This window comes from Petromyzon marinus, unplaced genomic scaffold (assembly GCF_048934315.1).
Source record: "Petromyzon marinus isolate PM22_M1 ecotype Great Lakes invasive population unplaced genomic scaffold, UKy_Petmar_22M1.pri1.0 PM_G_Scaffold_9, whole genome shotgun sequence".
NCBI lineage: Eukaryota > Metazoa > Chordata > Hyperoartia > Petromyzontiformes > Petromyzontidae > Petromyzon > Petromyzon marinus.
The window spans coordinates 102,300-173,817 of record NW_027423046.1 but is presented as its reverse complement, the minus strand read 5'-3'; the positions used below and the strand labels follow the sequence as shown (position 1 = coordinate 173,817).

The following is a 71,518-nucleotide window of genomic DNA, read 5'->3' as shown; positions in this document are numbered from 1 at the left end:
AAATGTCTTCCCACACACACTGCACCTGAAGGGTTTCTCTCCCGTGTGTGTTCTCTGGTGTGTTTTAAGAGTAGATGAATCGGAAAATGTCTTCCCACACACAGTGCATTTGAAGGGTTTCTCTCCCGTGTGTGTTCTCTGGTGTTTTTTAAGAGCAAATGACTGTGAAAATGCCTTTCCACACACACTGCACTTGAAGGGTTTCTCTCCCGTGTGTGTTCTCTGGTGTTTTAAGAGCAAATGAATTTGAAAATGTCTTCCCACACACACTGCACTTGAAGGGTTTATCTCCCGTGTGTGTTCTCTGGTGTCTTTGAAGATGAGATGAATCTGAAAATGCCTTCCCACACACACTGCACTTGAAGGGTTTCTCTCCCGTGTGCATTCTCTGGTGTGTTTTGAGAGTAGATGAATCTGAAAATGTCTTCCCACACACACTGCACTTGAAAGGTTTCTCTCCCGTGTGTGTTCTCTGGTGTGTTTTAAGAGCAGATGAATCTGAAAATGCCTTCCCACACACACTGCACTTGAAGGGTTTCTCTCCCGTGTGTGTTCTCTGGTGTGTTTTAAGAGCGGATGACCATGAAAATGTCTTCCCACACACACTGCACCTGAAGGGTTTCTCTCCCGTGTGTGTTCTCTGGTGTGTTTTATGAGTAGATGAATCTGAAAATGTCTTCCCACACACAGTGCATTTGAAGGGTTTCTCTCCTGTGTGTGTTCTCTGGTGTTTTTAAGAGCAAATGACTGTGAAAATGCCTTTCCACACACACTGCACTTGAAGGGTTTCTCTCCCGTGTGTGTTCTCTGGTGTGTTTTAAGAGCAAATGAATCTGAAAATGTCTTCCCACACACACTGCACTTGAAGGGTTTCTCTCCCGTGTGTGTTCTCTGGTGTCTTTGAAGATGAGATGAATCTGAAAATGCCTTCCCACACACACTGCACTTAAAGGGTTTCTCTCCCGTGTGTGTTCTCTGGTGTGTTTTAAGAGTAGATGAATCTGAAAATGTCTTCCCACACACACTGCACTTGAAAGGTTTCTCTCCCGTGTGTGTTCTCTGGTGTGTTTTAAGAGCAGATGACCATGAAAATGTCTTCCCACACACACTGCACCTGAAGGGTTTCTCTCCCGTGTGTGTTCTCTGGTGTGTTTTAAGAGTAGATGAATCTGAAAATGTCTTCCCACACACAGTGCATTTGCAGGGTTTCTCTCCCGTGTGTTCTCTGGTGTTTTTTAAGAGCAAATGACTGTGAAAATGCCTTTCCACACACACTGCACTTGAAGGGTTTCTCTCCCGTGTGTGTTCTCTGGTGTGTTTTAAGAGCAAATGAATCTGAAAATGTCTTCCCACACACCCTGCACTTGAAGGGGTTCTCTCCCGTGTGTGTTCTATGGTGTCTTTGAAGATGAGATGAATCTGAAAATGCCTTCCCACACACACTGCATTTGAAGGGTTTCTCTCCCGTGTGTGTTCTCTGGTGTGTTGTAAGAGCAGATGACTGTGAAAATGCCTTCCCACACACAGTGCACTTGAAGGGTTTCTCTCCTGTGTGTGATCTCTGGTGGGTCTCAAGAACTGATGGCCATGCAAATGCCTTGTCACACACAGTGTACTTGAAGGGTTTCTCTCCTGTGCAAGTTCTCTGGTGCTGTGTCAAATTTACAGTCCGATCCGTGCTGTATGCACGCTGGTCGCATTGTTGACTTGTCATCCCGGCTTGCTGTGCTGAGGGCCTTTGCTCCATCAGACCAGCGTCAGCTGCAGACAGAAAATAAGAATATCCACACCATCTACACGTCAGTATCGAGCCATGGAGGAATTAATATATACAGTCACATGTGACTTACACGTCTATATTCATTCATGTATTCATGACTAGCTGTGCTACCCGGCTTCGCCCGGGACTTGGATCCACCACGTCCGGCCGCCTTTGTCTCCCCAGTGGCGATGTTCACACCACAGCAGTTACTCGTTTGAGGCTGAGTCGACCTAGGGGAGGCCCAGAAGCGGTTCAAATAATCGTCACCGGTGGTGGCCATGAGCGGGAATCGAACTCGGGTCACCGGGTTTGAAACGTAGCGCAGCGCTAACCGCTACACTACAATGTGTTACTCTTCCACACACACACAGACACACACAGACACACACAGACACACAGACACACACACAGACACACACACAGAGACACACACACAAACACACAGACACACACACACAGACACACACACAGACACATACACAACGCTAACCACTACACCACAATGCGTGACGCTTCCACGTGCGAGGGTCACGTGACAGATTTGACGTCACAGCTCACTTGGCGTCCAAAAAATCTATGCATTATTGAGCTCCCCTCTACCCCCCCAACAAAAACACAAAAGTGTATTTGTATAATGTTTGCACGGTGTACAGTCTGGAAAGTACCCACATGGAAAATTTCCAGTTTGTTGCATGTCGGGAAGTACGCTAAACATTTTGAACAGACAACACACACAATCATAACTTTGCCTTTTATATATATTTGGAGATGCAGTGAAAAACTTTCCCAAATTCATCACGCGGTTTCAGTTTTTTTTTATTTTCAGTTTGATTTATTTTGGTTATAGTCCCGTGAGCCATTCGGCTCTTGAATCGGGTGCAACCACAACAAGCAACAAAACAAAAACACGACCAAGAAAAACATCTTACAGTGACTGTGTGACTGTGCAAACAGCACTGTCATGGCACGCAATGAGAGGGCAAATGTCATAAACATTCCTGTAAGCCCTCGCATCTTCAACATTAATGTTGCCATAGAAACGTTGTGGGGTTTTTTGCTTCATTGTAAAAAAAGAAAAATGATTATCTGTTATTTTTATTTTATTTTCTATCTACGTGACTTTACCGAAAGAACCAAGAATATTAATTCCTGCAGTCACCAAAGTTTTAAGTCAAAACATTCACACACGTTGACAAAGCCTCACCTTGTGTTGTTGTGGGCAGGTTGCTTCTGATAACAAGAGCGGTATAGCAGCTCAAGCGGGCTTGGCCTGCTAACAAAAAATGAAAAATAAAAACTGCGTGAATATTTACAATAAAACAAAGTTTCAAAGTGGCGAGCCGGGTGAAGACAAATTAAACTTAAGCGAGATAATTAAAGTAAACGCAATCAGGCGAGGGCAGGAGGCAAGGCCCCGCGTGGCTAGGCTCCGCGTTGTAAAGTTCCAACCTGGACATCGATTCCCATGCTCGCTGCTACTCAACTGACATCCCTACGAGAGAGAGGCTCTACCTTGGTAAACAACAACAACCACCACCACCACAACGATGAGAATTTCTCACCTCCGATTTCAGTGCAAGCGCGCACACGGCAGCTTACTGTTGCCTCGCGACAGCAGGAAGTAGTATGACGTCGCTTCCCTCCCACGAGCGGCTCTGTAACTGAATAAATTATATTTTGATTTAAAGCTTTCGTGACTGCAGTAATTCATATTCTTAGTTTTTTCGGTAAAGTCACGAAGAGAAACAACAAAATAACAAAATATATAAAACAATAAAAAATTCTCACGACGTTTCGACCATAACTCAAACGGTCATCATCAGGTGTGTCGGTTTGCATAAATTTATTTTTAAAACGGTACATTTATTTGTATAAAAAAAACGTTGGCGTCACGCGCAGCGATTGGCAGTTTGCCCAGGACTAGTCCATCTATTTTTTTTTTGAAAAGAGGAGGGGGGAGACGAAATTTTTTATAATGTATGCTGTCTGAAAGCCACTGTAAGCGTGAACAATCAATCAAGAACTGAAATGATTTATCAAATCTTTCCAATGATTGCTAAGATAGAATCCATCTTCTCGGTTGAAATTGTCTCTGTGCTTGTATATGTGGATAGCCTCATGAACGAATCTCTCATGGAAGCCAGATGGCTTACAAAGAACCTCCGTCTTGGAAAAGTCAATGGCATGTGAGCCTACTGAATTAGAACAATGATCTGCTACGGCCGAGGTGTTGGTCCTACCGTGTTTAAGATCTGCTTTATGTTCACGAATGCGGTCCGAGACATGGCGTTTGGTTTCTCCAATGTAACTACTTCCACAGAGGCAACTTAGTTTGTAGACACCAGGGTATTGTATGTCCGGAATCACATCTTTTACAGACGGAACCAGATCACGGATTTTATGTAATGTGTTGAAACGGACCTGGATCTTGTGTTTATTCAAGATTTTGGAGATCTTTTTTGTGATCCCAGCAATGTAGGGTAAAGTGATGGTTTTGAAAGGCTCCTCAAGAGGGTTCTTCTTCATGGTTTGAGTGATAGCTTTGCGGATTGTATAGTCGGAGTAACCATTAGCCCTAAGAGCTTGGTGTACGTGCTTGAGTTCACTGCTTATGTGTTCCTGGTCGGATATGCATTGGGCTCTATGATACAGCTGCTACTATGTCGACCAAATGTAAGGAAAACCTGACAAAAAACCGGACCCACACACCAAAAAGTTAGACGTTAATAAAGTCGTAATTAATCGCAGTAACAGTTCTATTTCCGATGGTCTGAAATCCGTTTTAGCTAAAGGTCTAAACTTTGCAGTCACACCTAAACACATACCAGTTAATGATATAATTGCCCAAGTAGACGTTGCTCTCAGGGGCCTGGGTCACATCGCTGCAGACGTAGCAAGATCTGAAATCGCTGCAACCCTCAAAAACGCTAAGATGCCAGCTAGCAACCTCAGCAAAGATGAGCGTTTTGAATTATATAAATTAAAAAGAGGAATGATATTGTAGTTCTCTCAGCTGACAAAGGCAATGCTACTGTCATCATGGATAAAATAGAATACAACAACAAAATTAAAGAATTACTCGACGATGGTAGTTATACAAAAATAAAAAGAGATCCCACCAACAGCCTCGTCACACAAACCAACAAAATAATTTCTGATTCAACCGCATTAATTGATCAATCTAAACAGTTTTCGTTGAAACCTTCTGCTGCCAGGCCACTAAGATTATACGGCTTACCAAAAATACATAAAGTTGATACACCTCTTCGTCCCATAGTCTCTACTATCAGCTCCCCCACCTACAAACTAGCTCGTTTTTTGTCTGAAATCCTGCGTCCTTTCACTGGAAAGACCACCTCTGCGGTACAAAATTCTACTCACCTGGTATCAACAATCAAGGGTATTTCCCTGTCCCCAGACGACCTGCTTGTCAGTTTTGATGTAGTTTCCTTATTCACCAAGGTTCCTGTACCTGACACCATTGCAATCATTGAAGACTTGGTTCATCAAGGACTAAACACTGAGGTACCCCCCCTGGTGAGACACTGTTTAACCAATACATACTTCACTTGGAATGGAACTTTCTACAAACAAACTGAGGGCACCCCAATGGGCTCCCCCCTTTCTCCAGTTATAGCTAACATTTTCATGGAGAAATTTGAGACTGACGCCATCCAGACTGCCACTCTGCGCCCAACCTTATGGAAGAGGTACGTGGATGACACTTTTGTCATCTGGCCACATGGCCGGCCTGCTCTAGACCAATTCTTCGACCACATCAATTCCATACACCCAGCCATCAGATTTACCATGGAAGTCGAAATAGATGGCAAGATACCTTTTTTGGATGTCCTAATTAAAAAGAGACCTGATGGTTCAATGAGCCACTCTGTCTACAGGAAAGCTACCCATACGGATGCTTATCTGAAACCGGATTCCCACCACCATCCATCACAGAAGAATTCTCTCATCAAGACTCTGTATCATAGAGCCCAATGCATATCCGACCAGGAACACATAAGCAGTGAACTCAAGCACGTACACCAAGCTCTTAGGGCTAATGGTTACTCCGACTATACAATCCGCAAAGCTATCACTCAAACCATGAAGAAGAACCCTCTTGAGGAGCCTTTCAAAACCATCACTTTACCCTACATTGCTGGGATCACAAAAAAGATCTCCAAAATCTTGAATAAACACAAGATCCAGGTCCGTTTCAACACATTACATAAAATCCGTGATCTGGTTCCATCTGTAAAAGATGTGATTCCGGACATACAATACCCTGGTGTCTACAAACTAAGTTGCCTCTGTGGTAGTAGTTACATTTGAGAAACCAAACGCCATGTCTCGGACCGCATTCGTGAACATAAAGCAGACCTTAAACACGGTAGGACCAACACCTCGGCCGTAGCAGATCATTGTTCTAATTCAGTAGGCTCACATGCCATTGACTTTTCCAAGACGGAGGTTCTTTGTAAGCCATCTGGCTTCCATGAGAGATTCGTTCATGAGGCTATCCACATATACAAGCACAGAGACAATTTCAACCGAGAAGATGGATTCTATCTTAGCAATCATTGGAAAGATTTGATAAATCATTTCAGTTCTTGATTGATTGTTCACACTTACAGTGGCTTTCAGACAGCATACATTATAAAAAAATTCGTCTCCCCCCTCCTCTTTTAAAAAAAAAATAGATGGACTAGTCCTGGGCAAACTGCCAATCGCTGCGCGTGACGCCAACGTTTTTTTATATATATAAATAAATAAATGTGCCGTTTTACAAAATAAATTTATGCAAACCGACACACCTGATGATGACCGTTTGAGTTATGGTCGAAACGTCGTGAGAATTTTTTATTGTTTTATATATTTTGTTATTTTGTTGTTTCTCTTCAACGTGACTTTACCGAAAAAACTAAGAATATGAATAAATTATGTTAATGACGCCGGCCCATATGTGGAGGGATGGGAGCGTGGGCGCTGAACCCGTCGCAATAAACTCGCGACGGCTTTAACGGATACATTATGTTAATGAGCCACCAGTCACTGGGCGTAGCTTTGCCCAAATAAGGATTGCCACTGGAACGATATCGGCAGTGACCCCAGCGGAGGAGACGTCACGCTCAAGAGCGCGGAGGATGGGGGAGGGGTGAATACCTTGGTGACATGACGTCACTACCGAGGTACACCTCACCCTGGCACTTCACGCCGATGAGGTAATGCCGGGTGGTGACGTCACAGAGTTGGAGTCTAAGTTGATTTAGATTCATTTTCCATTGCTCCCTCCTTTGGGTGTGTGAGCTCAGCAACAACGTGGACATTATTGTGTATACACTGTGTGTGTGTGTGTACACTGTGTGTGTATGTACACTATGTGTATACACTGTGTGTGTCACTGTCTGTCGCTGTGTGTCACTGTGTCACTGTGTGTGTGTCACTGTGCCTGGCACAAGTGTCGTGGTGACGTCATCACCACTTAGTGGCGAATGGCGGTTGTTGTTGTGTCACTGTGTGTGTACACTATGTGTGTGTCACTGTGTGTGTGTGTACACTGTGTATACACTGTGTGTGTGTCACTGTGTGTGTGTACACTGTGTATACACTGTGTGTGTACACTGTGTGTACAGTCTGTGTACACTGTGTGTGTACATTGTGTGTACACTGTGTATAAACTGTGTGTGTGTACACTGTGTGTGTACACTGTGTGTATACACTATGTGTATACACTGACTGTGTGTATATACACTGTGTGTGTACACTGTGTATACACACACTGTGTGTACACTGTGTATACACATACTGTGTACACTGTGTGTATACACTGTGTGTGTACAGTGTGTAATACACTGTGTGTGTACACTGTGTACACTGTGTGTGTACATTGTGTGTACACTGTGTATAAACTGTGTGTGTACATTGTGTGTGTGCACTGTGTGTACAATGTGTGTATACACTGTGTGTGTGTACACTGTGTGTGTACAGTGTGTACATTGTGTGTACACTGTGTGTGTGTACACTGTGTGTGTACACTGTGTGTCCACATTGAACCGAACCCCCGGCAAGGCCATCTACTTAATGACGAGAGAAAATTCACACGAAATGTCCTTTTCAATGAAGTCTTCCAGATGTAAATTGATACAAGCTTTTAATGAAGAAATAAAATCATCTAATTCAAAACACAGCACAATTCAAAGATGTTTCATTTTAAAACTTCAAAACGGAGCATGGGGTACTTGCGTGAATGCGTCCTTCGTGTGCAAATGTTGTGACTTTCCTGGCCTGAAGGCCGTCAATGTGTTGGACCCTTATTGGTGCACAGCATCTCAAACAACAGCAGTGGGGTTTCCTTCAACCGATAGGTAACGAACATCCAGACATGAATCAGCAAGGACCATTTCTAGTCCCAGTTAGACAAAATCTACGTCAACACGTAAGACAATTCGTGTTGTAGAGAATGTACCTCCTCCTATACGTGTAACTTTCAAGTGGTATGCCTTGTAACTGATGAATGATCCGAGCATGCTACCTATTTCAAAGACGATGAGTTGCTCCACATGCTTCGTGGATCACAAAAACACCATTTGACCTGTATCACAAGAACAACGGGTCTCACCTGAGTTCTCTGTACAGGTTACTTCCAAACAGACATGCACACTTTGTCCTAACATCACTTATTCAATGTTTGACCCTTACAGATCAAATGTTACAAGTATACACAAAACCAGACAAGGATACATTCTAAATTATTGACAGGCATATTAACAAAATTGGATTACTGCAGTGAAATATACTGCATCACGTTACATCGTATTGACAAGAAGTTTTAAAAAAAGTTGCACATTCTGCTTCACAGTGTATGTAAAACATACCATTGTGTCATTCAAAACGAGTAGGCCATTGCATGCTGGCGTCTGAGTGAAAATGTAGCAAATTCTAAACATTTCCTACAAACTACAGAACTGAGATGACACATCAATCATCACCCCCTATTGACAGGCTCTTGTCCACATGCAGGCCGGTGCAGGGCCACCACCTTGTGCCACATAGGGGCAGCTGCTACTTTGGGATGCTCTTCGAGTGTTTGTGATGAGACACTAAACTCCGAGTTGCTGAGGCGGTTAAGCAAGCACCGTGTAAATGCAATTATTATACCATAGTGAATGCTTGGGGGCTTGTCTCTCGCTCCTGGTTAGAGATCTACCCAACCCACAGGTCCACAAAGACTGGCCGCTCTTACTCTGCAGGTTGAACCTAGGAAATGAGTGTTCAACTTCACATTCTTGTCATTAAAGGCCTATGACAAAGGTGCATCTATTGGAGCGACATCGTCTCTGGCTTACACATCTACCGGGTCTCCACTTGACTTTGGATTGTCTCGGAGGAAGTCCACCCACACCTCCACTTCCACAAACTGCTGGGAGTTGCCTCGCTCTGCCTCAGTCAGAATTCTCCTCCTGCTTCACGTTGCTTTCATCAATGTAAAGGTCCCATTCTGGAGATGAATCTTCATCTTCACATTTTACCTTCACTTCTTCGCTCTTCACCATCACTTCTTCACATTTCACCTTCACCTCTTCATATTTCACCTTGGTACCTTTAAAAGTGTCCAAGCTGGGATTTTCGTCCGGTTCTTGTTTCATGAGGGATGGGCTCATTGTGGCACTTTGACTTTCACAAGTTGATTTCAGACTCCACTCCTTGTGGATCTTCCGATGCTTTTGTGTTCTCTGGTGTCTTCGAAAATTTTATGAATGTGCAAATGCCTTCCCACAAACACTGCACTTGAAGGGTTTCTCTCCCGTGTGTGTTCTCTGGTGTTTTACAAGATTACATGACTGTGTAAACGCCATCCTGCACATCGTGCATCTGAAGAGTTTCTCTCCCGTGTGTGTTCTCTGGTGGTTCTGAAAAACTGATGGCCATGCAAATGCCTTGTTACACACAGTACATTTGAAGGGTTTATCTCCTGTGTGACTTCTCTGGTGCTGTGTCAAGTTTCCAGTCCGGTCCGTGCTGTATGCACGCTGGTCGCATTGTTGACTTGTTGTACTGAGCTGCGCTGAGTGCCTTTGCTCCATCAGACCAATTCTGCAGAGGAAGCGTCAGCTGCAGACAGAAAAAAATAATATCCACACTATCTACACGTCAGGCACAGAGGAATGCACACGTGACTTACACGTCTATACTTATTAATATATTCATGATGTAGTGAAAAAGTTTCCCAAATTCATCAGATTTGATGAACGTGCAAACGCCTTCACGCACACACTGCACCTGAAGGGTTTCTCTCCACGGGCTGTTATGGCACACAATGAGAGGGAAAATGTCATTAATATGCCTGGAAGCCTTCATATCTTCAAGATGAATGTTAACTCAAAACTCTAAGCACACAAATTTGGCTGTCTGACTACAAAATGAATATTTATGAAAGCTAAATTCAGCTGACATAGCAAAGGGTGTTGAAAACAATACTATTTGTGTTGTGCAGAAATGCATAAATTAACGTTCAATCGCAACTCAGGTGTGAATCCAGGCTATGTCCTTGAATGCTGGGGATGAACAGTTCCGACTTCAGCTGAATGTGTGTGCTGTGTTCACCTCCTGTTTCCATTCGTATAAAGTTCCAGAGGAAAACTAAAATAAACTATTGTTTTGATATAACCGAGTTAATAGACTTTACTGCAAACACAAACTTGACACTGTCACACTGCCATGAGTAAACAGGTGGTGGTGTGACCACAACCATGCCTGGCCACCTTCATCTGCTCAGCATTAATTCTTCCTCACTCCACCAAGTAATGAATCGAGGATCAATCAACATAGCCGAGGCTATCCGTGTCTCTATCTCTTTCTCCCCATGGTGAAAGTGTTCCCCTCCACACATTCAGAGTCAACAGCCGCACGCGCATAGCGTCTTTGACCGATAGACATTGACGCACGTATTGTTGGTTCTTTCAGTAAAGTCACGTAGATAGAAAATAAAAATAACAGATTAAATTTAATAAGATAAAGACCACTTGTGTTGCGATCGAAACGTCGTGGGTTTTTTGCTTCATTTTCAATTTTTTTTATTTTTCTTTTCATTTATTATGTTATTTTTATTTAATTTTCTATCTACGTGACTTTACCGAAAGAACCAAGAATATTAATTCCTGCAGTCACCAAAGTTTTAAGTCAAAACATTCACACACGTTGACAAAGCCTCACCTTGTGTTGTTGTGGGCAGGTCGCTTCTGATAACAAGAGCGGTATAGCAGCTCAAGCGGGCTTGGCCTGCTAACAAAAGAAAATAAAAACTGCGTGAATATTTACAATAAAACAAAGTTACAAAGTGGCGAGCCGGGTGAAGACAAATTCAACTTAAGCGAGATAATTAAAGTGAATGCAATCAGGCGAGGGCAGGAGGCAAGGCCCCGCGTGGCTAGGCCCCGCGTTGTAAAGTTCCAACCTGGACATCGATTCCCATGCTCGCTGCTACTCAACTGACATCCCTACGAGAGAGAGCGAGGCTCTACCTTGGTAAACAACAACAACCACCACCACCACAACAACCACCCACACGATAATAATTTCTCACCTCGGATTTCAGTGCAAGAGCGAAGCGATCGCTTCCTGTTACCTCGTGACGTCACGCGGCAGCAGAAGGTGCCATGACGTCACGTCCGGGGAACAAGACACTCCCCTCCCACGAGCGGCTCCGTGACTAAATAAAATTATGTTAATGAGTCCGGGCCATATGTCGAGGGATGGGGGCGTGGGCGCTGAACCCGTCCCAATCAACTCGCGACGGCTTTAACGGATACATTATGTTAATGAGCCACCAGTCACTGGGCGTAGCTTTGCCCAAATAAGGATTGTACCGGAACAGATATCGGCAGTGACCAAGCAGAGGTGAGGTCACGCTCAAGGGCGCGGTGGACGGGGGTGGGGTGAATACTTTGGTGACATGACGTCACGAGCGAGGTACACCTCCCCCTGGCGTTTCACAGCGATGAGCTCATGCTGTGTGGTGACGTCACAGAGCGGGAATGGAGTTTAAGTTGATTTATATTCATTTTCCATTGCTCCATCTCTTCAACAGAGACCCCTTGGGTAGCGTGAGCTCAGCAACTACAACGTGGATATTACTGTGTGTACACACTGTTTCTGTGTGTACACTGTTTCTGTGTGTACACTGTGTGCAGACTTTTGATGACTGTGCAAACATCATCTCGCACAAAATGCACCTGAAGGGTTTCTCTCCTGTGTGTGTTCTCTGGTGTTTTTTAAGAACAGATGACCGTGAAAACGCCTTCCCACACAAAGTGCACTTGAATGGTTTCTCTCCTGTGTGTATTCTCTGGTGTTTTATAAGAACAGATGACAGTAAAAACGCCTTCCCACACAAAGTGCACTTTAATGGTTTCCCTCCCGTGTGTGTTCTCTGGTGTACTTTAAGATTTGATGACTGTGCAAACGCCTTCCCGCACATCGTGCACCTGAAGGGTTTCTCTCCCGTGTGTGTTCTCTGGTGTGCTTTAAGATGTGGTGACTGTGAAAATGCCTTCCCGCACAGAGTGCACTTGAAAGGTTTCTCTCCCGTGTGTGTTCTCTGGTGTACTTTAAGATTTGATAACTGTGAAAACATCATCCCGCACAAAATGCACTTGCAGGGTTTCTCTCCTGTGTGTGTTCTCTGGTGGGTCTGTAGAACAGATTGCCATGCAAACGCCTTCCCACACACACTGCACTTGAAGGGTTTCTCTCCTGTGTGAGTTCTCTTGTGCCGTGTGAAATCTCCAGTACGATCCGTGCTGTATGCACACCGGTCGCATTGTTGACTTGTCATACCGAGCTGCGCTGAGTGCATTTGCTCCATTAGACCAATTCTGCAGAGGAAGCGTCAGAGGAAGCGTCAGCGGCAGACAGAAAAAAATAATATCCACACCATCTACACGTCAGTATCGATGCACAGAGGAAAGCATATATACACAGTAACACGTGACTTACACGTCTATACTTATTCATATATTCATGATATAGTGGAAAAGTGTCCCAAATTCATCACACGGGCTGTTATGGCACACAATGAGAGGGCAAATGGTTATACACATATCCTGGAAGCCCTCATATCTTCAAAATGAATGTTCACCAAAAACTCCGAGCACATAATTTCAGCTGTCTGGCTTCAAAATGAATATTTATGAAAGCTAAATTCAGCTGACATAGCAAAGGGTGTTTAAAATAATACTATTTGTGTTATGCAGAAATGCATAAATTAATGTTCAATCACAACTTAGAGGTGTGAAGCCAGGCACAGATGTCCTTGAATGCTGGGATGAACAGATCCGACTTCAGCTGCACGTGTGTGATGTGTTAACTTCCTGACTCCATTCTTACAAAGAGTTGCAGAGGAAAACAAAACTAAACTACTGTTTTGATATAACCTCCGTGCTCAATAGAGTTAATAGACTTTACTGCAAACACAAACTTGACATTGTCACACACTCAGAGGCGGAGCCAGGATTTTCAGGTAGGGGGGGCAACCCCTCCAGCAATGAAAAATGATAGTTGTTAGTAAGTAAGGAGTTGTTAGTAAGTAAGGAGTTGTTAGTAAGGAGTTGTTAGTACGTAAGGAGTTGTTAGTAAGTAAGGAGTTGTTAGTAAGTAATGGGTTGTTAGTAAGGAGTTGTTAGTAAGGAGTTGTTAGTAAGTAAGGAGTTGTTAGTAAGGAGTTGTTAGTAAGAAGTTGTTAGTAAGTAGTTGTTAGTAAGTAAGTAGTTGTTAGTAAGAAGTTGTTAGTAAGGAGTTGTTAGTAAGGAGTTGTTAGTAAGTAAGGAGTTGTAAGGAGTTGTTAGTTAGTAAGGAGTTGTTAGTAAGGAGTTGTTAGTAAGTAATGACTTGTCCCTTGCTTTTTATTCGACGCGTGTGATCGGCATTGCGCTCGCTGAAGGTGTTTGCCTTCAGGGAAGTCGTGTACTGTATACGCAACTGCGCAAAATTCTGTGACTCACAACTGCTTTGCCGTTACTTATTGCCAATTATGGACTCGGACTGTTGTCCTCTCATAGAGTCCCTGGCACGTAATAATATGCCACACGGTGGCAGTGGGGGACGCAAAATGCTGATTTATCTATATATATGAAAGGGAAATGTGTGGATACGTGTGTCTGTTCGAAATGTTTAGCATACTTCCCAACGTGCCACATACTTGAAATTTGGCATGTGGGTATGTTCCATACTGTACACAATGCAACAAAATATAAAAAGAGTCTTTTGTATTTTTTTTTTGGGGGGGGGAATGACCATGAAGTGTCTGGCGTCAACCCGCAACACCTCTGAGTTAAGCGCTCTGCAATGCTTAGAGCTGTTAACAGCGTGCCGGGAGATTTTAGGTGGCGCTTCGCTCCTGGCCGATGAAGCCATTGGATTCTCCGAGTTCAATACATATCCTCCGTGCGAAGAACGGGTAGAACTGCTATCTTAAATATGAAGCAGAACATTCCATCTGTTTGTTTGTGCGAAGCAGCAAAAACCTCTCCAACGCTGAGCTCTGGCGTCGTGAAAATTTGCACAGCTTACGCTGTCTGGAATTTCTAAGTGAACGTGACTATTTTCAGCTCGCCACGTCATTATTCCCTTCCCGAGTGGCCGAAATCGACCTTACGTAGAAGTGGGGTAAGGTTGAATTTCCTTGAGTGAAAACATCCGATTTAGGTAAGTTGATTTGTTTCGGCTTTTTTCTTTCTTGCAAGCATCAATTTTTTCCAGGGTTTTTCAGTGAAATAGAAGGGAATGTGAAGTTAATCAAAGACAATAATCCAAGTCCCGGGCGAAGCCTGGTAGTGAAGCTCGTTACTAATAAACCCCAATGATCCTATCAAAATTAGGGATTTCGATCGGATCGTTGGGGGGGCACGTGCAACTCCACCCCCACTGGCTCCACCACTGTCACACACTGGCATGGTTCACAGGTGGTGGTGTGTCCAGACCCATGCCTGGCCACCTTCACCTGCTCAGTATTAATGCTTCCTCACTCCACCAAGTAGTTAATTGAGGATCAATCAATACAGCCCAGGCTGCGTGTCTCTCTCCCCGTGGTCGTGTGGATTTCCTTCCCGATCCCCCGGTCTCCCCTCTACGTGTAGAGAATGAACACCGCCACGCGTCTAGAGTGAACACCACCAAGCGTCTAGAGTGAACACCGCCACGCGTCTAGAGTGAACACCACCACGTGTCTAGAGTGAACACCACTACGTGTCTAGAGTGAACACCACTACACATCTAGAGTGAACACCACCAAGCGTCTAGAGTGAACACCACCAAGTGTCTAGAGTGAACACCGCCACGTGTCTAGAGTGAACACCGCCACGCGTCTAGGGTGAACACCACCCCGAGTCTAGAGTGAACACCGCCACGCGTCTAGAGTGAACACCGCCACGCGTCTAGAGTGAACACCGCCACGCGTCTAGAGTGAACACCACCACGTGTCTAGAGTGAACACCGCCACGCGTCTAGAGTGAACACCGCCACGCGTCTAGAGTGAACACCACCACGCGTCTAGAGTGAACACCACTACGTGTCTAGAGTGAACACCACCACACGTCTAGAGTGAACACCACTACGCGTCTAGAGTGAACACCGCCACGCGTCTAGAGTGAACACCACCACGCGTCTAGAGTGAACACCACTACGTGTCTAGAGTGAACACCACTACACATCTAGAGTGAACACCACCAAGCGTCTAGAGTGAACACCACCAAGTGTCTAGAGTGAACACCGCCACGTGTCTAGAGTGAACACCGCCACGCGTTTAGTGTGAACACCACCCCGAGTCTAGAGTGAACACCGCCACGCGTCTAGAGTGAACACCGCCACGCGTCTAGAGTGAACACCGCCACGCGTCTAGAGTGAACACCACCACGTGTCTAGAGTGAACACCACCACGCATCTAGAGTGAACACCACCACGCTGTTGACAAAGCCTCACCTTGTGTTGTTGTGGGCAGGTTGCTTCTGATAACAAGAGCGGTATAGCAGCTCAAGCGGGCTTGGCCTGGTGAAAAAAAATAAAAACTGCGTGAATATTTACAATAAAAACAAAGTTACAAAGTGGCGAGCCGGGTGAAGACAAATTAAACTTAAGCGAGATAATTAAAGTAAACGCAATCAGGCGAGGGCAGGAGGCAAGGCCCCGCGTGGCTAGGCCCCGCGCTGTAAAGTTCCAACCTGGACATCGATTCCCATGCTCACTGCTACTCAACTGACATCCCTACGAGCGAGAGAGAGCGAGGCTCTACCTTGGTAAACAACAACCACCACAACCACCACCACAACCGCGATGAGAATTTCTCACCTCGGATTTCAGTTCACGTGCGGAGCGGCAGATTCCTGTTACCTCGTGACGTCACGCGGCAGCAGGAGGTGACGTCACTTGAGTGGTACAAGACACTCCCCTCCCGCAACGAGCGGGTCTTAATTTAAATAAATTATGTTAATGAGTCCGGCCCATACGTGGAGGGATGGGGCGTGGGTGCTGAAACCCGTCGCAATAAACTCGCGACGGCCTTCACGAATACATTATGTTAATGAGCCGCCAGTCACCGGGCGTAGCTTTGCCCAAATAAGGATTGTACTTGAACAGATAACGGAAGTTGACCCAGGCAGAGGTGACGTCACGCTCAAGGGCGCGGTAGACGGGGTGGGGTGAATACCTTGGTGACATGACGTCACTGGCAAGGTACACCTCCCCCTGGCGTTTCACGCCGATGAGGTGTTGCTGAGTGGTGACGTCACAGAGCGGGATTGGAGTTTAAGTTGATTTAGATTCATTTTCCATTGCTCCCTCCCTTGAACTCAGCAACAACAACAACGTGGACATTGCATCCCACTGGGATTTTTTTAGCACACAGCGTTGGTGTATGGTGCTTTTTTCAGGAATATTTTGCTGTTTTTATTTCATGGATTTTCTGTTTGCAGTCACACAAAGTAGTCACTTTAAGATGTGTTTCTTGTTCGTTTTTGTGTTTGTTGTGGTTGCACTTGATTCAAGAGCTGAATGGCTCACAGGGGTATACCAAAATATATAAACTGAAACTATTGTGTACACTGTGTGTACACACTGTGTACGTACACGCTGTGTGTGCACTGTGTGTGTGTACACGTACACACTGTGTGTACGTGTACACTGTGAATGTACAGTGTGTGTACACTGTGTGTACACACACTGTGTGTGCACTGTGTGTGTGTGCACTGTGTGTGCACTGTGTGTGTCTGTGCACTGTGTTGTATATACACTGTGTGTGTGTACACTGTGGGGGGCACAGTCATCTCAGTCGACCAATGGGCATCTTTTCATCAATTTATTATTTTCCAATTTTCTTGTTTTCTTGTTTTCTATCTACGTGACTTTACCGAAAGAACCAAGAATGTGGTAGCACATTCTCTATTTATTGCAGAGGTTCAAGGTTAAAATCCGACAGGCACACCTGGCTACCCCAGTAACATTCACCACAACATGCGCAGTGTGCTAAACGGCAGATGTAAAACAAACCACTGTCGCTCACAACGCACATTGCATGTTGGTGTCACGGTCAAAATTGTGTCAATTCCAGTAACACTATCCAGAAACTCCACAACGGAGACACGCACCCCCTGTACCAACGACGGAGGCGCAGGGACAGATGCTCGATTACGTTGGAATCGATCTGCAGACGGCCAGCAGCTCCGTGTCGCCTTATCTCGATCCCGCGATCCCTACCAGGTGATAGTCCGCATCGAACCAAACCCCCGGCAAGGCCATCGTCTACTTAACGATGAGAGAAAACTCACACGAAATGTCGTTTTCAATGAATAAGCTTTTAATGAAGAAATACAACTATACAATTCAAAACATAATACAATTAAAAGCTGTTTCATTTTCAAACTTCAAGACGGAGCATCGGGAGCTTGCGTGGAGGCGTCGTTCGCGTGCAATTTTTTTCGTGACTTTCCTGGCCCAAGGCCGCAAATGGTTGTGAGGGGCGCCGCAGGCGGTCAGGCTTGCTTCAACTCTTGGTCGTGAACATCCAGACGTGAATCAGCAAGGAGCATTTCATGTCCTAGTTCGAGAAAATCTACGTCAACACGTAATACAAAACTACAATTCGTGTTGCAGAGAATGAACCTCCTCTACGTGTAACCTTTGAGTGGTGTGCCACGTAACTGATTAATGATCCGAGTATGCTCCTTATTTCAAAGACGATGAGTTGCTGCAGAGGGAGATGCTTCCTGAAAACACAAAAATACCCTTTGACCTGTATCACAAGAACAATGAGTCTCACCTGAGTTCTCTGTACAGGTTACTTCCAAACACACACACACACTTTGTCCTAACATCACTTATTCAATGTTTGACCCTTATAGACAAAATTTTACATGTATGCACACAATCAGACAAGTATTCATTCTAAATTGAATTACTGCACTGAAATATACTGCATCAGATTACATCGCATTAACAAGAAGCTATTTTTAAAAAATACGCACCGTCTGCTTAACAGTGTATGTACAACGTACTATTGTTGCGTCATTCAAAACGAGTAGGCCATTGCATGCTGGCGTCTGGGTCAAAATTTATCAAATTCGAAACATTGCCTACAAACTCCACAACTAAGATGCCACATCAACCATCGCCCCCTACTGACAGGCTCTTGTCCACATGCAGGCCGGTGCAGGGCCACCACCTTGTACCACACAGGGGCAGCTGCTTCTTGGGGATGCTCTTCGTGTGTATGAGACGATACAAGACTCCGAATTGCCAGAGGCGATTAAGCAAGCACCATATAAGTGGAATAATTGAATAACAAAAATCACGACGTTTCGGCCACAACACAAGTGGCCTTCATCAGGTGAAGGGACCGTGCTGTCATGATGAAAGCCACTTGTGTTGTGGCCGAAACGTCGTGATTTTTGTTATTTTATCTTTTTACCTACGTGACTTTACCGAATAGAACCAAAGAGTATGGATCCTTGCAGTCACGAAAGCTTCAAATTTAGAATGTAATTATTAAAACCGAGTGAATGCCTGGGAGCTTATTGGCTCTCGCTGCTGGTTAGAGATTAACCCAACCCACAGGTCCACAAAGACTGGCCGCTCTTACCCTGCAGGTTTAACCTAGGAGCTGAGTGTTCAACTTCACATTCTTGTCATTAAAGGCCTGTGACAAAGGTGCATCTATTGGAGCGACCAGAGTGGAGTCGGCTCCGGGAGAGGCAACCACCTCGCCCCACGCTGCTCCTCCACTTCGAGGTCTGCGGAGAACTTCGCCACCACCACCACCAGCGTGGCGATCTTCACGGCTGTGCTCACTGTGGTTCTGATGCTCACGCAGCCGGTGGTGGAACTCCTCGGAGGATCTCGGCGTGGGGGTTCGAACATCAACGGCTCCAACGCCACCACCACCACGATCAACAACTACTCGGGACTCGTGAAGGACGTCTCTCCACCGGCAGCGGTCGCCACCTGGGGACCGATGTTCACCAGCGGCCACGCAGACGGACAGGAGAGGGGCGGCCCAGCCTGGCCCCCCCGGGATGTCTTGGCTCATGGACAGCGCGCCGACTCCTCTCCTGCACGCTGCGGGTCAGCTGTGCAGTAGCCACAGTGAGGACATAGTGGACAGCGTGCTCCCTGCCCTAGTGCAGGCTATGGGTCAGCTGTGCAGTAGCCACAGTGAGGACATTGTGGACAGCGTGCTCCCTGCCCTACTGCAGGCTATTGGTCAGCTGTGCAGTAGCCACAGTGAGGACATTGTGGACAGCGTGCTCCCTGCCCTACTGCAGGCTATGGGTCAGCTGTGCAGTAGCCACAGTGAGGACATAGTGGACAGCGTGCTCCCTGCCCTGCTCCACGTCGTGCGTCAACTGTACAGCGGCTGCAAGGAGGCCATCGGCTCCACCGTGCCGCTGAACACCCCGCACATCGCCGTGCGTCTTCGGCGTTTCGTACGTCGCAGAGTTGAGTGAGCAACATCCATCGTCGTCATCGTCACCATCAGCCACGGTCAATCCACTGGCGGGTAGAGACTCCCCGTGCCGTCGCCACCTCCCACGATGCCGCTGTGCGGTGATCCATCCAGCACCTGACACGTGGAGCGATTTCATTGCTTCGTCTCCCCACTGGGCATCCTCTCGGATGACCACCTCGCCGCCCATCAGCATCACTCGCCCCCTTCACACCATAATCTTTGGTTCTATTCGGTAAAGTCACGTAGGTAAAAAACAAAACAAAAAATCACGACGTTTCGGCCACAACACAAGCGGCCTTCATCAGGTGACTTTACCGAATAGCACCTTGCAGTCACGAAAGCTTTAAATCTAGAATTGATAACCCCTTCACACCCTCCACCGATCACCCTCAACTCCACCCGCGGTGTTTTCAGCAGCCTGGTTGGGCACTGGAACGGTATCCTGGACAGTGCCGGATTAAGCTCGTGCGGGTCTTGTGGCATGTATTATAAAGGTGCCCAAAATAAAATAAAAAAACACAATTATTAAAACGCAAAGTTTACACATTTACCGGGTCACCATTTGACTTTGTATTGTCTCGGAGGAAGTCCACCCACACCTCCACTTCCACAAACTGCTGGGAGTTGCCTCGCTCTGCCTCACAGTCAGAATTCTCCTCCTGCTTCACGTTGCCTCTGTCGATGTAAAGGTCCCATTTTCGAGTTGAATATTCATCTTCACATTTCACCTTCACTCCTTTGCTCTTCACTTCTTCACATTTCACCATCACCTCTTCATGTTTCACCCCGATACCTTTAAAAGTGTCCAAGCTGGGATTTTCTTCCGGTTCTTGTTTAATGAGGGATGGGCTCATGGTGGCACTTTGACTTTCACAAGCTGATTTCAGACTCCGCTCCTTGTGATCTTCTGATGCTTCTGTGTTCTCTGGTGTACTTTAAGTTGTTGTTGCTGTGCAAACGCCTTCCCGCACGGAGTGCACCTGAAGGGTTTCTCTCCTGTGTGTTCTCTGGTGTACTTGAAGATTTGATGAATCTGCAAACGCCTTCCCACACACACTGCACTTGAAGGGTTTCTCTCCCGGGTGTGTTCTCTGGTGTACTACAAGAAGAGATGAACGTACAAACGCCTTCACGCACAGAGTGCACTTGAAGGGTTTCTCTCCTGTGTGTGTCCCCTGGTGTACTACAAGAGTAGATGAATGTGCAAACGCCTTCACGCACACACTGCACTTGAAGGGTTTCTCTCCCGTGTGTGTTCTCTGGTGTATTTTAAGAGTAGATGAATCTGGAAATGCCTTCCCACACACAGTGCACGTGAAGGGTTTCTCTCCCGTGTGTGTTCTCTGGTGTATTTTAAGAGCAGATGACCGTGAAAATGCCTTCCCACACACACTGCACCTGAAGGGTTTCACTCCTGTGTGAGTTCTCTGGTGGGTCTGAAGAACTGATGGCCATGCAAATGCCTTGTCACACACTCTGCACTTGAAGGGTTTCTCTCCTGTGTGAGTTCTCTGGTGCTGTGTCAAATTTCCAGTCCAATCCGTGCTGTATGCACGCTGGTCGCAATGTTGACTTGTCGTACCGAGCTGCTGTGCTGACTGCCTTTGCTCCATCAGACCAGCGTCAGCTGCAGACAGAAAATAAGAATATCCACACCATCTACACGTCAGTATCGAGCCATGGAGGAATGAATATATACAGTCACACGTGACTTACACGTCTATATTCATTCATGTATTCATGACTAGCTGTACTACCCGGCTTCGCCCGGGACTTGGATCCACCACGTCCGGCCGCCTTTGTCTCCCCAGTGGCGATGTTCACACCACGACAGTTACTCGTTTGAGGCTGAGTCTACCTAGGGGAGGCCCAGAAGCGGTTCAAATAATCGTCACCGGTGGTGGCCATGAGCGGGAATTGAACTCGGGTCACCGGGTTCGTAGCATGGCGTAGCGTTAACCGATACACTACAATGCGTTATGCTTACACACACAGACACACACAGACACACACACTGACACACACACACAGACACACACACAGACACACACAGACACACACACACAGACACACAGACACACACACACAGACACACACACACAGACAGACACGCACACAGACACACACACACACAGACGCACACACACAGACACACACAGACACACACACACAGACGCACACACAGACAACGCTAACTGCTACACTACAATGCGTTACGCTTCCACATGCGAGGGTCACGTGACAGATTTGACGTCACAGCTCACTTGCCGTGCAAAAAATCTATACATTATTGAGCTCCCCCCCCCCCCAACAAAAACACAAAAGTGTATTTGTATAATGTTTGCATGGTGTACAGTCTGGAAAGTACCCACATGGCAAATTTCCAGTTTGTTGCATGTCGGGAAGTACGCTAAACATTTTGAACAGACACCACACACAATCACAACTTTGCCTTTTATATATATTTGGAGATGCAGTGAAAAACTTTCCCAAAATTCATCACGCGGTTTCAGTTTTTTGATTTTCAGTTTTATTTATTTTGGTTATAGTCCCGTGAGCCATTCGGCTCTCGAATCGGGTGCAACCACAACAAGCAACAAAACAAAAACACGACCAAGAAAAACATCTTACAGTGACTATGTGTGACTGTGCAAACAGCACTGTCATGGCACGCAATGAGAGGGCAAATGTCATAAATATTCCTGTAAGCCCTCGCATCTTCAACATTAATGTTGCCATAGAAACGTTGTGGGGTGTATTGCTTCATTTAAAAAAAGAAATATTATTACCTGTTATTTTAATTTAATTTTCTATCTACGTGACTTCACCGAAAGAACCAAGAATATAAATTCCTGCAGTCACCAAAGTTTTAAGTCAAAACATTCACACACGTTGACAAAGCCTCACCTTGTGTTGTTGTGGGCAGGTCGCTTCTGATAACAAGAGCGGTATAGTAGCTCAAGCGGGCTTGGCCTGCTAACAAAAGAAAATAAAAACTGCGTGAATATTTACAATAAAACAAAGTTACAAAGTGGCGAGCCGGGTGAAGACAAATTAAACTTAAGAGAGATAATTAAAGTGAATGCAATCAGGCGAGGGCAGGAGGCAAGGCCCCGCATGGCTAGGCCCCGCGTTGTAAAGTTCCAACCTGGACATCGATTCCCATGCTCGCTGCTACTCAACTGACATCTCTACGAGAGAGAGGCTCTACCTTGGTAAACAACAACAACAACCACCACCACCACAACGACCACCACCACCACAACGATGAGAATTTCTCACCTCGGATTTCAATGCAAGAGCGCAGGCGGCAACAGGTAGTATGACGTCACTTCCCCTGCACGAGCGGCTCTCCAACTGAATAAATTATATTCTTAGTTTTTTCGGTAAAGTCACGTTGAAGAGAAACAACAAAATATATATAAAACAATAAAAAATTCTCACGACGTTTCGACCATAACTCAAACGGTCATCATCAGGTGACCGTTTGAGTTATGGTCGAAACGTCGTGAGAATTTTTTATTGTTTTATATATATTTTGTTATTTTGTTGTTTCTCTTCAACGTGACTTTACCGAAAAAACTAAGAATATGAATTACTGCAGTCACGAAAGCTTTAAATCAAAATTGAATAAATTATGTTAATGAGGCCGGCCCACATGTCGAGGGATGGGGCGTGGGCGCTGAACCCGTCGCAATAAACTCGCGACGGCTTTAACGGACACATTATGTTAATGAGCCACCAGTCACTGGGCGTAGCTTTGCCAAATAAGGATTGCCACTGGAACTATATCGGCAGTGACCCAAGCGGAGGTGACATCACGCTCAAGAGCGCGGTGGACGGGGGAGGGGTGAATACCTTGGTGACATGACGTCACTAGCGAGGTACGCCTCCCCCTGGCGTTTCACGCCGATGAGGTAATGCTGAGTGGCGACGTCACAGAGTTGGAGCTTAAGTTGATTTAGATTCATTTTCCATTGCTCCCTCCCTTGGGTGTGTGAGCTTAGCAACAACGTGGACATTATTGTGTATACACTGTGTGTGTGTACAGTGTGTGTGTGTACACTGTGTATACACTGTGTGTGTCACTGTGTGTCGCTGTGTCACTGAGTACCTGGTGCGGTGTGTAAATATCGCTACTAGGGAGACAAAGGCGGTCGGGCGTGGTGCTGGCCACCGACCCCCTCGTGTACCGTTCCGGCCTTCATAGGTGCTCGCTAACAGCACTTGCCCCTACAGTCTGTTAAGGCTATACGGGGGATCTTTGTCTTTGTGTGTCACTGTGCCTGGCACAAGCGTCGTGGTGACGTCACCGCCACTTAGTGGCGAATGGCGGTTGTTGTTGTGTCACTGTGTATACTATGTGTGTGTCACTGTGTGTGTGTGTCACTGTGTGTGTGTCACTGTGTGTGTACAGTGTGTGTGCACACTGTGTGTGTCACTGTGTGTGTGTACAGTGTGTGTATATACACTGTGTGTACCCTGTGTGTGTACACTGTGTATATACACTATGTGTGTACCCTGTGTGTGTACACTGTGTGCACACTGTGTGTGTACACTGTGTACACTGTGTGTGTACACTGTGTACACTGTGTGTGTGTACATTGTGTATACACTGTGTATAAACTGTGTGTACACTGTGTGTGTACAGTGTGTGTGTACACTGTGTGTGCACTGTGTGTACATTGTGTGTACACTGTGTGTGTACACTGTGTGTGTACACTGTTTGTGTCCGAACCCCCGTCAAGGCCATCTACTTAATGACGAGAGAAAATTCACACGAAATGTCCTTTTCAATCAAGTCTTCCAGATGTAAATTGATACAAGCTTTTAATGAAGAAATAAAATCATCTAATTCAAAACACAACACAATTCAAAGATGTTTCATTTTAAAACTTCAAAACGGAGCATGGGGTACTTGCGTGAATGCGTCCTTCGTGTGCAAATGTTGTGACTTTCCTGGCCTGAAGGCCGTCAACGTGTTGGACCCTTATTGGTGCACAGCGTCTCAACAACAGCAGTGGGGTTTGCTTCAACCGATAGGTACGAACATCCAGACGTGAATTAGCAAGGTGCATTTCTAGTCCTAGTTAGACAAAATCTACGTCAACACGTAAGACAAAACTACAATTCGTGTTGTAGAGAATGTACCTCCTCCTATACGTGTAACTTTCAAGTGGTATGCCTTGTAACTGATGAATGATCCGAGCGTGCTCCCTATTTCAAAGATAATGAGTTGCTCCAGAGGCAGACGCTTCGTGAAACACAAAAGTACCCTTTGACCTGCATCACAAGAACAACGGGTCTCACCCGAGTTCTCTGTACAGGTTACTTCCAAAACACACACACGCACTTTGTCCTAACATCACTTATTCAATGTTTGACCCTCAGACAATATGTGACATGCACGCGCACAATCAGACAAGTATTCATTCTAAATGAATATTAACAACATTGAATTACTGCAGCGAAATTGACTGCATCACGTTACATCGTATTAACAAGAAGCTATTTTAAAAATACGCACCGTCTGCTTAAGAGTGTATGTACAACGTACTATTGTTGCGTCATTCAAAACGAGTAGGCCGTTGCATGCTGGCGTCTGGGTCAAAATGTAGCAAATTCTAAACATTACGCTACAAATAATAGATGACGGCTTTCGATGGCAACACAAGCAATCGTCATCAGGTGGGACAAGCACAGCAGCAAGAAGAAACTGCTGGAGTAGGCGCCTACTACTTCAGCAGTTTCTCTTGCTGTGGTTGTCCCACCTGATGACGATTGCTTGTGTTGTGATCTAAACGCCGTGATCTGTTATGTTTCTACCCACGTGGTGACTTTACCGAAAGAACTCAAGAGTGTGGATTCCTGCAGTCACGAAAGCTTCGAATCAAGATTACCTACAAACTACACAACTGAGATGACGCATCAATCATCGCCCCCTACTGACAGGCTCTTGTTCACATGCAGGCTGGTGCAGGGCCACCACCTTGTGCCACACAGGGGCAGCTGCTACTTGGGGATGCTCTTCGAGTGTTTCAGACGAGGTACGACACAAATCTCCGTGTTGCTGAGGCGGTTAAGCAAGCACCGTGTAAATGCAAATATTATAACATAGTGAATGCTTGGGAGCTTATTGTCTCTCGCTCCTGGTGAGAGATTGACCCAACCCACAGGTCCACAAAGACTGGCCGCTCTTACTCTGCAGGATGAACCAAGGAGCTGAGTGTTCAACTTCACATTCTTGTCATTAAAGGCCTATCACAAAGGTGCATCTATTGTAGCGACATTGTCTCTGGCTTACACATCTACCGGGTCTCCACTTGACTTTGTATTGTCTAGGAAGTCCACCCACACCTCCACTTCCACAAACTGCTGGGAGTTGCCTCGCTCTGCCTCACAGTCAGAATTCTCCTCCTGCTTCACGTTGCCTCCATCGATGTGAAGGTCCCATTTTGGAGTTTCATCTTCATCTTCACATTTCACCTTCACTTCTTCACTCTTCACCATCACCTCTTCCCTCTTCACCATCACTTCTTCCCTCTTCACCATCACTTCTTCCCTCTTCACCATCACCTCTTCATATTTCACCTCGATACCTTTAAAAGTGTCCAAGCTGGGATTTTCGTCCGGTTCTTGTTTCATGAGGGATGGGCTCATTGCGGCACTTTGACTTTCACAAGCTGATTTCAGACTCCACTCCTTGTGGATCTTGTGATGCTTCTGTGTTCTCTGGTGTACTTGAAGATTTAATGAATGTGCAAATGCCTTCCCACACACAGTGCACTTGAAGGGTTTCTCTCCCGTGTGTGTTCTCTGGTGTGTTTTAAGAGCAGATGAATTTGAAAATGCCTTTCCACACACACTGCACTTGAAGGGTTTCTCTCCTGTGTGTGTTCTCTGGTGTGTTTTAAGAGCAAATGAATCTGAAAATGTCTTCCCACACACACTGCACTCGAAGGGTTTCTCTCCCGTGCGTGTTCTATGGTGTCTTTGAAGATGAGATGAATCTGAAAATGCCTTTCCACACACACTGCACTTGAAGGGTTTCTCTCCTGTGTGTGTTCTCTGGTGTGTTTTAAGAGCAAATGAACCTGAAAATGTCTTCCGACACACACTGCACCTGAAGGGTTTCTCTCCCGTGTGTGTTCTCTGGTGTTTTACAAGATCAGATGACTGTGCAAATGCCTTCACGCACACACTGCACTTGAAGGGTTTCTCTCCCGTGTGTGTTCTCTGGTGTTTTTTAAGAGTAGATAAATCTGAAAATGTCTTCCCACACACACTGCACTTGAAGGGTTTCTCTCCTGTGTGTGTTCTCTGGTGTTTTTAAGAGTAGATAAATGTGAAAATGCCTTTCCACACACACTGCACTTGAAGGGTTTCTCTCCTGTGTGTGTTCTCTGGTGTGTTTTAAGAGCAAATGAATCTGCAAATGTCTTCCCACACACACTGCACTTGAAGGGTTTCTCTCCCGTGTGTGTTCTATGGTGTCTTTGAAGATGAGATGAATATGAAAATGTCTTCCCACACACAGTGCAATTGAAGGGTTTCTCGCCCGTGTGTGTTCTCTGGTGTTCTTTAAGAGCAGATGACTGTGCAAATGCCTTCCCACACACAGTGCACTTGAAGGGTTTCTCTCCCGTGTGTGTTCTCTGGTGTGTTTTAAGAGCAGATGAATTTGAAAATGCCTTTACACACACACTGCACTTGAAGGGTTTCTCTCCCGTGCGTGTTCTCTGGTGTCTTTGAAGATGAGATGAATTTGAAAATGCCTTTCCACACACACTGCACTTGAAGGGTTTCTCTCCTGTGTGTGTTCTCTGGTGCTTTTTAAGAGCAGATGACCATGAAAATGCCTTCCCACACACACTGCACTTGAAGGGTTTCTCTCCCGTGTGTGTTCTCTGGTGTGTTTAAGAACAAATGAACCTGAAAATGTCTTCCCACAAACACTGCACTTGAAGGGTTTCTCTCCCATGTGTGTTCTCTGGTGTGTTACAAGATTACATGACTGTGTAAACGCCATCCCGCACATCGTGCACATGAAGGGTTTCTCTCCCGTGTGTGTTCTCTGGTGGTTCTGACAAACTGATGGCCATGCAAATGCCTTGTCACACACAGTACATTTGAAGAGTTTCTCTCCTGTGTGACTTTGGTGCCGTGTCAGATTTCCAGTCCGGTCCGTGCTGTATGCACGCTGGTCGCATTGTTGACTTGTCGTATCGAGCTGTGCTGACTGCCTTTGCTCCATCAGAACAATTCTGCAGAGGAAGAGTCAGCTGCAGACATAAAAAAATAATATCCACACCATCTACACGTCAGGCACAGAGGAATGCACACGTGACTTACACGTCTAAACTTATTAATATATTCATGATGTAGTGAAAAAGTTTCACAAATTAATCAGATTTGATGAACGTGCAAACGCCCGACACGCACACACTGCACCTGAAGGATTTCTCTCCACGGGCTGTTATGGCACACAATGAGAGGGAAAATATCATTAATATGGCTGGAAGCCTTCATATCTTCAAGATGAATGTTAACTCAAAACTCTAAGCACACAATTTCTGTCTGACTACAAAATGAATATTTATGAAAGCTAAATTCAGCTGACATAGCAAAGGGTGTTGAAAACAATACTATTTGTGTTATGCAGAAATGCATAAATTAACGTTCAATCGCAACTTAGAGGTGTGAATCCAGGCTCATATGTCCTTGAATGCTGGGGATGAACAGTTCCGACTTCAGCTGAATGTGTGTGCTGTGTTAACTTCCTGTTTCCATTCGTATGAAGAGTTCCAGAGGAAAACTAAAATAAACTATTGTTTTTATATATCCTCGTGTTCAACAGAGTTAATAGCCTTTACTGCAAACACAAACTTGACACTGTCACACACTGCCATGAGTAAAACAGGTGGTGATGTGACCAGAACCATGCCTGGCCACCTTCATCTGCTCAGCATTAATTCTTCCTCACTCCACCAAGTAATGAATCGAGGATCAATCAACATAGCCGAGGCTATCCGTGTCTCTGTCTCTCTCTCCCCGTGGTGAAGGTGTTCCCCTCCACACATTCAGAGTCAACAGCGGCACGCGCTTAGCGTCTTTGACCGATAGATACATTGACACACGTATTGTTGGTTCTTTCAGTAAAGTCACGTAGACAGAAAATAAAAATAACAGATTAAATTTAATAAGATAAAGACCACTTGTGTTGCGATCAAAACGTCGTGGGTTTTTTGCTTCATTTTAAATTTTTTATTTTTCATTTAATTTATGTTAATTTGATTTAATTTTCTATCTACGTGACTTTACCGAAAGAACCAAGAATATTAATTCCTGCAGTCACCAAAGTTTTAAGTCAAAACATTCACACGTTGACAAAGCCTCACCTTGTGTTGTTGTGGTCAGGTCGCTTCTGATAACAAGAGCGGTATAGCAGCTCAAGCGGGCTTGGCCTGCTAACAAAAGAAAATAAAAACTGCGTGAATATTTACAATAAAACAAAGTTACAAAGTGACGAGCCGGGTGAAACCAAATGAAACTTAAGAGAGATAATTAAAGTGAATGCAATCAGGCGAGGGCAGGAGGCAAGGCCCCGCGTGGCTAAGCCCCGCGTTGTAAAGTTCCAACCTGGACATCGATTCCCATGCTCGCTGCTACTCAATTGGCATCCCTACGAGAGAGAGGCTCTACCTTGGTAAACAACAACAACCACCACAACAACAACAACCACCACCACCACGACAACCGCGATGCGAATTTCTCACCTCAGATGTCAGTGCACGGGCGGAGGCAACTCCCTGTTACCTCGCGACGTCACGCGGCAGCAGGTGACATGACGTCACTTCCGGGAGACAATACTCTCCTCCCACAATGAGTCTCTACAACTGAATAAATTATGCTAACTAGTTTGGTCCATTTGTCGAGGATGTTAATGATCCGCCAGTCACTGGGCGTAGCTTTACCCAAATAAGGATTGTACCGGAACAGATTTCGACAGTGACCAAGCGGAGGTGACGTCACGCTCAAGAGCGCACCGAATACCTCGGTGACATGACGTCACTTGCGAAGGACACCGCCGCCTGGCGTTTCACGCCGATGAGAGAATGCTGAGTGGTGACGTCACAGAGCGGAGTTCGAGTTTGTTTATTTAGATTAATTTTCCATTGCTCCCTCTCTTCAACAGAGACCCCTTGGGTGCGTAAGCTCAACAAGAACGTGGATATTATTGTGTGTACAAACTGTGTGTGTGTTCAAACTGTGTGTGTGTGTACAAACTGTGTGTGTTCAAACTGTGTGTTCAAACTGTGTGTGTGTACACTGTGTGTGTGTACACTGTGTGTGTACATTGTGTGTGTACAAACTGTGTGTGTGTTCAAACTGTGTGTGTGTGTGTACACTGTGTGTGTGTACAAACTGTGTGTACAAACTGTGTGTGTGTACACTGTGTGTGTGTACACTGTGTGTGTACACTGTGTGTGTACAAACTGTGTGTGTGTACAAACTGTGTGTGTGTACAAACTGTGTGTGTGTACACTGTGTGTGTACACTCTGTGTGTGTACAAACTGTATGTGTGCACTGTGTGTGTACAAACTGTATGTGTGTACACTGTGTGTGTGTACAAACTGTGTGTGCGTACAAACTGTGTATGTGTGCACTGTGTGTGTACAAACTGTATGTGTGTACACTGTGTGTGTACAAACTGTGTGTGTACACTGTGTGTGTGTACACTGTGTGTGTGTACAAACTGTGTATGTGTGCACTGTATGTGTACAAACTGTATGTGTGTACACTGTGTGTGTGTACAAACTGTGTGTGTGTGTGTACACTGTGTGTGTATACACTGTGTGTGTACAAACTGTGTGTGTACGCTGTGTGTGTGTTCAAACTGTGTGTGTGTACACTGTGTGTACAAACTGTGTGTGTGTACAAACTGTGTGTGTTAAAACTGTGTGTACAAACTGTGTGTGTGTGTACACTGTGTGTGTGTACAAACTGTGTGTGTGTACAAACTGTGTGTGTACACTGTGTGTGTGTACAAACTGTGTGTGTACACTGTATGTGTGTGTGTACAAACTGTGTGTGTGTACACTGTGTGTGTGTACACTGTATGTGTGTGTGTACACTGTGTGTGTGTGTGTACAAACTGTGTGTGTGTACACTGTGTGTGTGTACAAACTGTGTGCACACTGTGTGTGTGTACAAGCTGTGTGTGTGTACACTGTGTGTGTGTGTACAAACTGTGTGTACACTGTGTGTGTACAAACTGTGTGTACACTGTGTGTGTACAAACTGTGTGTACACTGTGTGTGTACAAACTGTGTGTGTGTACAAACTGTGTGTGTGTACACTGTGTGTGTGTACAGTGTGTGTACAAACTGCGTGTACACTCTGTGTGTACACTGTCTGTGTGTACACAGTGTGTGTGTACAAACAGTGTGTGTGTACACTGTAGGGGGCACAGGTGATGCATTGGCCAGTCATCTCAGTTGTGGTGCCACGACCACGGAGCAACTCCGCAAATACCACAATCCCCTCCCGGCCCCCGACTAAGCGCACAACCCGCACACAGCGCCACCCCCCTAGTAGTGTCCTGACGGGGGGTTTCCTGGCACATCGGGTTTTAATATAAAGGGCGCCTAGAGGGAGAGTCCCACGGTTTCCCGGTGCCAGGAGATTGGCCTAGCCCCCCACAGGACAGGTTACATTGCGGTGCCCCTAAATTGGCTGAAGATTTTATGGGCGCAGAAGGGAAAGGTTCACTGGACCAACCGCGATGAGTTACTCACGACCTTGGGATAGGCGGAGTGTGGAATAATTGGCCAGAAGAGCAGACCAGTGGGTTAGAATTAATGAGCACGGGAGGACAATGGGTGAGCGGCAGCAGACCCCGTGGCCCTCCATTTAGACGGCGCAGGTTAAGCGCGCGATTGGCCGCGCGGTACAATTCCACCTTGGGCCTTTTAAGTTTAGAGAATGAAGGTGGGAGCCCCGGGACGATTGGGGCAGTTGTCTTCAACCTCCGGGCAATCCAGACCCACTGCCTGCCGTCCTGCCTCCTCGAGCCGCTCGCAGCATCCATGTGATGCCAGCAAGTGCTGCTATGAGGCAGCGATAGGCAAGGGTTTCGCTCGTCCTTCTCCCTCTGACTCTCATAGCGTCCGTGCGATGCCGTGAGTACAGCTACGAGGTACATGGTAGGACGTTTGTGTAACTGGGGGCATAGGCAGAGTTAGGCTAGGTTCTCCTCACGAAATATTCCCCCTCCAGGTAGCGGGTTTTTGTGCCGTTAATAAACTTTAGTTCATTTCTGTGTGTGTGGGTAGAGCCTCGGCGTGGAGTCTGTGATTTTTGTGGGGAGACGGTGTGCATGAGAGGGTGTGCATGAGAAGGTGTGCGCGGTGCTGCAAGGTTTCGGCGTGGGCCCCGCTTGCTGGCAATCGCGCGCACTTACACAGCGTGTGCATAGTAAAAACAGCCTTAGCGGCGAGGCATGCACCCAGAGTCCTGCCGCAGCCATCCCTTTTTCGTTATCATTAGCATTGGTACACAGCTGATTAGGGCCTCGCCACGGTACATTCTAAATCCACTCACACGCTCACTCACCCTCATGCAGAACAAGGGGAGTACATTCCAACTCCACTCACTCACACGCTCACCCTCATGCAGAACAAGGGGAGTACATTCCAACTCCACTCACTGACACGCTCACTCACCCTTATGCAGAACAAGGGGAGTACATTCATACTCCACTCACTCATACGCTCACTCACCCTCATGCAGAACAAGGGGAGTACATTCCAACTCCACTCACTCACACGCTCACTTACCCTCATGCAGAACAAGGGGAGTACATTCCAACTCCACTCACTCACTCACCCTCATGCAGAACAAGGGGAGTACATTCCAACTCCACTCACTCATAAGCTCACTCACCCTCATGCAGAACAAGGGGAGTACATTCCAACTCCACTCACTCACACGCTCACTCACCCTCATGCAGAACAAGGGGAGTACATTCCAACTCCACTCACACGCTCACTCACCCTCATGCAGAACAAGGGGAGTACATGCCAACCCCACCCAAAAAAGCACACGAGTCTGGAATCGATCCCAGACCCATTCTGGTGCACCACTGCCCCCCAATAGAGCGTGATTCAATTATTTCTGTCAATATGTAGCGTTGACTTCGGATGCACCTCATGTAACTCCTGAACCCCGTTAAATCGGTTGCATTGGATTGTTGCAGCCAACTCTCTGGGAACCAATTCCTTCAACAAAGTGCGGGCTTGCGTGTGGCGGTCTGAGTGTCTGGAGACAACTGGAATTGGACTCTGCGATGCCTGTAATGTGAAGGTTTCTGGTCTTTTTCACAAATGTCCAGCAGGGGCGGATCAAGTTACAACAAGCAATACAATTTTGTTAGGAGTACAAAATAGAAAAAAGTAATGCAAGTCACTAAAAATGTACGAATATAAATATAGTATCTAAGTACAAATTAAATGAGTACATACATGCCTGCCGATGTATCAATACCGAACGCAAGCTAGGGCAAGGCAGTAAAACACCAACAAAACAGTCCCAGACCACACCAAGACAACACGCAGTCATTTAATTAAATGTTCTGATCTGTGTTCTGACTTTACTGCTTCCTAACTTGTATTCTCCTGCAAGAGATGATGACATTCTAACTTGCAACTTTCATCAGCTAGCTGAGACCAGGCCACTGTGGCTTTGAATGGTGTCCTAGATGGACACCCACCACCGGAATGGAAAATCTTACAGATGTCAAGCATATGGTCAGCGGGCAGATCACCTCAACAGTAGGTCCTGGTGTCAAGGACATGGGCTCGCATTCGGTGTTCTGTTACTATATAGTCCAGCAGATGTTCCTTCTTGGACCCAGTGTGCATTCATGATGCTGTGTGGATGCGCCGATGCCGGAACAGCGTGTTGGTAAGCCCAATGTGCTGCATAGAAGTCTAGCAGCCTCCTACCGTTATTATTGAGCTGTTCTGGCCAATGCCTTCCAATCACTCTGGCCCAGGTGCCAGTGTCATGACCCACTCAGGTATTAAAGTCATCCGACAGGATGACTCCATCCCAAGGGGCGACTTTAGCTAGTACTTGTGACAGGTCATAGAAGGCATCTGACTCACCAGCCTTGCCACCATCCCTCCACTGGTGTTAATAGTCGGTTGAGGCATAAGCAACCACCATTACCATTCCTCGCGTTTTGTTTATGGGAAAGCCAGACCATAGAAGCCTGGGACTTACAGTTTCCTAAACCTCAGCGCCATGCTTCCACACCTGTTGTATATATGCCTCTTCCAAAAAAAATGTTATTGTGTAATATTGTCTATTTTTTATATCATGGCTCCTTGGAGACAAATATGCGTTCCCTGCATGCTGAAGCTTGGGAAAACCAGATGACGAAGCCAAAACAGCACTATAATGAGAAACGGGTAAACATAATACAAGAGACATTGATCAGATGGGCATGATGAGAATAACCAGAGCTGAGGAGGGCCTTAAAGCCGTCGAATATTTCGCTTCTCAGGAATAAACCTAACTCATGTAGCAAAAGGTGAAACGTTAATGAAAGGCCATAAAGGAATAACTCTTCCATGGGCAAGGAGTGACTCAGGGAATTTCTGAGAGAGCAAGGGTGGACCCATGGCAAAACACCATAAACTCACTGCACCCGAGGGCAAACACAGGACAAAGAGATGAGAATGTCCCTTGCTGTTTCACTCTCTGAATTAACAAACCCGAGTGCCTGGAAAGTTGAAACGTAAAAATGCCAACCCGCTGCATGTGAATATTGTTAAACGTCATGATTTTAAATGTTAACTTTTGTGAAAGGATACATGGTTACATGACAATACAGAAGGTTTTGAATACGACTAGTTGCATGTTTTATTAACATTCACTTATCAATATGTAATCAGCGTCTCCGACCTGGGTTAAACTTCAGTTGTATTTATTCTCAAGTTGCAGTACAGCACGTGTCTCCCTTCGCGGCTGGCTTCTCTCTTGCTCTCTGGACGGCGGCGCACGCTTTGCCTCCCGCCGCCGTGGCACTCACTCTTTCTCCACCTCGCCGCTGGCTGACGGCGTGTCGGAGAGAGGGGAGGCTCAGCTGGTGGAGCCCGCCACGTGGCCGATGGGTGGTAGCGCAGGTGGTGACGACGTTCGGACCCGGGCTCTTCACACACCGACGACCCAGAGTCCTCTGCTGCTTCTGCTTATATCCCTCTCGGCGGTGCTAAGCTCTGCCTCTAGCCACGCCCCTCTCGGAACATTCTAGAGGGCTCTCGAGGCTTCCCGCTAGCTCTACCCATTTACCTTTCACCCAGATGGGATCCCCCTTACTGATTGGATGTGAGACAACATAGCACGTGTCTGCAATAACCCCCCGGTCGTCCTGTAGGTGGCGCACTCTCGTTACAAATACATAAGTGCCATGATATCTGGGTTAAGCATATAAACTTGTTAACGATTTATGGAAGTTTTGTATTGAAGTATTCTACCGAAGGATCATCCCTAAGATAAACACGTACAAATTACATATATTCTCCACTCTCACTCACTCTTCTCCTCACCCTCCTCCTGTCACTCACCCTTCTCCTCACGCTCACTCACTCTTCTCCTGTCACTCTTCTCCTGCCACTCACCCTTCTCCTCACTCTCACCATTCTCACTGTCACCCTTCTCCTCACTCACCCTTCTCACTCTCACCCTTCTCCTCACTCTCACTCACCTTCTCACTCTCACTCACCCTTCTCCTGTCACTCACATGTCTCCTCACCCATCTCCCTCGGGGCAGCAGCGGCCCGAGCACGGCTCTGCCTCAGGGCAGCATTGGGGGGCGTACATGTTTGGGAGGGGCTCATCTCTGCTTGGATGGTTGCTCGCGGTCACGTGACACACTTAAACCAATCCGGGGGCATACATGTTTGGGGGGGGCGCACCTCTGGTTGGCTGTTTGCTCGGGGTCACGTGACGCACTTAAACCAATCCGGAGGCGTTAATCACAGTCACAGAATGACAGAAGGACAGATCTGTGATATTATATATGTAGATAAAGAATAGTAATAGCATTTTGCTGTATATGTTTAAAACTGGTTTGCAAGATTGATAGTACGTGATAATGATGATTTCTGCTGAATAATCCATCGTGAAACTATCTAATGCAACAATTCAGAAATGTCAACTCCATGTATTGTTTAGGAATACATTAACACGGCTTTATAATTTAAAATTAGCTGTATGTATCAACAGCTGGTGTTGTTACATATTCAAATATACAACTATATACATTTGGATGTATAAATATATTCCTACTGAATCTATTGTAATGTTTAATGTGAGTCTTTACTAGCTCATTTGGCCCAAAACACTCAAATTATCACTCAAATTCAAAGTTTAATATCGTATGTGCATTTTTTTTATCACCACAGGATTTACTTTTTAAAATCCTGACACTCTGGGATTTGACTATCCTCCGTGGACATGAGTCATGAAAACAATAAGCTCATTAGAGACTGGTAGAACATGCACACTGAACATTTATTTAAATAAATTTGTGCCACATTTTAAATGTTTTAACCTGAAAACATTTCGAGTGGTACTCCCAAAAGCAATAGAAATAATTAGGATTGGTTTAAAATAAACCAATGTTAACTTCCCTAGCTTCCATAAGACATACCAATACAAACCCTATTGTGCCCTGGTGGATTAAAATGCAGAAAAAATTTAAGATAACAAATTTTAACTGTAAACGCAATCATAAGATTAGCAAATAAATGTCCCATACATTGACCACATTCGCAAACGGAAAACTCACAAACACCGGTGTTTAACTCAAATTGCAAGACCGCAAAAAACGCAAGATGACAATCAATGCCACCGCCGCCACCGCCGCCCGTTGTGCCTACTCATTCCAGAAGACCCTGTTGAGGACCTTGTTGACATTTCTGATCAGAGTGGCATTGTATCTCCACAGCGTGAGGTCCACGGCCAGCGAGTCGAGCGGCAGGTCGGGCTGCTCGGGCGATCGGTAGTGGTGCATGATCGCGATGTCTCCGGGCACCGTCTGCGAGATGCCCAGCGCGTTGAGCGTACTGTGCACCGACGTCTGCAGCACCGCGCGTGGGTTCAGGATCATCTTGGTCGGGTTGAAGACCTCCGGCAGGTTTGGCTCCCGTCTAATGTGGCGCATGATGTTGACGCCCGGGATGGCGTTCCAAGCCTGGAACTTCGACCCAAACTCTTCCGATACCGTGTAGGGAAACACGTGGTTTTCGAATGTGTAAATGTCGGCGCCGTACTTGTCGTTCAAGTACCGCATGAGGTCCTTCCAGTTTGTGTGCTTCAAAGGGATGATGACTTCGTCGATGTCCGTGAGGACCAGGTAGCGCGTGCTGTACATGTGCCGATACACGCAGTCGTTCAGCGCCGCTATCTGGCCATAGTAGTGCAGCTCGCCTGGGTGCTCGGGGTAGTGCCACCCTCTGGACACCCGCACGTAGTCCGTGATGGGCCACTGAACGACCTCGACGAGGCCGGTCTTGATGTAGTAGAGGAGCACTTTGTTCAGCTCAGAGCTGCAGCTTGTGTTGTATACCGTCACGCGGCCCGCACCCAAGATGCGGTACATTTCGATCGCCTGCACGAACTGCAGGACGTTGCCGTAGTTCCCGAAGAGCGTGGAGATGCAGACGCTGAATTCCTGTGTGAAGGTGGGGGGCATGTAGAGCCGATTTCGCACGGGCATGAAGACCCACTCGGCCTCCTCCTCGTCCGGTATTGTGCGCATGCGCTGGACGGACACGTGTCCCGGCTCGCAGTCCAGCGGCTCCGTGCACAGGAAGTCGGCCGTGCCGTACGGGAAGTCAAAGTGATTCGAGTGGACGTAGGCGCTGGCGGTGACCGTCAGGATCTCCGAGTGCCCTCGGCAGCAGAAGTGGCAGGAGAGCACGTCCGGCTCATACCGGTTGGCGATGCCGATGATGCGTGTGCTCTGACCGGCCTCGCGCTGGTCGTGGTACGCCGACACCAAGAATATCTTGGTGTCGCGCACGCGCATCATCGACGTGTTCTGCAGCGCTCCCCGTTGCCCGCACAGCGTCACGTGGTTGATCTTATCGGAAGCAGACCCCGGCTTTGGCCTGAAGACGGACGAGTTGCCGAGTGCGTCGAGGTCGCGAACGAGGAAGCCCTTCCAGCTGTACATGTACCAGACGCTCAGCAGCAATGAGACGCTGAGCAGCAGCAGCGAGAGGAACAGGACCGGGAGGCGTAGCTTCATCATCCTTCGAGGCGTGCAAGGAGACAAGACGTCTGGATCAAATCTCTAGACCGCCGTCTCGGGACGAAAAGTCTGATATCGCTCGGCCTGTGATTACATTTACGTAAAAACACACACACAGAGAGCTTCGCGTTAAAAATGCACAACACTTTACACAATTCCATTTCAGGTAAACCTCACAGAAAAACAAAAGCTCTCCAAAATCAAAAGACTGTATTGGCTTCAGGGCGGATATGTACAGGTACAACTCTCTGCAAGTGAATGCAATATTTGACGCTTGTGTTGCGCCCGAAACGTCATGATTTAATTTAGTTGTTTTTATTTTTGTTTTATTTTATTTTTACATACGTGACTTTACCGAAAGAACCAAAGAGTAACCATACGATAACCTGGATATAAGCATGCGTTAAATGTATTACTAAACAATACGCTCCCAGCAGCACCGAGCCTGCAGCTGTCAGAACGGTGAAATTGTTTTTTATTTCTCTCAATTTCAACAGATGATCTAAATAGTCGTGGCCAATAATAATTCGTTTTACGCAAACGTCAACATATTTCTTTGGTGTTATTTTAGTCTTAATACTGGCCAATACTAATTATAAAATCTATTGAAATTGAGAGAAATACAAAATATTGTCAACCAATTACACAGCCACCACCACAACCAGAGCCGCAACCACCACCACTACCACAGCCACCACCACCACCACAACCAGAGCCACCACCACCACAGAACCACAACCACCACCACCACAGCCACCACCACAACCACCACCACAGCCACCACCACAGCCACCACAGCCACCACCACCACAGCCACCACCACAGCCACCACCAAAGCCACCACCGCAGCCACCACCACAACCACCACCACAACCACCACCACCACAGCCACCACAACCAGAGCCACAACCACCACCACTACAACCACCACCACAACCACCACCACCACAACCACCACAACCACCACCACAACCACCACCACCACAACCACCACCATAGCCACCACCACAGCCACCACAACCACCACCACCACCACCACCAGAGCCACAACCACCACCACCACAACCACCACCACAACCACCACAACCATCACCATAGCCACCACAACCACCACCATAGCCACCACAACCACTACAACCACCACTACCACTACCACCACCACAACCACTACAACCACCACCACAACCACCACCATAGCCACCACCACCACAACCATCACCATAGCCACCACAACCACCACCATAGCCACCACAACCACTACCACCACCACAGCCACCACCACAACCACCACCATAGCAACCACAACTACCACCACCATAGCCAGCACTAACACGACCCCAGGCCGCCACCACCGCACCTGCCAGTCGAGGGCGCTGTGCTCCTCCTGCTGCTGTTCCTCTCCGTAGAAGCGCCGCTTCGCGTCGCCCTTCGGCTCGCACGCGAAGCTCAATGCAGCCCGCGGGCACCGGCGGCAGCAGCAGCACAGAGGGCAGCAGCAGCAGTAGCAGCGGCAGAGGGCAGCAGCAGAGGGCAGCAGCAGCAGAGGGCAGCAGCAGCAGCACAGAGGGCAGCAGCAGCAGAGGGCAGCAGTAGCAGAGGGCAGCAGTAGCAACAGAGGGCAGCAGCACAGAGGGCAGCAGCAGCAGAGGGCAGCAGTAGCAGCAGCAGAGGGCAGCAGCAGCAGAGGGCAGCAGCAGCAGAGGGCAGCAGCAGCAGAGGGCAGCAGCAGAGGGAAGGGCCGCACCCGATTCAAGAGCTGAATGGCTCACAGGGTTATACCAAATACATGGAACTGAACTGGGCCGCGTTGCCGCCAGCACCACGTGCTTCCTGCTAACCTCTGCCCCCACCGCGCGCTTCCTGCTGACCTCTGACCCCGCCGCGCGCTTCCTGCCGACCTCTGACCCCGCGCTTGAACCACGACCCCGCCGATCTATGGCTGATTGTGTTACGTTATATAAAACATAAATATACCATATACACTTCGTATTCACAATGTACAGCTAAAGTTGACAGTGTAAATGTATTACAATATTCTTGGTTCTTTGCGGTAAAGTCAGGAAGATAGAAAATAAAAATAATAAAATAACATTTTCAAATAAAAATAATAAATTGAACATTAAAAATAATAAAATCATAAAAGCGATGGTTTCTGCCTGTACATTTTGCGTGCAAACAGTTGCTGAGTAGAGGCCCAACGCGCGAGGCGGCCAGGCACAAACAGCACTCTGATGGGAGCTGTGGTTGATGGGAGTGGAACGCGGTTCTTGATCTGAGCCAGAGTCATTTGTTGTACGTGCACGTGTGACATTCAAGGCAGGGGTAAGCCTGTGGTCACAATCCTGCCTTGTGCTCAAAATGTCAATGAGCCAGCAACAAACAGTGCACTAGAAGATTAAAAAGAGAAGCGTCAACACACTTCCTGCAATAAGCAAGGTAATAAGAACTTAAGAAAAGTGACGAGGGGTATTTTATGTTTATATTTGGTGTTTGCAGTTTCTCCCCGTGGTCCGGTTTTCCCTCCGCATTTTTGAAACATGCATTTGGAATATTTGGCTGCTATAAATGTCCACCACACACAACATAAGCACACTTCGCTGAGCTATAATGTGTGGCCAGGTTGCTCGCTTCTGACAAAAAAATATCTGCCTGTGTTTAGCTCAGTGGGGCCTTTCCTGGTGAAATGAAAAATAGTTCAAAGTTTCGTTTTTAGTTTATTTCAAAGTCGAGCAGTGGGAGGAAAGAAGGAGAGAAAGAGAGGACTGCAAAAATTGGCTGACTGTGATGACTTGTGGGGCTCAACATAAAAAATCGTGTTCTTGGTGACAGAATGCCTCGAGGGCGTGTGACCAATTTTCTCGGAATGCACCAGGTCATCAAAACACTCAGAAGCTAAGCAGGTTTGAGCCCGGCTAGTGCATGGATGAGTAACCACCGTGTACAAGAGGGCTGTGGTAGGAGAAGGCAGTACAGGAAAGTTAATTGTTGTAGCGTTCTTCTACGCTCCCAACTTCATACGCACCCCCATTCTCACCAACCCGCACTGACCGGCGCGATGAAATGTGTTCAAATAACGCACACGGACCGCTCGGCATGGGGAGGCATTCATCCCGCAGTTGATCGACGTAAAAGAACAGCGGATTAACATGATGGGGGCAGAGAGAGAGAGGGAGAGAAGTTGGTGTTGGAAAAAAAATTTCAGAGTAAAGCCAGAAGTGAGCACCACAGTGTGTTGAGGAGCACACCACCTGCCACTGCTGACGAAAACATTCCATTTCTAACCACAGCGGGACCGCCAAGTCCATTGGAGAGCTTGCTGAGATTTGCTTTCATAGACGTTCTTCAGCTCCTCAAACGTGACTAAAACAACGGTCTCTTAGAGATGATGCACTGATTCATGTTGAATTATTAACCTCACGATGCATCATCGTGTGTACGTGCACATGTAAGAATAATATTTGTTCTGGTGAAATCGTATACGTATGTTGCATGTCATGGGATCATGTAACCCTCGCAGCAGCCACTAGTGGCCGATACATTCACCGCAATTTTTTATATAAAAGAAGAATGGATTATTTAATCAATTCGCGACCCTGAATTGTGACAATTCATTGAAATTGCCTGGTGAGTTGGGATGGGGGCAGAGGGGGGGGGGGTTAATGTTTGCTTTCTAACCTTAGGCCTTCACCCAGCAGTGGATCGATCATAGCTGCTGATGACGGTGTAGTAAATGTGGCTTTGGGAAGTACGACAAGGACTCAACAGTACTTTAGTGCTTGTGCTGTGTAAGACGTTAAATTCATAATCATTGTAAACATCCTGCATGTGTGTTCCGTGTATACATGGTACTGTGTTTGCGCACACACATCGCGCACGTGGCGACATGGACACTGTGGAATATTGAGGAGAGTTGTAAATAAAGCGGTGTTCGAACAAAGACAAAAGTTGTCCGAGTGAAATCGAACGCTACATATCTACCCGATCCAAATTCACATTGGTCCGGTGGTTCTTTGCACCGCTTACCATATATATGCGTAAACATATACAAAGCATTTCGATTTAAAGCTTTCGTGACAGCAATGATTCATCTTCTTTGGTTCTTTCGGTAAAGTCACAGTCTCGTCCCTTCACCTGATGAAGGCCGCTTGTGTTGTGGCCGAAACGTCGTGAAAATATTATTGCGTTATTTTATTTTATCAGTTTATTATTTTATTCTCATTCTATGTGGTGACTTTACCGAAAGAACCAAAGAAGATATACAAAGCATTTACGAAAAAATATTGAAGGTGCAATTCACGCACGCGTAAATATGCACGTGGAAATAAAACGATCCGCACCTAGAGAATGAAATGTTTCTTGCCAAAAGAATCCCGCGGACCCACCCGAAGTGAGACCTGGGCTGGAGGGCCCACCGTGGGCTCCCTGGATGCGCCGAATGGAGCTCTCCTGTGCGTCTCACTTCCAATTGGATAAATTCTCGCTCCAAAGGTTTCATTGACTTGCGACGGACGCCTTTTAAGGGACGTACGAAAGGCGTGCCCGTTGTGTAGATCAGGAAGCCGATTCACTGGGGGAGCGGCACTTGCCGTCACCTTGCGGGTGCCCCTTTCTCTGACGCGGGGCCACGCGGGGCCACGCGTTGCCGTGACGTCGATGACACAAACGGCGTGAAATAAGGGAAAGCAACAGCAAAGGTGGCAAACAAAATAAACGTTCTGATATTATTTTAATGTGACCATCACTAAAGGATTCGTGTACGACGGTGTTTTACCTTACTAGTTGGCTGTGTCGGGTGGTGGCGGGTTTAACGACACATTTAGATATTTACGCGATCTAACCCACACACCTCTGTTATGGATGAACTGCTTCGTTTTGCAAGTCGTCAGACTGGACGAAACGTTTGCGTTTCGTCCAGTCTGACAGGGTGACTGTAGCTGTGACACACAGCTACAGTAACCCTGTGTGACACACAGCTACAGTCACCCTGTGTGACACACAGCTACAGTCACCCTGTGTGACACACAGCTACAGTCACGTGACACACAGCTACAGTCACCCTGTGTGTCACACTGCTACAGTCACCCTGTGTGACACACAGCTACAGTCACCCTGTGTGACACACAGCTACAGTCACACTGTGTGTCACACAGCTACAGTCACGTGACACACAGCTACAGTCACCCTGTGTGACACAGCTACAGTCAACTTGTGTGTGACACAGCTACAGTCACGTGACACACAGCTACAGTCACCCTGTGTGACACACAGCTACAGTCACGTGACACACAGCTACAGTCACCCTGTGTGTGTGACACTGCTACAGTCACCCTGTGTGACACAGCTACAGTCACCTTGTGTGTGACACACAGCTACAGTCACCCTGTGTGTCACACTGCTACAGTCACCCTGTGTGAATTGTCTTGCAATTAACGTCAAGCTGCAAACGTTTCGTCCACTCTGACGACTTGCAAAACGATGCAGTTCATCCATAACAGAGGTGTGTGGGTTAGATCGCGTAAATATCTAAATGTCGTTAAACCCGCCACCACCCGACACAGCCAACAAGTAAGGTAAAACACCGTCGTACACGAATCCTTTAGTGATGGTCACATTAAAATAATATCAGAACGTTTATTTTGTTTGCCACCTTTGCTGTTGTTTTCCATTATTTCACGCCGTTTGTTTTCGACGTCACGGCAACGCATGGCGTGTGGCCCCGCGTCAGAGAAAGGGGCACCCGCAAGGTGACGTCCAGTGAATCGGCTTCCTGATCTACACAACAGGCACGCCTTTCGTACGCCCTTAAAAGGCGTCCGTCACAAGGCAATGATACCTTTGGAGCAAGAATGAATCAAAATGAAGTGAGACGTGCAGGAGAGCTCCATTCAGCGCATCCAGGGAGCCCACGGTGGGCCCTCCAGCCCAGGTCTCACTTCGGGTGGGTCCGCAGGATTATTTTGGCAATAAACATTTTTTTCTCTAGGTGCGGACCATTTTATTTACATGTGTATATTTACGCGTGTAGGGTGTGAAAGAAGATTCAATGTAACATGGGGGACTCACAGACGACCCGTAGACTTATAGATTCACCCATAAACTCACAACAGACACCCACACACAACAGACACCCACACACAACAGACACCCACACACAACAGACACCCACACACAACAGACACCCATGGGTGAGTCTATGAGTCTACGGGTCGTCTGTTAGTCCCCCATGTTACGTCGAAACTTCTTTCACACCCTAAAGCCGAGTGTGCGGTGCAACATCGGGGAGGTGATGGGGATTTGCCTCCCTGTGGAGAGGCAACAGGTGGAGTCCACGCCTCGTTGCCATGTCGTCATCTCCTGGCGAGCCAGGGGGGGCTGCGTGGCTTGTCGATTGACGCCCACGGTGAAGGGAGTTGGCACAGCATCATTTGTGGGGGTGGACGCCCACCTCCCCACTCCCCGTGAGCAGGCAGGGCGTGACGTCCACCCCCTCAACTCCCCCCTCCTCCTCCTCGTTGGCCACCTCTCGCCGGGCCCCCACCGATCGAGTGATCGCCCCCCCCCCGCACCAGCTCCGAGGGACATCTCTACACGGCCGGCTCACCGCCGCCGGCGTTCTCCCGCGCACGCCGAGCGCTAAACAAAGAAATCGGCTGCTGCTGTCAGTAACACGCGCGCACCTCCTGGGATTAAGGCCTAATCCGCGTGCCCGCAATGCTAACTGAAAATAACTGGCGGCTGTATGAATATGTAGTGGAGCAGGAAGGTGTGTAGTGCAAACAGCGTGATTACATGATAACACAGACAGTACGGGTTATGTTGGGTCAGCCTGTAGCGAAGGCAAATACAGTGCAGGTTATGTTAGGGCAATTAAGCTGGGAGAGCCAAGGACGGCTGTGATTGTCTGGAGCTGTTGTTAAGGCTAGAGTGGCGCCTAAAGGTCTGGGTGAGAAACAGGTGCGAACGACGCGGAGCGTCGTTGGGGCACGGACTAATTAATTGGGGAGTAATGAGAGCGGGGATAAATTGGGGAGTCGGGAATTGGAGCGAAGTTGTTGAAGTTGGAGAGCTTGGAGTCAGCAGCGGGGAATTGAAGGGTGGAGAACTTGGCGACAGAGTTGGAGGGACAGAGTTGGAGAGACAGAGTTGGAGACGGAGCTTGGAAACAGCGTAGCGATAGCGGAGCTGAAGAGAAGCAGCCAGGAGTGGAGAGAGCGTAGCGATAGCGGAGCTGAAGAAGAGAAGCAGCCAGGAGTGGAGAGCATAGCGATAGCAGAGCTGAACAGAGACGAAGCAGTTAGCAGTGGAGAGAGCATAGTGACGGTGATAGCGGTAAATAGAGACGAAGCAGTTTGCAGTGGAGTGAACATAGTGACGGTGATAGCGGAGAGCAGAGGCAAAGTAGTTAGCAGTGGAGAGAGCATCGTGATGGTGATAGCGGAGAGCAGAGGCAAAGTAGTTAGCAGTGGAGAGAGCATCGTGACGGTGATAGCGGAGACGAAGAAGTTAGCGGTGGAGTAAGCGCAGTAATCGTGGGGAGTGGAGAGATAAAGGTGGCGAGCGAGCCGTGGCGACATGGATACTGTGAAATATTGAGGGCATGTGGAGAGTTGTAAATAAAGCAAGCGGTGTTCGAAGAAAGACAAAAGTTGGCCGAGTGAAATCGAGCACTACAAATATGCACACCCCCCCCCCCCCCCCCCCACCGTGGATAAGCCTTAATCCGCTGTGCACAGGTGCTAATGCAAGCGGGAAAGGAATGGCTGGGACCAGGCTATGGGGCACGCCTCACCGTTAACGCGAGCACGGCCGCTCCGTGTGCTGCAGTACACGGAGTGCCTCACGCGCACCGCGCTCAAATCACTCGCACGGCGCTGCAGACGCGCGTCTCACACACCACGCGAAACCCTCGCGTAAACCGTAGCGGGTCGTAGAGATGGCGATCTACGCGCACGGCGGTGGAGTGGATTTAGCGCACCCCGAACCCCACCTTAATCACTCACGCTGCGCTATAGATGCGCGTCTTCTACACACACACACACACACCGCGCGATACCCCGTGTAACCAGTGGCGGTCGTATAGACGGTAATAGATGTGTAGTGATGGTAGCATCACTACTGCGTACACACGCACACGTGTGACGTCACTATGCGGGGGAGCGTCACTACCACGCCGGTCTACACACACACATGACGTCATCCCGGCTGGAGGCGGGAATGACGTCAGGGCCGGTTCTGGACTCGGGAGGCCACGAGGGTGGTGTGAGGTCATGGCCCTCTCTGTGACCAAGGCTGGACACGTGACTGGACCCCAGTGGGGGCCGGGGGCCTAGGGGGCACCTCGGGGGGCATGTGGACAGCAGGGGGGGGGGGGGGCTTCGAGAGGGTTCTTCGAAGGGAGGCGTGGCCAGGACGGAGCCGGGGCACGCCGAGGCCCATATAAGCAGCCTCCTCACGAGATTCGAGGCTGCCCGTATCAAGAATGAAGATGCATCGTGAAGACGCCAAGAGATCCATGTGTAGGTCCCAGCCGGAGGACTCTAGGATAGCGGTAGACGTGTAAGTCCCGCCAAGACAGGAGGCTGTACCTCCCTAGGGTATCTGAGAAGTGTGTGTTAGCTAGAGTAAGTCGGTGGTCACCACCCTATGCGTAATGTAAGAGTTAACTGTTGTGTTCATTAATAAAAAGTGTTGCCTCCCAAGAAGTTGTGTGTGCACCTAATTCGAATTCACTACAGATGCGCACCTCACACACCAACCCCGTGCCAACACTCTGCAGCCCTGCGCTCGCTCTCTCACGCACCCCGCCCCCCGCACGCAGTCGCTCCACTCAAAAATCACAGACACCACGCCGAAGTTCGCCCACACGCGCACACAGAAATCGCACCACACCGATCTTCTGAACTGAAGTTTATTAATGACGCGTCTAAAGAAAACCCTGTGCGGCCCTGTAGTAAATATTCCACGAGCAGCGTGTAGCCTATCCCTATTCAATCCCTGGGTGTACCCCCCACACTCTACTTCTCAACTCGCAGACGCACTCACGGTGTCGCACGGAAGCTGCGGGAGTCGGAGGGACGATGATCCAAGAGGTCTCCGCCTGGGGTCGAGTCGTAGCAGTGCTCGCCAGCGTCCCTCGGACGCCGCGAGCGGCCGGGAGTCAGACTGGGGTGGCTGGACGGCTGGAGGAGAACCACCTGAACGCTTTTTCACCTCCCTCCCTTTGACGCCCTGGGAATCCGAAGATCCAGGGTCACGTGGTGTTATCCTGCGCAGACCAATCGAGCGCCTACCTATCGATTTTAAACCGATGTCCCCGCCCTTACCTGGAGCGTGACTTTCCATTGCGCCTTGACCCATTGTCTACGCACCCCTCCTCCCCACCCCCTCCTCCCCACCCGGTCCTCCCCACCCCGCGGCGTGGCTAGGAACTTCCCTCCCACCTCCACGTCTGCGCTGCCAGCGGAGTGTTCTGCCCTCGAGGCCCCATCTCCCGTGTTGCGTGTGCTTCATTGCGGCCAGCCTGTAAAGCTCAAAGCTCTATGCGCCCCTGCGACTTTTTAAAGCTGATTTTAGGGGGGGCCGCCGTGTAATCCGGCCTGGGGGGGGGGGGGGGGTCAGCCAATCTCCTGGCAACGGGAAACCGGGGGACATCCCTGCTAGGGGCCCTTCGGATGAAAGCCCGTGGGCCAGGCACCCCCCTTCGAGACCCTACGTGAGTGTGTGTGTGTGTTTAGTGGGAGTGTGTGTACGTTCGTGTGGAGGGGTGCGAGGGGATGGTGGCGCCGGCGGAGTTGCTCCGTTGCTGTGGCACCACAGTATCTATGGAATCGATAGTCATATCTATTGACTATAGTATTATCAGCTGACTATAGCAGTGTCTGCTTACTCTATAACAGTATTTAATTACTCTAAAGTAGCATCTACTCTGCAGCAGTATCTACCGACTCAACAGTAATATATACCGACTCTATTGCAGTTAACTTCTTACTCAGAGTACCGTGGTGAGGCCTAGTCTCGTGCAGAGCCCCCGGCCTCACCTAGATTGCCCAGCCGGCCGAGGTGGCACCTTGGAAGGCTGTGGCTGGGCTGCCACACCACGCTGCATAACATACCAAGCACAGATTCAATTTTCAAAATCGGCCCTCAAGCTGGAACAGATGCCTCAATTTATTGAAATGCACTTTACTTTTTTCAAATACAGCAACCCCCCCCCTCCCACCATCCCCGATCCTGTTAAAGCCATGCATTGTACTACATTACGGACAAAGTTTACAGGAATCTAAAGCAATGCAGTAAAAATTCAACGAAGCAATGTTGTAAAGCTAACAGTTGGCCAACTTAATTATTTGCCGGCCATTTCACCACAGCGAATGCACCGATATAAATTCCGCAACATTTAATGCTGCCTTGTAAAATACAAACATAACTCAATTAAATTGTCATGTCCATGCTCATTACAGCTTAAGACCGGTCGCACAAAATAACCAATTTTAGGAGACAATTAAAGCTTTAAAGTTAAGTCCGACTTTACAGAAATGTTTTACCACACCCATTAGACTAAAGTTTAAAACTATACTTACAATTATAAATGTGTAAAGTGTTCAACTAAACGAGGTGTGTATCTTATTTACACACCATAGACATTAAAAGAATCGCATATCAATTAACACAACCCACATACAGTCCTTGCACTACCCCTCTACGTAACGTTTTTTCAGACCCAACAAATTTTAACTTTTTAAATCAAGCAAACCCCCAATATATGTACACTCTGGGAGGAAGTTCTCTGCAACCTGCAACAACAAAAGCAAGCATTGCCGACATCAAGAAGCAAAACCAACAGATCATCGTCGACCCCACAAAGGGCTCCATTCTCATTTGGAGAATTTGGTTTGCGTGGTCCCGATTTAGGCCAAGATTTGGTGACAAGGTGCCTCTCCAAACCATCCAATTCCCTTCGTCAATCTCTAAAATTGGGCACGAGAGCGTTGCCAACCAACTCCATTTGAAAGAAACTACTCTACATTTGTATTTTACCAGGTAAGGCCCACGGAGCTATGCAGCGCTCGTTCCGGAGAGACATGGCCACTGTTCTGCCCCACGGCAGATATGGGGCTGTGTTTACACAGGAACTTCCTGATATGATGGTGTCGAGTTTGGTCACGTGACCTGGAAGTGACGCGTTAAGGGTCTCGAAGCGACGAGGCAAGGCAGGGGTGTCAGTCATTACAAAGAGTACAAAATGGAGGCACAATTAGCATCTCAGCGAAGACGGGAGCATCTGCTCATTGTGGGAATTTAAGAATCATTGTCTGCAAGTTCGTTTATCTCCATATATATAAAAGGCAAAGTTGTGAATGTGTGCCTGTTCAAAATGTTTAGCGTACTTCCCGACTTGCAACCAACTGGAAATTGGCCATGTGGGTACTTACCAGACTGTACACCACGCAAAAATGATAAAAAATACACTTTTTTTTTTAGGGGGGGGGGCAGGGAGCTCAATAATGCATATTTTTTTTGCACGGCAAGTGAGCTGTGGCGTCAAATCTGTCACGTGACCCTCGCATGTGGAAGCGTAACGCATTGCAGTGTAGTGGTTAGCGCTACGCTGCGCTACGAACCCGGCGACCCGAGTTCGATTCCCGCTCGCGGCCACCAAACGAGTAACTGCTTGGGTGTCAACATCGCCACTGGGGAGATAAAGGCGGCAGGGCGTGCTGCTGGCCACCAAACCCCTTCGTGTTCTTATAATTACTGGGACTCGTGTTATGTTAGGATTGCCGTTATAATGCTGTAAATGCCTTTATAATGCTGTTAAATTGTTACGATAAATATGGAGGCCTGGTTAACAATGAAGCCTGCCACTTGCATTATTGTGGATAGTTGTTTGTAATTAGATAAGTCGAGCCAGACTTGTGCCCATGTAACTTTAATGCATTCTTGAGAGCAAGGATGAAGATGTATCTCGTCTACAGTTCAGTGTTATGTGCAGCAGCGCTGTACATTTGGGCTGCAGTATGGTGATTACACAAAGTGACCTTATTGAACATAGTAGCTTATTCTCTTGTTGTAGAGCTATTCAGTGCTAATGTAGGTGCCTGGTCCATCCAGGACCTATGATTGAGATTCATGTTGTCCAAGACAATGTTATGATGCTGCAGTGTTAATTAATTATATTGATATTGCAAGTATTAACAGATGCTCTATTTTGTGCTGTGTTTTCCCATGAGTTTTATGTCGTTCTATTCGTTAAATACGTTGGAGTCGGATGGTCACCCTGGCTCTGAAGGTTTACTACTCGGATAGTGATGCAACGCAGCGTAGTGAGGCCGAGACAGCCACCACAAATGGATAGCTCAACGAAGTGGCTTATCGTGTAGACATTTATAGCAGCAAAATACTCTAAAACGCATGCTTTTAAAAACATGGGAGGGAAAAAAAAAACAGAGGACCCGGAGAAAAATCCACATGACCACGGGGAGAACTTGAAAACTCCAAATATGCAGCAGGCGTCGGGGTTGGGATGGAACCCCAGACCTCCTGCTGCATACCAGGCAAAGTGAGTTAACATCTCCTAGCCACCGTGGCATCCAAATAGAATCGTCAAGAGGACATTCTGACACTTGAAGAAAACCTGTACCAATCTTGGCCATAACCATTCTTGTACCTCTTGATCTTCCAAACATGTGTAGAGGTGTTACGGGAGGGTGACACGCGGTTGTATAACGGTGGCCACAAACACGTCCGCTACGGTCACCACCCTGGGGGGCTGTGGGGGATGCTGTGATCACTCCCAGCCCCGCCCCTCAGTGAGAGACAGTATAAAAGGTGGGACCCGGGGAGCTGAGAGGCAGTTCAACTCAAGCAAGATGAAGAGCCAGTGAAGAACGAAGATTGACTAGCCAGACCCTGGAACTCCTTTGATTTGCTGACCTTCTGAGGGCCGGGCAAAGCAAGCCAGGGTGCGACACCGGAGCCGCGAGGGCCGATGTCCCTCTGAGGGCCGAACTCGTGTGGCTGGTGATCGGGACCTGCGCCGAAGCTGGGCCAGGTCAGATAGCCTCCCGGGAGAGGAACAGGATAGAGGGAACCAGGGAGCTAGCGTGGGCTAAAGCTCGGGGAACGTTTCCCTCTATAAAGTACGGGTGAAGAGGCCGTTACCTCTTCAAGTATAAGACTCGCAACTGTAACAGAAGTATCTGTAATAAATACGTGTTGCCTCAAGTAAACAGTCTCCGACGTCAATAAGGCCACTACACATGTAGCCCTCCAGCAGGTCAGATCTAGTCATGTTTAAGATTTTATATAAATGATGATTGAGAAGTTGTTCACGATATAATACGCAAATTATATTACGTGAGCAAATGCGGTAGTGTACCCATACTCTTTGGTTCTATTCGGTAAAGTCACTCCAGCGCTGTCCTCGAGACAGCCTGATCCCTTCACCCAATGAAGGCCGCTTGTGTTGTGGCCAAAACGTCGTGATTTTTGTTGTTTTATTTTTTACCTACGTGACTTTACTGAATAGAACCAAAGAGTATGGATCCTTGCAGTCACGAAAGCTTTAAATCTAGAAGTGTACCCATGGCTACAACCACGAGAAGGCGAGTAGAGTCAAGGACGTAATGAATGGGAAGAGGAATAGAAAGGGGTAGAGGAGACAAATGGAAAAATGGGATCAGAGACAATACCTTAAAAGGGTCTCTTTATCATCCTCCACGGAGCAGGGTATTTTCACAGGGGGGGGGGGATTTTGGGGGCAGAGGGTAAGGGATTCAGCAGGGATGGCCACACAAGTCACGTGACTTCCTCAGGGAGGCACGAGCAGATTCTCGATATTGTTTTGCAGCTTAACGGGAGTGCAGGAACGGGAGCTGCCCTTACCTGCACGTGCTCCTCCTCCTCATCCTCATCATCATCATCTGTCTAGGCCTGCACCTTGGCCGGCAGAGGAGACCGCAGCCCTGCTTTGGGCATGCCCGGCCGCCCGTCCCCACCCCACAGGGTCCGGCGGTTGAGCCAGGACGCGTGGCCCCAGCTGTGCCAGAAGCGGCGAGCACGCGCGGCCGGGAGGTTCACCCCGAACGTCTGCATGTTCAAGCGCTGCTCCTCCGCCAACGTCATGCGGCAGTTCCTTACAAGATGGAAGGGGGGGGGCTGGGGTTGTGAGCACAGCTGGTGCATCTTGCCAGTCATCTCAGTCTATCCATGGCCACTTGAGGTCTGTCCCATGACCTCCTGTCAGCGAGCCTTCGAGATTCCACGTGTACCTTCACCGAGTAGTGAATGGCGCGTGTTGGTATTGGAGGTGGAGGGGAGGGAGGAGATAAAGACGCAGCGCTACAACTTCTTGCTCGTGCCACTACTACTGGCAGAAGGGCGACAGTAAGTCACTCATTTTCATTTTGGCAAATATCGCAGTTTTTACGCCGGCACACGAAAAATGCCTGCCACTTGTAAAACATGTCACGGGATTCTTTGAACGTTCTCTGCCAAGCAGCAGGCGTACATCCCTACGGTTAATGCGCCCGCAATATATAAAATCAGAGCAGCCACTAGATTTGCACCGCGAATAGTTTTGTTGTTATGCGACAACGACTTTGTCTGACGCTCCGAGCAGTGGCTCACCCCACAGCATGTTGAAGAGTGGCCTGTGGATGACGACAGATCACGGTACTACAGAATTGCTCGAGTGAACGTTAAACCCTACATTAGAGGTTCCCTGCACGGTTCCACACCATCCTGCGTTTTAGAGAAATGTTCGCCTCATGCCCAGTCAAATAATTACACGGTTCTTCCTCTTACTTTCGAGCTAGGATTTTTTCCCGAATCAAGCGCAACACCGCAATTCACGTGGCGTGCATTTTCTGCGCAGAGTAATTAAAGTTAACGTCACACATTTGCAACGCCCCAAAGTTTCCAGATATTCAGCAGGCGTAGTCAACCGCATACAAGTGAGAAGGCAGCCAGCAACGGCACCAACAATTGCCCGAGATCTGTCATCCTATATTGGGATGGTTAGGCCAACTCCATTTGTGAGTTTTTATTACACGAGGGACGAAACCAAAGAAAACCCACACGTGCAAAGGTGGGAGAGTGAAGGGGGGGGGGAACAGCAACCCCATCTCCGTACAGATGGAGATGAATCAACTTGCTGTACTGCTACCTCCTGGCAAGTCAGTGCACATGGCAGAAGATTGTGAACCACCAACCCGTTGCCTCCTCCAGGCGCTGTATATAAAAAAGGTGTGCCGCCACCACTGCCCGTCCGAGACCATCAACCCCGCGATGAGCAAGGAGACCCAATTAAAAATCACAGGTGGCAGAAACGCCATTACCTTGCGCCATCTATGGAAATGTTGTCAAAGAAGCATCTTGTTTTGTCGTAGAAGCATTTGTCAGGAAACACGGCAGAGCTCCTGCTGCTGGGACCCCTCTGCTTGTCTGCAGCACAAAGGGAGACGTCAATGTCAGAAACTAATTAAGGGATGGCCTGGACAATTAAAGACAAAGATCCCAACCCCGTTTCGCTTCAGACTATCAGGGCAAGTGCTCTTAGTGAGTGGCACCCCGAGGCCGGCACGGCACACGAAGGCATGGGTGGGCCTAGCACCATGCCCGGCCACCTTTGTCTCCCTCATGGCGATGGCTGAGGTGAGCCACTAGAGGGGGGCGACGGTACAGATTTGTTGAACCAAACTTTTCAACAGAAGACGCAGTGGCAGCAGTGGCAACAGGCCACCGTGATGGACGCTCGTGGAGATTGCTCCTCGTGAACAAAAATTGTCAAAAGTGCATCATGGTCCTAAAGGGAACAACATTAAGTACAGGGGAGTCTCCAAATTTTTTTACCATTTGTTAAAATACAACCATTCACCAATGCGAGTCAGGGCTAAAACAATACGACCATAAACTTTGCATTATATTTCAGGCCCATCAAGCTATATGGCTCTTTTTCAGAAGAGACCTGGCCACAAATGATAGCTCAACGAAGTGGCTTATTACATGAAAATTTATAGCAGGTAAACTCCAACAAGTGCACGTTGATTCTAAAATGTGGAGGGAAAAACCGGATGACTCAGAGAAAACAGGTTTTTTTGGGTTAGATCGTGATCCAACCCAAAAAAAAATCTATCATGGATATTGGTCGCAAAAGCCTACATGTTAAACCGACCCAGAGAAAAATCCACACTACCACGGGGAGAGAGACGCTTGCAAACTCCAAATATACAATGGTCAGGATTTGGGTCAATCCCATGAGGCAAGGGAGCCCCCCCCCCCCACAGCCGCCTAAAAATTTGTTGGGACAAGAGAGGTGGTGTAAGACAAATCCACTGTTGCACTGCACATCCATGCTGTACATTGTCCAAGCTCCACTCTTTCTGCAACCCACACCTGACCAGAGTGATGCGAGGCCCTCACCCACAAGTGCAGTGACAGCCAAGCTTACTAAAGGCTGTCAAATGCAGAGAGTTTCTCAAGTTATCATTCCTCATGATTACTCTAACTCGTATGAAAAAAAGGGCCTAATATAAATGTCCACATAAGCTACTTCGTTGAGCTATCATTTGTGACCTGGTCACTTCTGAAAAAGCGATTAGCTCAGTGATCTTTACCTGGTAAGACAAGATTAGTTGATTTTTATTTTTTCAAGCGATATGTTCACTTGACCTATAGACTGTGCACTCCCATCGTGTTTTTGTATTGTATGTTGTTACATTCTGACCCGCCCCTACTGAACATCTGTGGACAAAAAAACCTTTGTAGCGCATCAAAATCCCCCAGTGGACAAATAAATATTCTGATTCTAAAAGGAGACATCCCACAGGAGTGGTGGTGGTGGTGTGAAACCGGGTCCCTCAAAGTGCTCCTTTTAAAAAAAAAGGTCCACCACCTTCTCCTTGCTTGGCCTTGTTGTCCTGGAACTCCTTGTCCAGCTCCTCGCGGTCCAGCTGCGCGTTGCTGCTCTCAAAGTCAAACTCCGCCTGAAACTCATCGCCCAGGTTCAGGGCCTGTGCCTTCTGGGGGCGCCCATGGCGGCTCGAGCCTGCGGGGAGAGAAAAATAAACGGCAGCTCGGTTTGTGATCCACCAACGCCGTGGTGGTGGCGGTGGTGAGATGTTAACTACCTAGCCTGGTACGCAAGAGCTCGTGGGTTCTATCCCGACCCCCTGCTGTATACTTGGAAGTTTGCATGTTCTCCCCAAATGTGAAACATTTCCTGCAAACTTTCTCCATTGGAATAATGCATCAATGAGTACACCCTGCTGCAAAGAAAAAAAAAACCTTTGCTGGACCCTCATGGACAAATGTGAGTCTCTTACTTTCGACCCAGGTTTCCTGGGTAAATATTCACGACCATAAAAAAATAGCGCACCGGCTGCCCGGTATTCAGGTCGGCACCAGCGGCCAAGAATCTGTTATTCTCTCCGCCCTCTGCACATGTTCAAAAGGCCATTGCCAAAGTCCAGGCTAATGCACCGCGTCGCCTTTGAGGCAACGTCAGTGATAAAAGCGGCAAGGGGTTTTTGCCTTCCCACCGCGATTTACAAAGCCCCACGACGAATGCGTCCACAGAAGTTGTGCACGGTGAGCCTTCAATACGCAAACACATTAATTAGTCTCCGTCGGTACGAGACGCCGACTGTAAATTGGGACACGTTGCTTCAAAACGAACTTACAAATTTGATGAAAAGATGAATGACGGCATGGGGGGGTGGCGGGTGGGGAGGGCGAACACCACCCACACCACCCGTAGCCGTACCTGCAATCTGCTTCACGGGGGCCCTCCGCCACCGCCGCCGCCGCCGGGGCGCCGTCTGCACCCCCCGCTCCACCGTGCCGCTCTTCCTCGCCGGCTGCTGCGGCGTGGCGTTGACGCGCGCAGCGGGCGCGCCGGCCGTGGGCGCTGCCGCACCTGTGGGCGATGGGCACAGCCGGCGCGCACCCACCGGTCGTCTCGGTTCGTCAGCCCGTCGGGGGGGGGCCACGTGGGACCCTCCCGGTGCGTCCCGGCAACGACCGGCGACACTTCATCTGGCACGGGCGCCGTGGTGACGTCACCGTCACTTAGTGGCGAAAGGCGGCTGTTGGTATTATGGGGCGGGGGGGGGCGTTCTACAACAGCTGTGTGGGCAAGACACAAGTGCCATAGCCCTCCATCACCCATCGTGGTGTCAGTGTCATCATCATCATCATTACCACCACCACCCCTCCCCCCCTATCGTTCCTCACGACTGCAGGTCACACGTTTGTGTTGTCACCAGGCAGAGGGGCTCACCGCACACAAATCCCAGCGTATCCGAGCGTGCCATTTTTACGTCGCTTCGAGCGAGGCCGTCAAAACCGCACAGATCACTCAGCGGCCAAGCGCAGCGTTTGCCGACCACCCCGTTTGCGTCTCCAACATTTTCTAAAAGGAAACTCCGCTTTCATTTGCTCTTGATGCAACCAATTGCCATAGCCACGTAGGTAAAAAATAAAATAACAAAAATCACGTTTCGGCCACAACACAAGCGGCCTTCCTCAGGTGAAGGGACGAGACTGTCTGGAAGACAGCGCTGTCCTCCAGACAGTCTCGTCCCTTCACCTGAGGAAGGCCGCTTGTGTTGTGGCCGAAACGTCGTGATTTTTGTTATTTTATTTTTTACCTACGTGACTTCACCCAATAGAACCAAAGAGTATGGATCCTAGCAGTCACGAACGCTTTAAATCTAGAATTGCCATAGCACCACCATTCATATATTTTGTCAAAAATGATTATTTTGCACGGGTTTAAAATATAAAAATATTAGCACACGTTTGTCGTTAGGGGCGTTTGCGCGCAACTTTTATGGGTCGGGCAGCATTACATTGGGGGGGTGTTAACATTAATAAACGAGACGGTGGAACGAGGGTCACCGGGGCTCTTGTCCACAAGCCACGGCATACTTCACGACTCGTCCTCCCGCCTGCAGAGGGAGGCCTCGGCTGCACCAACACGGACGGCACGAGGATTCACGACGCTTCCGTTAAAGTCGGTGGCTGTTGTAACCTTTGCCGCAGCCTTGCAACCCCTTTGGTTCCCAATCGTTCACAAACAACGTGCAACGTCAACAGACGTAAGGGGTTTGATGAAACAAAGCGGTTGCACTCGGCCCGCGCGCCCGCACCCAATCTGTATTTCGATGATATACCTTCGAAAGAAATCCCCAGAAAGGGGATCTTGCAACCCCCAAGGGGTGCGTGCACCCCTGGGTTAAGAACCACTGGGCGAGACGATCGTGGGGTAACACAGTAATATCAATTTACAACTCACACCCCTTTCACGTCGTCGCTTTATTATGAACACCGCTAACACAATTTACGTCGGTGACAGCATCGATCCTTTCTCGTATCCCCATCGCCTCTTGCTTCACCTACCCTGTAAACTACCCTGTGGTGTTGCGCGCATGACGACATGTACTGTGCTTTCGATAACAAAATACATTATTGATGTACGGTATTTTGGGAAAAAATTGCTTAAATTTACGTCGCACATTTCAGGAACGCATCACCAATGTAAATTGGGGTACTGCTCTACAATGCCCAATGTTCTGCTACACCATCTGCCACCCAACAAATTAAATTTGTCACCTGGAGCACCACACCAATTTATGTGGTTTCGGCAAACCAGAATGTTGAAAAAAACCCAAAAAAACAATCATATTTCCGTACGACGTCTCATTGGACATTACAAAATCGGGCATCAGGTGTTTGGTAAAAGATGCAGGTGGAGATCCGATCAGAAATCCTCTCTTCTCTCAATACCCAGCCAGTGAACAGGGTGGCCACAACCTCAGCACCACGATAGCACCTCGTTGAGATCAATATAGCAAGTTGCCTCTGGCAACCTCGTTTCTCACAAAACCACAGATTTTAAAAAAGAAAGTCTTCGTTCATCATCGCCATGGAGAAATGCATCGTGCAGGACCTTGAAGCCGCAATTAAATTTTGTTGGTGCAAATCTTAATTGGGTTAAGTTGTGGAAGAGGGGTAATTTTAAAACGTTTTTATTTTTTATCAGGCAAGACACCGAGCTATATTTGCACTTTTTCAGAAGCCACTTTACCACAAATGATCGTTGAATAAAGCGGCTTTCTTGATAAACGCCGTTATTGCAAACAACAAAACCCATTTAGCACCACATTTGTATTATCTCGTGGTAGAAGAGTGGCTCTCGCACAACTACGAACCCAACGACGCAAAAAATAACTCGATTCTCAGCCATATCACGAGCGAATTATATCCAAATCGGTGGCTGGCTCCCCACCTTCCCATTCACCACAACCGCACAAGTGAAGCGTGGCAGGTGAAATAACCACCCCACCCCGCATGACAAGACAGCGCGGCCTTCGCCGAGCAGTTCATTGACAGGGCACCAAATAATAACGCTTTAAATGACGGGTTATTTTGAAAAGGCGACAATTTAAAATACAATCACTGGGTATCACCATCAAGCGCAAAGTAAAAACAAAAATGCTCGTCCGCATGCACTACACATTATCATCATCATCGAGCTGTCATACACAGAGCCTTTTATTTTCCTGCATGCGCTTACGGAAATAATTCCATGAAGATAGCTGTAACTCAACTGCGTTCAATTAAGATCGCATTGAAATCACGCAGTTGCCTCTAAACGAGCAAAAGGCGAAAACGACCCGAGGCAAGGCCACTGGGCAACGGAAACCACGTGGCATTAAGAGGGCAAAGGTGCAGCCCTGCAGTGCCGATGTTTACCGCACACCGCACCCCCCCCCTCCCGTACCCGCAGCTCCTCCGTACGCAGGCTGCACGAAGGGACGGTGCCCGACCGCTGTGGCCCAGGCGTCGTGCCGCGCGTGGCCCGGGTGGCCGCCCGTGGCACCGCGGGGGGGTCCGGTCGGCGTGCCCGGCGCGGAGTGGCAGCTCGCCGCCGCTCCGATACCGCACGTGTGGCAGCGAGCGGCGGCCCCCCCCGGGGTGCCCGGCGAGGACTGGACGGGGGGTGAGGGTGGGTTAGGCAGCGATTAGAACAAATCACGACGGACGACGTACGCATGTCAAACTTCTTATGCACCTTCTTGGTTCTTTCGGTAAAGTCACCACCACGTAGAAGGGAAACAATAAAATAATAAAAATATAAAACTTTAAAATTCTCACGACGTTTCGACTGCAAGACAAGCAATCATCATCAGGTGTAAAAACCACAGCAAGACATTTTTTTTTAAAAAGTGGCGGGTTTTTTTTAACGTTAGCACCACGGAGAGCGATTTGGCAGTTATTCAGATGGACAAGTCCATCTATGTTCGGAAAAGAGGGGGGAGACGAAAATGATGGATGCGGTCTGAAAGCCACCGTAAGCGTGAACAATCAATTAAGACCCGGAATGGTTTATCAAATCCTTCCAATGATTGCTAAGCCAGAATTCCTTCCTCTCGGTTGAAATTGTCTCTGTGTTTGTATATGTGGATAGCCTCATAAACGAATCTCTCATGGTAGCCAGATGGCTTACAGAGAACCTCTGCAAGCCATCAGGCTACCATGAGAGATTCTCCCGTTTCGGTCTTAGGAGGAGGGATAATTGCGATGTCATCACCCGAGAGCCAATCAGGTGCCAAGGGTTGCGCAATTCAGCCACTGGCACGCTGGCACCCGGGCTCGGATCTTGGTAGCCTCTTCCATCTCCTCCTCCTCAACCTGTAAAAACCCTCCACAGCTACCACTGTTAGCTAACTATTGTAACTCTCAAATGCAACTTTCATCAAGCCCCCCAAGTGTGAAGTGCAGTCTCCAACCTCGTATTCTCCACCATCTCTGGCTTCCTCGATTCCAGTGCCGTGAAGGGAAAATTTGCCCGAAATGCGGCCGATCAGCGTTGACTTTTTTTTCCACATTTTGTCAACATGTTGCCAAAGCTGTCCCTTAAAGGCTTAACGGACGTTCGGGGCAAGTGCAGTGCGAGCAACTACGAGGCCGGCAAAGCACACGGAGGAGGTGGGGAAGCCAGACCCACGCCCGACCGCCTTCTCCCCAGTGGCGATGTTTATACATCGCACCAGGTGCTCATTGGATAGACCTCAGGAAAAGCCCGGGACCGTTTCAGATAATCGTCACCTGGCGTTGGCCGTAAGTGGGAATCAAACCCCGGTGGGTCGTAGGCGGGTTTGTGGTGCAGCGCATCAACCACTGTGCCACCGCTCCCCTAAACCATGGCACTGCTGCAGTGGCAAGATGTTAACTACCTCGCCTGGAGTACAATAGGTCGTGGGGTTTGATCCAGACCCCCGACGCCTGCATATTTTTGGAGTTTTCAACGTCCTCCCCCGTGGTCACGTGGATTTCTCTGGGTCATCCAGTTTCTACCTCCACGTTTTAGAACCGACGTGCATTTGGAGTATTTGGCTGCTGGAAATGTCCACGCGATAAGCCGCTTCGTTGAGCAAATCATTTGTGGCCAGGTCGCTTCTGAAAAGAGAGTCAAGTAGCTCGGTGGGCCTCACATGGTACAATAAATAGTTTAATGGTAAAGAGCGGCTGCACCTCTCACCTGCACCATGGCCACGTCGTGGTGCAGAGCGGACAGCATGTACTCGCACGGGGTCAAGTCCTTGATCTCGCTGACGCGAAAGACGATGTATTCGAAGACCTCCTCACGAGGGGCGATGGGACGGTCGGCGGGGCGCCCCTCCGTCCTGCGCAAGCGCACTGCGCGCACACAAAGACGCCCGCCGCTGGTACAGACCTCCACGTACCCGTTTGGTCAAGCGTTGTTACGGTCGAGAGCACCTATGCAGGTCGGAGCAGGTGCGTGGTTGTGGGTTTTGGGCGCCACTGTGGTGAGAAGTTAACTACCTCGCCTGGTATATATCGAAGGTCATGCGTTTCATCCCAACCCTGACAACACCTGCTGTATATTTGGAGTCAGCGAGGTTTTCTCTTCCCATGGGTCGAGTGGATTTCCCCCCCCCCCCCTCCAGGTCCTTCGATAAGCCACTTCGTTGCGTTACCTACCATTTGTGGGGAGGTCGCTTCTGAAAGAGCAGTATAGTAAGTGGGCCTTACCCGCAACCTAAACAATTGTTTAAAATAGTTTCTAGCTGGTTCAGCTACCTTCATCCTCCCCAGTGCTGATTTAATCATCTTTTTTACTAACACACCGCACCAGGTAACTTCACTTGAAGGCAGTCTACCTACACGAAAACCAGAATGAGTTGGGATACAAGGCCACCACCGACGACGTTGTCTGTAGCCAGGAATCAAATCTAGCTCGCGGGGTTCCGAGCTGCACACATTTCTCAACTCTGCAAGCCAAAAATTGAGATTCATTTATTTCCTGCCAGAAGCTGTATTAAATATTCTTGTTTCTTTCGGTAAAGTCACGTAGAACGGAAATAATAAAAATAAAACATAAAATAAAAATGAAATTTATTTTATTTTTATTTAAATAAAATATAAATGAAATTTATTTTATATGTATTTTATTTTATTATGTCTTAGCTGTATTAAAACCAACCAATAGCCTGTCATCCATAAGCCATATGCCTGCAGGTATTGAATGTTTATGGGTATCAACATCACAAATCCCTATCATCACCGTCGCAAAGAAGTTCTCCATTGTGCCAATTTAATCCAGACAGGTGCCGTTGGCCCAGATCTGTGAACGAAGGCAAAAATGAATCTGGAACATTTCCAAATTAACTGTTTTGGGGCCTCTTCTTTGGTTCTTTCGGTAAAGTCACCACGTAGAATGAGAATAAAATAATAAATTGATAAAATAAAATAACACAATAATATTCTCACGACGTTTCGGCCACAACACAAGTGGCCTTCATCAGGTGAAGAGGTCGAGACTGTCTGGTAGGACAGCGCTGGAGTGTTTTGGGGCCGTCCAGAAATGACGTCACGCACCTGGGGGGGGGGGGTCAGACATTTGTGACGACGTGTGACGACTGGGGGGGGGGGGGAGTTTGATAAATGTGACGTCACATCAAAATGCGCAACTTTAAATATAGACAACACGTTCCACTTAATTAGACTTTTTAATGTTTTCTCCTACAAGATCAGAGTGCAGCGGCACATTAAATACGCACTACAATGACAACAATAGTTTAAAGCGATTTGAAGTGTGTTTTATTTTGGCGGGGGGGAGGGGGCAGAGCTTTGTGACGTCATATTTGAGGGCGGGGGGGGGGTCAAAAAAATCGTTCAGAATCGCGTGACGTCATTTATGGACGGCCCCTTAAGCGGCACCCTGCCGGGCTTTTTGGCCGGGGTCACGCGCCGTCTATGACCAGCCGCATCTCATTGCCCTGTGACTACCGACCCGGCTTCAACACTTGATTTTTGCGCGCAGCGTTTTAATACGTTGTTTTTGTGTGGAATTATTTGCTGGTTTATTCCAGAATGTTTCTGTTACGCGTCGTCGCTTTAAGATGTTCTGTGTTCAAATTTTGTTTGTTGCGGTTGCACCCCGACTTAAGATGCTCGCATGGCTCACAGGACTATACCTAATAAATGAAACTTGAACACGCGCACGCACCGAAACCACGAACTTGTTCAGGTCAACGGGGTTAATCGCGCGTTCGTGTTGGCATAGCTGTCAACCCCTTATCAGTGCCCCTAGATTGTTACAGATCGATTCAAACCCTTATTGGTCACCCCCTGCCCTTATAAATATCAACGTTTAGACAACGAGGTCCCGTCGCAAGGGAGAAACGCAAACAGACGGACGAAACAATGTGTGCCCGTATTGAAACGGCTGTGCACCCAATAACCTTCGTTGAAAAATACTTGAAACCACTGCGACCCAGAATCAGCAAGAACAACCTCAGAACATTCGTGATTAAGCGGGTGACGAGTTGAAGAACTTTGCCCCAGCACAGCTAGAGGCGCCGGCCATAAATGACGTCGCGCGATTTTGGACGATTTTTGCCACCCCCCCCCCCCCCCCAAAAAAAAATATATATAAAACACGCTTCAAATCTCTTTAAACTATTATCATTGTAGTGCGTATTTAATGTGGCGCTGCACTCCGATGTTGAAGGTGAAAACATTTATTAACAAGTCTATTTGATTAAGTAGAACGTTTCGATTTAAAGCTTTCGTGACTGCAGGGATTCATCTTATTGGCTCTTTCGGTAAAGTCACGTAGAATGGAAATAAAATAATAAAAATAAAACATAATAAAATAACATTTTATTTTATTAAAATAAAACATTATACAATTTTCTTAACAATAAAATGTTATTGCTTCATTTTTATTATTTTATTTCCATTCTATGTGACTTTACCGAAAGAACCAAGAAGATAAGTAGAACGTGTTCTCTATATTTAAAGTTGCGAATTTTCATGTGACGTCACATTTCTCAACTCCCCACCGCCCCTCGTCACACATCGTCACAAATGTCTGACCCCCACGTGACGCATCAATGGCTGTCATTTTAAACATTTCTGGGCAATTCCCACTGAGATTAAGGACTCTCTTACAAATCCAGGTTAATTGAAAACACAAAAGTACATACAGCAATCCAATACAATCATGATTTAATTTAGTTGTTTTCCTTTTTTTTAACCTACGTGACGTTACCGAAAAAAACCAAAGACTATCTTGTCGTTTGAGCATCTTAACACCTCCTGTTTGATTGCCCTGAAAAGGGTCAAACCCCTCCTTAATACCCCCCCACACATTGACCCCACGACACCCACACCAATCTGTCCAGAAGGCGACAACGTCGCCGACACGTTCACCTCCTCCTGGCAAACTTTCCCCAGCCCCAAGGCCTCCTCCTGCTGCTGCTGCTGCCCGAGCGAGTCGCCTGTTAGGACGACTCAAGCGGCTTCATTAAACCCTTAACCCGCAGCTTCGGGGTGTCCACAGTCATCCCGTGAACCACCCACCCCCCAGTGCGTAACCTTTCGCCAAGACGACGGTGGAGTCGTCCGTGTTGATGTCACAGAGGATGCCCTCGTAGCGGATGCCCGCCATGGAGAGCAAGCTCATCCTGACGCCCATGCAGGCCGCCCAAGTGGCCATGGTCGCCAGCTCTGGCTACGGGCGACGAGAGGGGCTGGTGGGGCCGCCTTGGTGGGGCCGGCCAGGAGGAGGGGGGGGAGGGGGGAACTTGGCCCGGATCGTGAGACGACGACGATGATGATGGTGGTGGTGTTGGTGGTGTTGATGGTGGTGGTGTTGATGATGGTGGTGGTGTTGGTGGTGTTGTTGATGATGGTGTTGATGATGGTGGTGTTGATGATGATGATGATGGTGGTGTTGATGATGGTGATGATGGTGATGTTGATGATGGTGGTGGTGTTGATGATGATGGTGATGATGATGGTGGTGTTGATGATGGTGGTGTTTATGATGATGATGGTGTTGTTGATGGTGATGTTGATGGTGTTGATGATGATGGTGGTGTTGTTGATGGTGTTAATGATGGTGGTGTTTATGATGATGATGGTGTTGATGATGATGGTGGTGTTGATGATGATGATGGTGTTGATGATGATGGTGTTGATGATGATGGTGTTGATGATGATGGTGGTGATGATGATGATGGCAACAACCCACCGCGTGGCCCCCACGTGTTCACGGACACGCCACTGGCACTGCAATGCACTCTGGGTAGCGCCAAGTGGGCGGGATTGTGGGGGGAGGGGGATTTGTTTCTCTTCCGCTCAACGTCGTGGGTTTTTTGCTTTGTGTTTCATTTTAGTCATTTTTTATTTAATTTTTATTTTCTATCTACGTGACTTTACCGAAAGAACCAGGAATGTGAACTGCATGAAATATAAAGTGGGTCACGTGCATGCCTCTCGACCAATAGAAATACGCGGCGTTTTTTTAAACCGAGGGGCAATTCCCCACCCCACCCACCCTGCCCCCCGTCCACCCCGCCCCTTACACCCCCACCCCGCCCCCTTACACCCCGCCCCCTTGCACCGCCCCGCCCTCTTCCACCCCGCCCCGCCTCCTTCCACCACGCCCCCTTCAAACCCCGCCCCTCCTCCACCCACGTCTCTCCGTGACGGTTTGAAGGCCCAGTTCAGTTTTCAGTTTATTTTAGCCCCGTGAGCGATTCGGCTCTTGAATCGGGTGCAACCACAACAAACAAAAAAAACAAAAACACGAACAAGAAAAACATCTTAAAGTGACTATGTGACTGTGCAAACAGAAAATCCATGAAAAAAACAGCAAAATATTCCTGAAAAAAGTAGCCGTACACCAACGCTGTGTGCAAAAAATCCCAGTGGGATGCAAGTCAAACAACAACCACAAAAACTTAGATTAAGGCCATCAGTTTAACTCCGTACTACAACAAAACAAACATGTCCAAACCTAAAAACGTTTTCCAAATCACCAAAAAATAAAGCCATAATTGCAGCGTAACAGTGATCACAGGGACTGTGACCGAATTTTTACAATTAACTACATAAATAACATGTAACACCAAATCCTAGAGCCATAGTTGGCTGCATGAGTTACTCCACAACAACAGATGCACCGGTCTGAGTATCAAATTACTCAATGTACCTTTAAGATCAGCACGCTAAATCAAAATACAGATAATACTTTGCAGCGTCATCCGGAGCGAAACATTTTATTTTATGTTACGCCAATGAATAGCAGTGGCAGCTAGGGGTGTACAACTCCTCGAGAGCAGTTTTGAGAGAAGATCTCATTGGTAGCGATTCAAGTTGCAGTTTATTGGCAATAGCATTCCAGACGCTGGGGGCATCAATAGCAAAGGCCCTTCCTACGGCAATAGGGAATGTGAAGCTGGTAAATGAGCGAAGACCTGAGGTCAAATTTGTTATTTGAAATAGAGTGGAGATCCAGCAGGTAGTCTGTGGATTTTTTTGTAAGTACATCGTGAATAAATAAGATCTGGTGCACAAGCCGTCGAACATTAAGAGACGTTAAGTTTGACCCAATGTAGAGATCACAGTGGTGAGTCCTATATGTGCAGTTCAATGTAAATTTTAAGGCCGAGTGATAGATGGAATCAAACTTCTTCAGTACAGTACTTGGGGCTGATTTATACACGATGTCACAGTAGTCAAGTAGAGACAGTATGGTAGCTTTTATCAATTCCAAACGGAACATTGGGGGGAAGCAGTGCTTGTGTCGATACAGAAAACCAATTTTTATTTTTGTCTTTTTACCAATATAATCAATGTGATCTTCAAAATTCAGTTTTGAATCCAGGATGACCCCAAGATACTTATAGATCTTGACTTGCTCTATTTTATAATTATTTAAGGAATGTAATTGGGGAAACATGACTTCCTGCTTCAGTCCTGGTGAGAAGCATAGCACCTTGGTTTTGTAGGTATTCAGGACTAGTTTAAGAGCAACTAGCTGATGTTGTAGTTTGTTGAAATCACCCTGTAGCTTAGCAATCACGTCATCCGGAGAGCGGCCAGCAGTAATCACTATTGTGTCATCTGCAAAAAGATTTACCCTGGAATGATCCAGGTCAGTGCCCAAGTCATTGACATAAAGAGAGAAGAAAAGGGGGCCGAGGATGGAACCCTGTGGAACCCCTTTTGTTATCTTAACACTGTTTGACCTCCAACCATCTGTGAATACAGTTTGGGTGCGAGAAAAGAGGTAATTTTGTAACCATTTTACTGTGTTTTCGGAAAAACCGAGGCAACTTAATTTACTAAGCAGGGTGTTGTGGTCTACTGTATCAAAAGCTTTGGACAGGTCTAGAAAAAGACAGGTACAGTACTGCTTATTATCAAGGCTACTGTAAATGTGATTCAGAGAGTCTAATGCAGCAGATGTGGTGCTGTATTTTTTTCCGAACCCAGATTGTTTCAGATGTAGTAGATAGTTGGTGGACAGGAAACTGCTAATTTGGTAGGTCAATAATTTTTCAAAAATTTTCATCAATGGGGACAAAATTGAGATAGGTCAGTAGTTATTTGGATCATCTTTAGGGCCCCCTTTGTGAAGTGGACGGACATAGGAATGTTTCCATTCTAGAGGAACTGATGCTTCTTTGATGGACAGGTTGAAAATATGGGCTATATGTTTGTATATTAGGTGACCAACAGTTAGTAGAGCAAAGACGGGAATACTATCTGCTCCGGAAGAGGAAGACCCTTTGAGGTAAGACAGTTGTTTCAGAACATTACTTTCGTGGATTGTCTGGAAACTAAATTCGTTTAATGTTTGGACAGGGGTGTAGGAATTTGCATGAGCAGAGGTGACTCCCAATACATTATAAAAAAAGATTACCAGCTTCAGAAAAATGAAGGTTAAAATTGTCAACTATTTTTTTGGGATCTGAAAAATATTCCCCATTTCGGTTAAGCTCAACGGGCAGATTGTCTGTTTTGGATGCCTTTTCGATATATTTGTTTTCAAGAAAATCCTGGCATTTCCATGTGATTCCAGGAGAGTGGAGGAAAAGTAGGCATTTTTTGCATGCCGTATTTTTTTGACGTATCTATTCCTTAAAATCCTGTATTCTAGCCAGTCATTGACCAAATTACTTTTCTCAGCACATGCCCAAGCCTTGTCCCTAGTTTTCATTAGCTTTGTAATCAAATGATCAAACCATGGTGGGCGGTTGCATTTAGTTTTAAATCTAACCAACGGAGCATGTTTGTTAAGAATTTGGAGAAACGTGTACCTGAAAGTCTCCCAAGCCGTAATCAGGTTGGGGATATCACAGACCTTGTCAATATCCGAGTGAAGCACATCATTAGCAAATGCCTGAGTGCTGAAGTGTCTCATAGAGTGCTTCTCAACCAATTTAGGGGGGCTTTGGGTCTGGCTGATGATCTCACTCCAAAAATGAAGGAGTGATCACTAAGGTTATTACCCAGAACACCAGTCAGTGTGAAATTGTGAGGGGCATATGTCAATAGGACGTCAAGCAGAGTTGACTGTCCCGAATATTTTAGGTTGGGTCTTGTGGGGACATTTATTAATTGAAACAGATTAAATTCATCTGCAAAATGTGTGGCCACGGCCGGCGGGTTTAGCCAATTCCAATTTAGATCACCCACTAAAACTATTTCACCTTTAGGGAGGTGCCCAAAAAGCTCTCTCAGTGCAGACGCAGCTTCAACATCCTTCCCACTAGGCGGTCGATAGCAGCACACTACCAATATCTGTTGATTATTTGGGAGCGTTATTTTGAGAGCGAGACCTTCAAAGCAACATTTTTTAAACAAGGAGTGAGCTAGTGAACAAGCTCCTCAGCCGCCACCATTTCAGTCTCCGACCGCCAGCGCTTCCTCTGCGTCTTCGCCATCAACAACTCCAAGTCCTTCGAGGACATCCACCAGTACAGGTGGGTCGGTGTGTGTGTGTGTCGGACTTAACGCATCCACAAGTACAGGTGGATGTGTGTCGGACTTAGTGCATCCACAAGTACAGGTGGGTCAGTGTGTGAGTGTGTCGGACTTAGTGCATCCACAAGTACAGGTGTGTGTGTCGGACTTAGTGCATCCACAAGTACAGGTGTGTGTGTGTGTGTGTCAGACTTAGTGTATCCACAAGTACAGGTGGATCGGTGTGTGTGTGTGTCGGACTTAGTGCATCCACAAGTACAGGTGTGTGTGTGTGTCGGACTTAGTGCATCCACAAGTACAAGTGTGTGTGTGTGTCGGACTTAGTGCACCCACAAGTACAGGTGTGTGTGTGTGTCGGACTTAGTGCATCCACCAGTACAGTGGGTCGGTGTGTGTGTCGGACTTAGTGCATCCACCAGTACAGTGGGTCGGTGTGTGTGTGTGTGTGTCGGACTTAGTGCATCCACAAGTACAGGTGTGTGTGTCGGACTTAGTCCATCCACAAGTACAGGTGTGTGTGTGTCGGACTTAGTGCATCCACAAGTACAGGTGGGTCGGTGTGTGTGTGTGTCGGACTTAGTTCATCCACCAGTACAGATGGGTCGGTGTGTGTGTGTCGGACTTAACGCATCCACAAGTACAGGTGTGTGTGTGTGTGTGTTGGACTTAGTGCATCCACAAGTACAGGTGGGTGTGTGTGTGTTGGCTTAGTGCATCCACAAGTACAGGTGTGTGTGTGTCGGCTTAGTGCATCCACAAGTACAGGTGTGTGTGTGTCGGACTTAGTGCATCCACAAGTACAGGTGTGTGTGTGTGTGTCGGACTTAGTGCATTCACAAGTACAGGTGTGTGTGTCGGACTTAGTGCATCCACAAGTACAGGTGTGTGTGTCGGACTTAGTGCATCCACAAATACACGTGGGTGTGTGTGTGTCAGCGGTGGGTGGCTTACTGCAGCTACCATATCATGCGTCTTGTGCTGGAAGAAATAAAGCCTCCAGTTAAATTTTTGACTTGTTACACTGGTCTACAGCCAAAATGCTTTCGAGAAATAAACATGTAGTCCAACTTTACTAATTCTGTGTCACTGAGCTGTCCACTTGACACCACCTGAAGAAGGAGACTTGTGTTGCCTCCTAAACGTCGTGATTTAATTGTTTTCTTTTGTTTTATTTTATTTTTCCTCCGTGACTCCACCGTACAAATTCTCAACATTGTTTCGTGAGGAGTCGACTCCTTTTTAATCGCATTAAGAATCGACTCCCATTGACTTGCACGGGGAATCGGATTGTTGAGTTGTGTTAGAAATCGATTGCTCATTGAATTGCATGAGGAATCGACTTAGGGTCTGAATCAATTCCTTGTCGACTTGTGTTTGGAACCGGTTCGTCGTGTGGAGTTGGATCCGGGTCCGGGGGGTTCAGCATTGCCTGGTGAGTTTACACTCAACACTCACCACTACTCACCACTAGTACACTCACCACTACTCACCACTACTCACCACTCACCACTAGTACACTCACCACTAGTACACTCACCACTACTCACCACTAGTACACTCACCACTCACCACTAGTACACTCACCACTAGTACACTCACCACTACTCACCACTAGTACACTCACCACTAGTACACTCACCACTACTCACCACTAGTACACTCACCACTAGTACACTCACCACTACTCACCACTCACCACTACTCACCCCTAGTACACTCACCACTACTCACCACTAGTACATTCACCACTACTCACCACTAGTACACTCACCACTCACCACTAGTACACTCACCACTACTCACCACTAGTACACTCACCACTACTCACCACTCACCACTAGTACACTCACCACTACTCACCATTCACCACCAGTCACCACTAGTACACTCACCACTGGTACACTCACCACTGCTCACCACTCACCACTACTCACCACTACTCACCACTAGTACACTCACCACTAGTACACTCACCACTAGTACACTCACCACTCACCACTAGTACACTCACCACTACTCACCACTAGTACACTCACCACTCCCCCACTCCCCCTCCCTCCCCCCCAGGACGAGGGACTTTGTCACCACCATGGCCAACACGGCCTTCCTGTCTCACGCTCCGCGCCCTGTCCCTGATGCTGCCCCTGCTGCTGTCCCTGCTGCTGTCCCTGCTGCCCCTGCTGCTGTCCCTGCTGCTGCTGCCCCTGCTGCTGTTGCTGCCTCTGCTGTCCCTGCTGCTGTCCCTGCTGCTGCTGTCCCTGCTGCTGTCCCTGCTGCTGTCCCTACTGCCCCTGCTGTCCCTGCTGCTGCTGTCCCTGCTGTCCCTGCTGCTGCTGTCCCTGCTGCTGCTGTCCCTGCTGCTGCTCCTGCTGCTGCCGCACTGCCGCTTGGCTCCCCGCTGTGCCGCTGGTGGCTCGGCTTCCTGGGCGCTCTCAGACGCTGCTGCTGCTGCACCACCAACACCACCGCCGCTGGCTGTGGTGTTGGTGGTGGTGGGGGTGGTGTTGGTGGTGTTGGTGGGGGTGGTGGTGGTGTTGGTGGTGGTGGTGTTGTCGGTGGTGGTGGAGGTGGTGGTGTTGGTGGTGGTGGTTGGTGGTGGTGGGGGTAGTGGTGGTGTTGGTGGTGGTGGCGTTGGTGGGGGTGGTGGCCGTAGTGTTGGTGGTGGTGGGGGTGGTGTTGGTGGTGGTGGCGGTGGTGGTGGTGGTGGTGGTGGCGGTGGTGTTGGTGGTGGTGGTGTTGTTGTTTGGCCGGATTGAGGGGGCTAAGCGGGCGCGGCACGGGCTAGAGAAGAGATGGAGTGATGTGGTACAGGAGGACGTGGAGCTGAGTGGACTTGCCGATGACTGGTACCAGCGGTGTCAAGATCGGCCTCTGTGGAGGAGGCTCGTGAAGGATGCTACTGGGCAGTTGGAGGCAGTCGCCCTCCAACAACAACGGAGGGCGGAGGAGCGACGCTCACAACAGCGAGCGGAGCGCCGGGTGGCTAAAGCACAGCAGGTTGGCACAGTAGGGGGCACAGGTGGTGCATCAGCCAGTCATCTCAGTCAGTCGACCCGTGGCACCTGGGTCTGCCCCGTGACCTCCTGCCAGCGGGCGTTCGACACTTCACGTGGCCTCAGGGTGCAC

At 47.9% G+C, this 71,518-nt stretch overlaps 2 protein-coding genes and 4 long non-coding RNA genes across 9 annotated transcripts; all 6 read right to left on the bottom strand.

The window, feature by feature from the left end:
- Nucleotides 1-569: 569 nt before the first annotated feature.
- On the bottom strand, nucleotides 570-3,630 carry LOC142921771 (uncharacterized). Its single transcript, XR_012939655.1, has 3 exons — nucleotides 3,325-3,630; nucleotides 2,967-3,035; nucleotides 570-1,761 (listed from the first exon to the last, which is right to left on the bottom strand). It is a non-coding gene; the product is annotated as an uncharacterized LOC142921771 (long non-coding RNA).
- A 7,610-nt stretch (nucleotides 3,631-11,240) lies between these two features.
- Nucleotides 11,241-16,180, bottom strand: LOC142921864 (uncharacterized). The gene is made up of 3 exons (XR_012939672.1): nucleotides 16,103-16,180; nucleotides 15,737-15,802; nucleotides 11,241-12,636 (listed from the first exon to the last, which is right to left on the bottom strand). It is a non-coding gene; the product is annotated as an uncharacterized LOC142921864 (long non-coding RNA).
- A 1,403-nt stretch (nucleotides 16,181-17,583) lies between these two features.
- On the bottom strand, nucleotides 17,584-21,383 carry LOC142921770 (uncharacterized). Of its 2 annotated transcripts, none has more exons than XR_012939654.1 (2): nucleotides 21,337-21,383; nucleotides 17,584-18,015 (listed from the first exon to the last, which is right to left on the bottom strand). It is a non-coding gene; the product is annotated as an uncharacterized LOC142921770 (long non-coding RNA). The 2 variants fall into 2 exon arrangements; XR_012939653.1 differs by lacking the exon at nucleotides 21,337-21,383 and adding an exon at nucleotides 21,153-21,328.
- A 5,238-nt stretch (nucleotides 21,384-26,621) lies between these two features.
- On the bottom strand, nucleotides 26,622-29,597 carry LOC142921863 (uncharacterized). The gene is made up of 4 exons (XR_012939671.1): nucleotides 29,531-29,597; nucleotides 29,153-29,221; nucleotides 28,206-28,227; nucleotides 26,622-28,036 (listed from the first exon to the last, which is right to left on the bottom strand). It is a non-coding gene; the product is annotated as an uncharacterized LOC142921863 (long non-coding RNA).
- A 6,720-nt stretch (nucleotides 29,598-36,317) lies between these two features.
- On the bottom strand, nucleotides 36,318-39,941 carry LOC142921769 (beta-1,4-galactosyltransferase galt-1-like). 2 transcript variants are annotated; one of them, XM_076063085.1, is made up of 2 exons: nucleotides 39,438-39,941; nucleotides 36,318-38,164 (listed from the first exon to the last, which is right to left on the bottom strand). In XM_076063085.1, exon 2 carries the CDS (start codon nucleotides 38,078-38,080, stop codon nucleotides 36,701-36,703), a length of 1,380 nt encoding a protein of 459 aa, XP_075919200.1. In that variant the 5' UTR covers nucleotides 38,081-38,164; nucleotides 39,438-39,941; the 3' UTR covers nucleotides 36,318-36,700. The 2 variants fall into 2 exon arrangements, with proteins under 2 accessions (XP_075919200.1, XP_075919201.1); XM_076063086.1 differs by having other exon boundaries at nucleotides 36,318-38,081.
- An 8,277-nt stretch (nucleotides 39,942-48,218) lies between these two features.
- Nucleotides 48,219-64,705, bottom strand: LOC142921768 (protein LSM14 homolog B-like). Of its 2 annotated transcripts, none has more exons than XM_076063083.1 (8): nucleotides 63,977-64,705; nucleotides 60,627-60,784; nucleotides 58,866-59,073; nucleotides 55,845-55,997; nucleotides 54,975-55,127; nucleotides 53,419-53,524; nucleotides 51,965-52,214; nucleotides 48,219-48,873 (listed from the first exon to the last, which is right to left on the bottom strand). In XM_076063083.1, exons 1-7 carry the CDS (start codon nucleotides 64,110-64,112, stop codon nucleotides 52,007-52,009), a joined length of 1,122 nt encoding a protein of 373 aa, XP_075919198.1. In that variant the 5' UTR covers nucleotides 64,113-64,705; the 3' UTR covers nucleotides 48,219-48,873; nucleotides 51,965-52,006. The 2 variants fall into 2 exon arrangements, with proteins under 2 accessions (XP_075919198.1, XP_075919199.1); XM_076063084.1 differs by having other exon boundaries at nucleotides 63,992-64,704.
- Nucleotides 64,706-71,518: the final 6,813 nt, after the last annotated feature.

Excerpts from the sequence above, each read along its gene's own strand:
- LOC142921768 (XM_076063083.1), bottom strand. The coding sequence starts at position 64,112 with ATGGCCACTTGGGCGGCCTGCATGGGCGTCAGGATGAGCTTGCTCTCC. Across the intron at positions 59,074-60,626 it reads ACGACGTGGCCATGGTGCAG|TCCTCGCCGGGCACCCCGGG; the intron begins GTGAGAGGTGCA and ends CCCCCCGTCCAG. Across the intron at positions 55,128-55,844 it reads CCCCGTGAAGCAGATTGCAG|GCTCGAGCCGCCATGGGCGC; the intron begins GTACGGCTACGG and ends CTCTCCCCGCAG.
- LOC142921769 (XM_076063085.1), bottom strand. The coding sequence starts at position 38,080 with ATGATGAAGCTACGCCTCCCGGTCCTGTTCCTCTCGCTGCTGCTGCTC.